This window comes from Neoarius graeffei, chromosome 16 (genome assembly GCF_027579695.1).
Source record: "Neoarius graeffei isolate fNeoGra1 chromosome 16, fNeoGra1.pri, whole genome shotgun sequence".
NCBI lineage: Eukaryota > Metazoa > Chordata > Actinopteri > Siluriformes > Ariidae > Neoarius > Neoarius graeffei.
Genome location: NC_083584.1, coordinates 4,504,405 through 4,576,493, shown reverse-complemented (window position 1 = coordinate 4,576,493; position 72,089 = coordinate 4,504,405). Strand labels below are relative to the sequence as shown.

Genomic DNA, 72,089 nt, shown 5'->3' with positions numbered 1-72,089 from the left:
ATCAAATATTCTCTACTCTATATTTCATTTCTTTCTTTTGTTTTAATTTTCCTCCCTCCATCCCTCTTTGGATTTTAAATATAGTTTTTCCCCCATGTCCAAATAATGAGGTAGGGTGGCATTTAGAAACCCATAGCCTACTGCTGACTTTCTTTATCAATGCTGCATCAAATTAATTTTGGTTATGTTTTTCTGTTTCCATGTACAGGTGTCTGCGCCGCAGGAGTAATAGGCCACAATTATAAATTATAAATAAATCAAAATGTTTCTAAGAACTTGTTCAAGTGTGTTCTGTTCCTTATAAATGTTAAAAGTTATGCCTCATTAGATAGCTTGACAAACATTAGGAGAGGTGCATTGTTGCATGCATTTTTATATCCTGTTGTACATTAAACAGGACGTAGCCTACGCACATTGATATAAATTAAGTTTCACTTTCATGGTTGAAGTATGCATGTGTGTGTTCATCCTAGGCAAGAGCCCCGATGCTTTATTGTTAGCTAGTTTAATTTAGCCTGTTTTGCTTAATTTGTAGCCTTCCTGTTGTACATAAAACAGGAAGTAAAGTTGGATGAATCATCGCCGAAAATTAAACTATAAATCGACCGAAATCCGTAGTTGAATAAAGGGTGAAAGGGGGTCTATTCTCTGTCGGCCACCATCCACTTTTCAATGTCGTTTCAACGCAAACTCGTATGAGCAAAGCGGTGTTGAATCAACGCCGGTGATCCACGATGATTCGACGGCGTATGGTCGAAGAACATGCCGATGATTCCCCGTCGAATCAACGCCCGTTTGCTATCTGGGAGGTCAGTTTTATAGCTTCTCTAAAGAGCTAAACTGTTTTCAGCTGTGCTAACATGATTGTACAAGGGTTTTCTAATCATCCATTAGCCTTCTGAGGCAATGAGCAAACACATTGTACCATTAGAACACTGGAGTGAGAGTTGCTGGAAATGGGCCTCTATACACCTATGGAGATATTGCACCAAAAACCAGACATTTAGTAGAATTTAGCTAGAATAGTCATTTACCACATTAGCAATGTATAGAGTGGATTTCTGATTAGTTTAAAGTGATCTTCATTGAAAAGAACAGTGCTTTTCTTTCAAAAATAAGGACATTTCAAAGTGACCCCAAACTTTTGAACGGTAGTGTGTGTGTGTGTATATATATATATATATATATATAAAATATACACACACATACATACATATAATACACACATACATATATATATATATATATATATATGTGTGTGTGTGTATATTTTATATATATATATATATATATATATATATATATATATATATGTGTGTGTGTGTGTGTGTGTATATACTGTATATATATATATAATATAATATACACACACAAAATGGAATCATTTGCTGACAGCTCAGTCCCCCCCAGTTCAAAAATCCTATCTGCGCCCCTGCATAATAGTTACTCAGGGATTGACTTTTTCTGTCTCCCCCAGCAATAAATATATATATAAAAGTCATAGATTGTCATATAGAACCGATAACACTGAGTGATCATGCTCCTGTGATACTGAAAGCAGATTTAGGTGCTCATTCCTTTTTCAGATACTGGAGGTTAAATGTATCACTACTAAACAATGCAGAAACAGTAAAAGAATTAAGACAACACTTAAAAGAATACTTTGAGATTAACGACAACAGTGAGGTTAACGCCTCCATTTTATGGGAGGGTGCGAAAGCAGTCATTAGAGGGAAAATTATCCAAATATCATCAAGACTAAAGAGACAACGACTGGAGGAACAATTTAAACTATAAAATAAAACGAATGGAAATACAACACAAGACCACAGGAGCAAGTAACATCTTGTCAGAGCTTAAAGAGACAAGAAAATCCTTAGATAAGCTCTTGTCTTATAAAGCAGAGAGAGCCTTAAGGTTCACCAAACAAAAATATTATGAAATGGGGAATAGAGCTAGCCACCTTCTAGCTTTCCAGCTACGTAAAGCTCAGGCTGATTGTACTGTCTCCAAAGTTACTCATCCTGCTATTGGAAAAATGGTATCTCACCCTAAAGAAGTGGCAGATGCCTTTGCCTCATTCTATCAGAACCTATACAGAGAAAGTAAACCAAAACCAACACTAGACAACATTGAGACCTTCCTTGCTAGTTTGGACCTCCCTTCATTACCAGAAGAGGCGTCAAACCAAATGATATCAGCAATCACTGAAACAGAAATAAGAGAAGCAATAAAAAGGCTGAAAAACAATAAATCCCCAGGTGTGGATGGATTGTCAGGAGAGTTCTATAAATGCTTTGTAGACGACCTAATACCAATACTAACAAGGGTCTTTAGATACTCTCTATCTCAGGACAACCCGCCCGAGACATGGTCACAGGCTATAATATCTGTGATTCATAAAGAGGGAAAGGACCCAACACTCTGTGAGGGCCATAGACCCATTAGTTTGATTTGCAATGACCAGAAATTACTGACCAGTATTTTAGCACAGAGAATTCAAAAACATATTACAAACCTCATCAATCTGGACCAGACAGGGTTCATACCCAATAATATCAGAAGAACCCTAAACCAGGGCTGCCAACTTTTCAAAATTCCTTGGAGTGAGATTTTTTTTTGGGGGGGGGGGTCAACCGCAAAATTTTTTCCGCACACCATGCAGTAAGTGGAAATTTTGTATTCAGTTTGATATTCACTTGTTCCCCTGCATTCTGGTGTTTTGTCTGTGGGTCGTCCAGCTGGAGATGGACAAGGGGGGGGGGTTGAGATTTTGGATTTAGTAGATGTTCCTGCATTCTGGTTGATTTCTGGAGTGGCCTGCTGTGCCATACCTACATTCTTACACACCCTGACTTGCCAGGCCTTCAGCTTGTGGCCAACAAAAGCACCAAGTTTTGGCTTAAAAGCCCCCACACTAGAAAACTACAGATGACTGCCAATGTAACAGAGTTGGAAATGTCCTTGGTGAATTTCACTAAAAATATTTGGTTCTTGTGATTTATACGAGTTTGGAGCCACCTGGTGGTGTATTTTTGCAGCTGCAGTAGGTTGGGTTTTTGCACACGATGCTTACTCCAGCTAGAAAGAGTTGTCTACGCTGGAGGTAAGTTCAGTGGTATAATGCTCCGTGTATATCCATAATTGTAATATTATAAATGTGTGCATACTAAGGTTTGCAATTAAAAATGTTGTTTTGAGTAATACTGCTACACGGTCATGGAGTTGCAAACGATTGTGCATTAATATTGTAATGTTATTTTGGAATGATCATTTCTGACCACGTTATGAACTTGCTAGTCGGTTCGCTGCTAGTCAGAGCACACTTGTATTCTTTGTTGTTGACCGTGGACAGTAAGCTAACTATCTCAATCATTCCGTGTAGGTTACAGATCTACAAATGTACAGCAGCTGCATTGTATTATCTTCTGTTTCACCAGGTAGGCGTTGTCATTACTTTTATGTCTCAGAAACGTAATTGAAATGCAGAAAACTGAGGTGTATTTTGTCTCATTGCTTGTCTGATTCAATTCTCCCTGTAACTTTAAGGAATCAAATATTAAGTACTGTTGATGTTTAGTGTGGATCATTTCAAAGTAGTTCTTGTCCTGTTCATTTACCCAACAATGGAATGTTGTAATGGAATGTCCCGCTGTTTAATGAGGGAATGTTATCGTAGAATGTTTGCACTTGTTGCGTGTGTAAAAAGAAAATGGCTCCGTGTCTCACTTTGATAATTCTTAAAGTTAATCACTATACGATCACAAGCCAGCTAGAAAGAGTTGTCTACGCTGGAGGTTACAGATCTACAAATGTACAGCAGCTGCATTGTATTATTTTCTGTTTCACCAGAATAAAAGTGAGTTGGAGTCAGTCCTTGTCCGTCCTTCCTTGCCTTCGACCTGCCGCTGAACGCGGTCTGTTACACCAATGTTCCTGTCAGTGGCGGTTCTAGACCAAAATTACTAGGGGGGCCGAGGTGGGGCCAGTGTTTTTTCAGGGGGGCACATATGAGCAAAACATGGCAATATTTAAGCGTTCAAAATGTTTTGTTTAGTTTATTTAAAACCAAAACAAAATACATTGAGCATAAATACAATGAGATAAACATTCTGTCTCAATAGCCTAAACATAAAATAAATTGTGCTCAGTAAATCTTAAAACCATGTTTCTCTTTTTTGTAAAATAAGATTTCTATTTTTGCATACAATGAACCTTTTCTTCAGACGTGGCTGCACTGGAGTGTCGTCCAAGCACTTGCTGATATCTGGAGAAAGATGAATACAGTAAATATGAGAGTGCTACTGAGAACAACATTTATCTATCATTATTCATTTATTTATCATTATTCATTTATTAATTTATTATTATATCTATTATTTGTATTTTATATTTATTAATTATTATTCAGACTTCACACTTTCAGGGTAGGCTATATGAATTTTAGGTCGACACTGCTCACACACATACATTTGTTCAACATCACAAACCTGATGGTGCTGTACTTGATATGCATGGTGAATCTGGTTGTCCCAATGACTTGTTGGGTTGTCCCTCATTCTGTCCCTCAATCTGATCCTGAATGTCTTCATCCTCACTCTCAGATTGCCTTTCAGATGCCTCACTTTCCACCTCTCCAACCACCACCTCTGGCTCTCTCTCCTCTTTCATAATCTTCATCTTCCTTACTCTCTCTATGTTGCTTTTTGCCAACGGGCAAAAAAGGACATAATGTCCTTCTTGCTCCTTTCCATGATGATAGCCTACAGTAGGTCTATACTCAGGCCCGGCGCCATGGGCGGGCCTTAGGGGGCCGTGCCCGCCCTGAGACTCATGTGGGCCCGCCCTGCTGGAACCCAGAGCAGAGACTTTTTTTCATAGGAGACAGGTCACTGAAGAAATCGTCCATAGAAATGAATGGGGACAGTTCGTAACGGCAGCAAACATTCTAATCAACTGTCTCTGACGGCAGTACGGGTCTGCAAATATCCCGCCTGTTCCGCTGCCAACAACTAATCATATGTCGATCTGAACCAACAGCTTTCCAATCATCTTGCAGCTTCGTGCTCCGCTGTCCCTCTCCTGCCGTTATAGAAGTACTGCGCCTGCGCAGTATCAAAATAATCCACGAGAAAAGTGGATTTTAAAGCTTTTTCTGAGTCATGAGAACCAACCTAACACTCAAGTATAATCAACTTTTCATGGCGATTTCAATCATATGCTTTTCGCGACCGTTAGTTTTCACAGAGTCCAGTATTGATATCTTCCCATTCATTTTCAGAGGGTCTGGTCTCACTAATCCGAAAAAGATGCCTGAAAGTGGCCGGCGAGTGACCGCACTTGGCCTGATAGGAGCCCGTCACAGCTTCTTCTTCTTTGTTTTTTTTTTCCCCCTCAAAAAAAACCCGTAAACTACAAGTCAAAGTTTTTCAGTATAACAATAATAAAGAAAAATGTGCTCAATTTAAAATGTATTGAAACTCTTCGAAATCGGCTGATCGGTTCATTCATTATTATCCGTGAGTACAGAAACACTAGTAATAATTTCTGGATCATTGCTATAAATGTGGACTAATATTTCTTGGGAACCAATGGGTTAATGTAATGGAATGAACCAACCGACCAATCGCGTTTTTTCTTCAAATGGTATCTGGGTAAATCAGCAGCTGTCTCAGCCAATCACATTTTATTGCTGGACGGCTCATATCACGACATCTTCCGGTAGATACCCGAAATCAGCTTTGTGCGTTGTGAGGCCAGCGGAGCAAAAAAAACCTTTTAATATGCTGAGCAATGTTTGATACATTTTGGAAAGTTGTTTTGGTTGCTTTATAGGTTTCTTAGAATATTTAACTCGTCACGTCTGTGCCGCTCTCCTGGGTTGCTAGAAACAGTTGTGTTGCCCTGGCTTGGCGTATAAAATGTGCCCCCCCCCAAAGCAATTCAAGGCCCGTCCGTCAGTCCGTGTCTGGCGCCGGGTCTGTCTATACTAAAAAGTAAACGGAGAGGCCTCTACATGTAGCCTCTACATATCAAAAGGCCATTAAAGTTTTACAAGAAGGTTAAACACTGTCGGTTATTTTACCCATTTCCCAAAAATATTAAGTTAGGCTACTTATTGCTGTGCAACACACTTTTAAGAAAGCGCAATAAAACGGATTTATTATTGTAGTGAACAACAACAGTAAAACACGGATATGTGCAAACACTGATGTTACGAAATTGAATAATTTTCCTTACCTTCGCCTCTTTGCAGTAACCTAGTCCTTGCAGGCTGCAGCTGTTATCTCTCACATCCGAAGTTTACAATTCGCGCTGCTGCTGGTCTTTCTGCTGCAGGTAACAGTGTGCGTGTAGCGCTTTAAGGAGTCCGTGTAGAACACTCCGTCATGTCAGTTCCGATCTTCGAGCCAGCGCACGTCAAAATTAATAAATCTTGTTACCTGTTCAGCACAGGGGCCACAACAGGGGCCAGGAGCAATTTTACAGGGGCACTGGCCCCCGTTTAAAACCGCCTATGCCTATAGAGATCTTGCAGTCACGTGACCGGAAAGTACACAACCGCCATCGTGTCGGTCAAAAACACCGCTGAATACTGCTGCACTCGTGTACAGAATGGATCAATTTCAACCGACGGACTACACGGCTCATTTTTCTAATGAACAGATAACTAGATATATGTCTAAAATAAACGATCTACAGATTTGTGACCCTTATGGCTTTCCGGACGGAGTTTTCACGACCCGATTTTGAACTGCCAGCGGAATACCCGGACGTGTATGATTACCTCATCAACTTTCCCTCGCTGTTCAGTGGTGAAGCACTGCGTGCTTATAAATCTCTGGACAGTTATCTTTACAGAAATTCAGGATTTCTCAGCGACTCAGATGTGGCATCTTGTAAACAAGAAAATGATCCTCACTGGATGGGTAAGTCACTTAAGTATTGAGTATAGCACTGACCAGTCGATTATAGAATAAGGTAATTCCAAATCGTCCGTGTTGTTTACATGGATCTGGCGTTGGAGAGGTAGAGGCTTGGCAGTGGAGGTTTGAGTGGCTGTTTTCTGAGCTTAGTCAACAGGCCGGCTCTGCCTGTAGCCTCGCTTTTGCTTCGGCTCCCGGCGCTACCTCCTTCGCTTTGCTTCCGATAACAATCCACGGAGACCCCGCTGGTTTCGCAATCTGGTCTCGTCCGGAATGATGTTTTTTTTTTTTTTTTCTCGTCCGGAATGTTGTGCATGCGATGGAAATCGCTACAAACCGTCATTTTCTGCTGGAAACCAATGTCCAGTAAGTCCATACGGTTGTAGTGGATATTGAAGTCCGGTACAGACGAACAACACGCAAAAATACACACAAAAAACATAAAAACCGTGCACAGGTAGGGAGAGCTTGTAGCCGCAGCCGTTGTAGTAGAATTGTATATAGTAGGGTTTTCCAGAAGAAAAGGTAGAAGTAAAAGCAGAAGTAGAAGTAGAAGGCGGAATATGGTGTTTGACTGACACGATGGCGTCTGTCACAATCTGGATCGGCTGTGACGTCACATGCAAGATCTCTATAGACCTGTGTTTCAGATTTAAAGGCAAGTTCATGTTTGAAAATATTTCATCAGCTAAGCCTAAACACCTTCTGAATTGAAACTAAATGTTAAGTTTTTAATAACTGTTGCAAAAATAAGATTGTCCCTCACTGACTATTCATTATGCATTTAAGGGCTTTCCCCACCACTGGGTTCAGCAGAAGATTGGCATGGGGAAAAATATCAACAGCAAAAGAACAAATAAAATGCTTAAACAGTAAGCAAAATGTGCATGTGCTACAAGAAACATTAAAATGATTAAGTTTGAACAGTATTGAAACACAAAAAGCTGAACCTTGGCCATAGGTGGGAATGTGCACACAAAGTTGGGCTTAAAAATTTTGGTCATACTTAAATAAGCTATATTAATATATTTCTTATTAATTTATTTCTTATCTATGTTTCTTATTAGTAATAGAGCATTCGTCAGGGCCTGTTATCTGACAAATATTCTCTACCTGTCTTGCCCTCTTTGAAACCCTGTCTCCTCAGTATATTCTTTTTTTTTTTTTTTTTTTTTTATTCACAAGAAGTTCAAGTTCTTTGATATTACAGGTGACCATGCTTTATTTACTTTAACTGAAAAATTACATACATCATAAATAATTAAAAATAAATACCCTGTAAATAAACAATAGATATGGTGGCTAATGGCTCTTCTTGCATTTGTAATATTATCTCTTACTTGCTTTATTTTACAACATTTCCAGTATAGCTTCAAATAAAGTCATAAAGTATGATAACATACAGTAAACAAACTAAAAATGCGCCTTAATAACCGTGTGCTAAGGAGGTGCTCTCCCGTGCTGCTTGTTGGGGAAGATAGAGGCTGTGGCATGGCAGTAGGCCTATAATGATTTAGCAGCAGCATCATCATCATCGTGTTTTCCCGCGTGGCACGTGGTCGGCCTTGGGGGGCAGCTGCTTGGCTGATGGAAAACAAGAGGCCAACAGCTGTATGAAGTCAGTCTTGTGCATCATTTTCAAGATCTGTTTTTTGTCCATATTCAGGCATTCCTCCATCTTATTCCAGTTAGTTCTTCTATCGAAAAGGACTTTCTTCAGTAGGGAGTCGTTGCTCATCCGACAGGTGTGTGCAAGATACTGTAGATGTTTGGTCTGGTAGCAGTGTTTTATCGGTGTAGAGCCGGTGATGCTCTGAAGCTTACTGTTTGAGATTTTATATGCCCAGTCAAGCTGTCCATCAACGAGGGAGGATGAGTCCACGCCCTTTCGTTGTTTGTTTTTCGGTGGAGCATTCTTACGGGCAAAGCCTCCCGCGATCCTTTTTCTCAGGAAGCTGTTCCAGATCACCTCTAACTTTTGGGTCTCTGCTGATGTGAGATCCCACGCTTGAACACTGTAGAGCAGCCTTGAGCGGACACAGGAGGTTAAAAACTTCATTCGCATACTTAGATAGATTTCACGATCAGTAAGGATGTGCTTCAGCTCGTTCCATTTCTCAAATGCTGAGGCAATTCTTTGGTGAAGGGAGGCTGATGTTTTGTTAGTGTTTGTCATCAGATGTCATAGATACCGGAATGCCTAGTACACAGCTCTCGATATGGCATTAAATATTCTCACAACACTTATAGGCTAAAACAATTAAGAAACTTTATATAAGTTCATAATTACACCAGTAACGCCACACATTGGCGTGCATATGTACAAACTTGTCTGAGACACCCGTCTTTAACTCGGACACCTTCTTCTCTCTCCTCTTCCTCTAAATTGACGGTAGGCAATTATCCAACTTCCGGCGAGTGCAGCATCATTAGATGCGCCACCTACCATAGGGGAGTGTGTACAGAAGGGAACACCTCTCTGCCTGTTTAGCCGTGCATAAGGCGTAATTAATCGATCGCAAGTGGTTGGCGCGACACAATGGGTAGCTGAGATCAGATAGATAAACTAGATTTTTTTCTAGTCTGAGAAATCGGAGGTATGGCGTGTGTGAAGACAATCAAATGCGTGTGTCTCACGCTCATTGCGTGAGAGTTGGCAGCCCAGCCTAAACATTATTACATGTGCCAAGAAACAAAGGCAGACATCTATGCTAATTAGTTTTGACGCTCAAAAAGCATTTGATACTGTAAACTGGGACTTTCTGAACAAAACATTATCTGTGATGGGATTTCATTCAAAGTTTGTAGACTGGGTCAGAGTCATATATAAAAGTCCACAGGCACGTGTCGGAGTAAATGGTTGCTGCTCTGAGTTTTTTGACGTACAGAGGGGGGTGAGGCAGGGAGATTGCCTAAGTCCCCTGCGCTTTGCTATAAATATTGAGCCATTGGCAGCCTCCATAAGACAAAATGTGGATATTAAAGGAATTAGAGACATGAGTAATAGAGAACACAAGACATCACTCTATGCAAACGATTTATTGGCCTATATAGCTGACCCAATAGTCTCTGTTCCTTCACTAATGGATACATTAAAAAGTTATGGACAGCTTTCTGGTTATCAGATTAACCATTCAAAATCAGAGGCAATGATGCTAAATGGAAACTGGCCCACACAGTTATCAGGTAGACTTCACTGTCGTTGGTCACAAGGTTTTAGGTACTTGGGAATCATAATAACAGATTTAGCAAAACTATTTAAACTTAATTATGGCAAACTGATGGGCCAAATAAAAGTGGACCTTGCAAGATGGGAAATTATACCACTATCCCTCATAGGGCGAATAGAGGCGATAAGGATGAACATTATACCAAGATTACGTTTTCTTTTTCAGTCACGACCCATATATGTCTCGACCTCCACCTTCAATACAATTGATAAATCTCAGCTCATTATCTGTAGCCGCTTTATCCTGTTCTACAGGGTCGCAGGCAAGCTGGAGCCTATCCCAGCTGACTACGGGTGAAAGGCGGGGTTCACCCTGGACAAGTCGCCAGGTCATCACAGGGCTGACACATAGACACAGACAACCATTCACACTCACATTCACACCTATGCTCAATTTAGAGCCACCAGTTAACCTAACCTGCATGTCTTTGGACTGTGGGGGAAACCCACGCGGACATGGGGAGAACATGCAAACTCCACACAGAAAGGCCCTCGCTGGCCACGGGGCTCGAACCCGGACCTTCTTGCTGTGAGGCGACAGCGCTAACCACTACACCACCGTGCCGCCCACAATTGATAAATGGCTATCAAAATTTATATGGCAAAGCAAAGCACCCAGAGTTAAATTTAAAACACTACTATGCTCAAAAGCCAATGGAGGTCTAGATCTTCCTAACTTGAAAATGTATTATTGGGCAGCTCAACTTAAGTCAATGGTTGCTTGGATATCCCGGGACGCTGATACGATATGGGTAGGAATGGAACAGAGCGATTGTCCTGATATGCCATTAGACTCAATCTCATTCCTGAACCAAGATCAGTGGGGAAAGGGGAAAATTAATAATATTTGGATAAAAAAATACTCTAAAAATATGGTCAATTGTGAGGAAAAAACTATCCAGGGCTGTAAGGATAGCAAACAACATAGATTTCCCCCCAGCTGGACTTGATGGAGGCTTTAAGAGATGGGAAGAGGCAGGTTTAGTGGTTCTAGACCAGCTGTTTGAGGGACATACTCTTAGATCATTTGAACAACTCCAGAACAAATTTGATTTACCAAACCAGGATTTTTTTAGAATCTTACAAATAAGACATTACTTACACGCACATCAAGAATGGGAGACCCTTTGTAACCCAGCATCTGTTATGGAACATTTCTTTATTTCAACCATTGAAGGCACAATTAAAACAAAGTTCATATCACACATCTATAGGATATTGCAAGATGATTTAAAAAACAATAATCTGGACATCAAAGGAAAATGGGAGTTAGAGATGAACGTTATAATTTCTGATGAACATTGGGAAAATTCATGTAGCCATGGACATAAAATAACCAGTAGTCCTAACTGGAAAGAAAATAACCAGGCAGATTTATTGAGAATTCTTCTCCTGATAGCAAACAGTAATTACAGTCTCCTGGTTAAAACCACACTCCCCAACAATAATACAATGGCGAGAAAGAATCCAAGATGTTTACAATATGGAATACTTGACTGCATCATTACATTTAAAAATAGATGCTTTTATAAATAAATGGGCCCCAGTTGCCTTGCATTTTAATTTAATATAATTTTTTTTTCTTTGGGTCATTTGTTTTTTTATTTATTTAATCATTATTATTTATTTATTTTTTATGTCATTGTATTTATTATTATTATTATTATTATTATTATTATTGTTTTTTCTCTTTTCTTCCCTACCTTGAATAAGACTGTGAAAATGGCCATTTGCGGAGTAATGCCAAAGTGTTTGTAGATTGTGAATCAATCCAGTTTTGTAACATCTCTAATTGTATGTGGACTCTTGGTGTAGATTCTCATTTCACTCTGCACATGATGGGCAAGATTGGAGACCCATGGACTAATGACTCAAGACTTTCGTACCTGTGGATATACTTGCTTTGTTTTGTTTTTATTGTACTGTATATAAGATATATGACTGCACATGACAAATGGAAATAAAAAGAAGTTCCAAAAAAAAGTAAACCCATTCTGTTAAGTCTTGATGGGGTAAAATAATATCTATGAATTATTTTATACTGAATAAATTTGCCTCTGGCTTCTCTTATGTATTCTTCAGTGGTGGAAAGAATCCCCTCCCATGTTTTTTTCATCTAGTGTACAAGACAAATCTTTCTCCCATATCATCTCCAGATTATTGCAACCATTATTATTTGTCCAAGGACACATCTCAGACCATCTTGAAACCTTATGATGCATTTTGGGTAGTTGTACGGTAAGTAGCATTCAACCGCACTTCTATCCTGACCAACAGGAACAACCTCTTTAATAGTGTCTAATTTGTAAGTACTTCCAAAAGTGGCCTCTGCCCTCCAAATTAAATTTTTCTTTAAATCTGATATATGAAAGAAAATTGCCATTTTCAAATAGATCATCTATTATTCTGATGTCTTTTCTTAGCCACTGAGCCCAATAGATAGACTGTCTGTCTATCTTTATTTTCGGGTTATGCCACATGGATGCATATTTTTGAGTATACTGAGAAATTTTACATCTCTTATGTACCTCCTGCCAAACCATTTTTGAATGTTCTAGAATAGGATTGCTCACCTAATTTTTCTCATTTTTAACTGTTTGTGCTGGAACCTCAATAGGTTTAAAGGGGGAGGTGAGTTCCCGCTCAGTCAGGACCCAGTCCAGGTCAGCACCAGCTTCGTCCCAATGTCCTGTAAGCTTGGACATCTCAAATGCAACACTGTAATATTTTATGTTTAGTAATGATAAACCCCCTCTCTTCTTGGACTCACATAATTTATCCAAACGAATTCGAGTTTTTTTCCCCACCCCAAAGAAATTATCATTTTGTCATATCTTACTAATAGTTGCTTTGGAATGCATATGGGTATCATCCCGGTTAGGTAATTTATTTGTGGTGCCACAACCATTTTTATTGCATTTACTTTACCCCATAATGTCAGGTGTAATTTACTCCAATTATCCAATTCAGCTTTTATTTAATACTTTTTCCAAGTGGGGTGGCATGGTGGTGTAGTGGTTAGCGCTGTCGCCTCACAGCAAGAAGGTCCAGGTTCGAGCCCCGTGGCTGGCGAGGGCCTTTCTGTGCGGAGTTTGCATGTTCTCCCCGTGTCCGCGTGGGTTTCCTCCGGGTGCTCCGGTTTCCCCCACAGTCCAAAGACATGCAGGTTAGGTTAACTGGTGACTCTAAATTGAGCGTAGGTGTGAATGTGAGTGTGAATGGTTGTCTGTGTCTATGTGTCAGCCCTGTGATGACCTGGCGACTTGTCCAGGGTGTACCCCGCCTTTCGCCTGTAGTCAGTTGGGATAGGCTCCAGCCCGCCCGCGACCCTGTAGAACAGGATAAAGCGGCTACAGATGATGAGATGAGAGTGAGACTTTTTCCATGTTAGTTGTCATAATTTCCCTTATGTCTGGGTCTAATTCTATACCTAAATATTTCATCCCCTTTGGTAACCATTTGAAATTAAAAGCGGATAGCTGATCATGTGAACAAGTTTGAGACACTGGCATGGCTTCTGATTTGTGCCAATTGATGCAATAACCAGACACTTTAGAATATGCTTCAATAGTTTCTAGTAAAACTGACACAGAACTGGCTGTTTTTGGTATTTTGTAAAAACTGTCGAGTTTCTTTCAGTGTGTGTGTGTGTGTGTGTGTGTACACCATTACACCTGAAACACCAAGGAATAATGTACAGCACGCAAATAAGTTCATATATATATTCTGATACGAGATATAAGTTTATTGAACTGTTGCAGAAATTTAAATACACAAACTAGTTTTATACAATAAAAATAAAAAAACACTACATTTTTATTTCTTTGGAATGGATTTGACTGATAAATTGTGCAGAGTACTGTAAGCAGTTTCATGCAGGTCACAAGTTGTTCCTAATAAAGAGCTCATTTCCAACATGGAACTGCAGGAACACGAGTCTTCATCACACACACACACAGATGTTCATCAAAACCTGAAAAGAAAAGAAAAACATCTGGATTAATCCCCACAAACTGGACTGCGGTACTTCATGACCACCAGCATGTAATCATCTCTGCTCCAAGAGAAACATTATAATCATCTCCTGTTTATAATTTAATCCAACATTTATTCAGTCTTCTATAAGATCTAACATTTAGCTCCAACAAACGAGAACTTCCACAAGATCTAACAGGAAAGTGAGCAGACGTTTCCCATCACATCACTGCTCTTATCCAATCCCAGGCTTTGGAGCTTTTTAAACAGTAACTCCCACTGCGGTGGGTTTGATCTCTTGTTCTACATGTAGATTTAAGTGCAGACTTTAAGAAGAAGCCGAGGTGAAGTTTACAGGAAGGACAGAAGACACAGTGTGGAGGTGGAGAGCAGGAAGGAGTGTCAGAGTGAGTCAAGTGGCTCCTTAAATCACACATTTGTGGCCGTGTGGCATTAAAGAGGATCATTTTACTGAGTTTTGAGGAGAGTTGAGAAGAAAGTGTGCTGCTGATCAGAAACAGGGAAAAGCCGAGATCATCTTATTCAGACAAAAGCAGCAGGATGAAGTCAGAGACAGCAGGGTGTCACAAGGACACGAGTTGCTCATTTACAATCACTCTCATGCACTCAGACGGGACATTTTGGAGACTCGGACTGACTCCCTGTCTTCTGCTTTCAGAGTCATTTTAAATCAACACTTTAATGAACACTAAACAACATTAAAGGTAATTGTGAGAAGGAAAAAACCCACATCTGATTAAATAGAACACAGTGAACATTTCCAAAACTGGTTTCATTTCATGGCCTGGTCATGTGATCTTTACTGAACTTAAACAAAAATGATAACGAGGTTAAAAGATTTTTCTTCCCCAACATTGAACTAAAAAAGTCATTACTCACCTCAGTGTCTGTAGTTTGTAATGTTTATCATCCTTAAGAGCAGAGAGCAGATTCTTTCCTGAGTCTCCGATTTCATTCCCAGACAGATCCAGGTATCTCAGGTGTGAGGGGTTTGATCTCAGAGCTGAAGCGAGAGCAGCACAGCCTTCATCTGAGACACCACACCGCCCCAACCTGCAGAGACACAATGACACACACTTCACTGTCTCAGTTTATGATCATCAAGATTCGCTTCGTGTCTTTAAATTCGAGGTGTGTGTGTGAGAGAGAGAGAGAGAGAGAGAGAATATCGCTCCATAATCGTTCAGTCTGTAGAAGAATACCTGATTAGTGTTGGATGGAAATGATTTTCATTGGTTTTGTTAAACAGACTTTCTCTGTAATTTAGAACAGTTTTATTGTTCAGTGTTGTTTCTTCCAGTGGACACATGAACAGAGACTTTAGTGAGTTCTAGAGATTTCTGCAGCTGTTCTGCTCTCCTTTGCTTTCTCTTTCTCCTCCTTCAGTATTCCACGCTGTGCTCTTGGAGTGATTTTTGCAGGATGCCTCGATCTTAGGCAGAGGAGCAACAGCACTGAATCTGCTCTGTTTGGAGACAATTTATCTTCCTGTGGACCGAGTCACACACACTCGCTCTTTACAAACGCTGTTTTAGTCACGTTTTCCTGCTTCACACATCTCTACAAAATCTCTCTTTAATCAGAGTTCACATGAACAGCTCTTTCCTGAGAAGATCAGACGGTCAGTAATCAGACTGTGTGTGTATTTTATAGAACAGGGTCGGACTCTAATTGGCTTTTGGAGAAGTCGTTATCAGAGAGGGTCACACACTTTAAAACCCAGAGTGTGGATGTTTAAATGGTTTATTCAGGACTGACAAGAACAAGTGCGAGTGTGTTTTCTTTCGACAGAATGGGTTTGTCGACTCTTCTGACTTGGATGAAGATTAGACCATGTTTTATTATTAATGAACGCAGAAAACCAGGTCATGTCAAAGGCTTCAAAAATGTTTCTGCAAACACAAGTAGTGAAATATAGATTTTTAAATCACCTGTTATTTAGAAAGAAACATTTTGTGGCTGTTCAAATTGGTGCATTTTTCAATGTATGGTAGTGTAGGAGCCATATTTAGGTTGCTGTATGACTTAGTATTTGTTGTTTCTATATGATTTAGTTTGGTAACCTGTAAAAGGAATTATGTTAGAATTATGTTAGATACTTACCTGATTGCCTTACCTGTCATGTGGTATGTAGCCACTCCCCTTGACGTGCCGGTGTGGCGCGTAACTGCGAGCTTTAATTAGTCCTTTGAATCAGGGGTAAGGTAGATGACGAGGCGGAATAGTTTTCCGACTGCAATAAGCCGAATGCATTGGAATAACCTACTAAACTAACAGAGCTTTACTTTAGTTTCCCTTTTTGATCCTTTGTTCGCAACCATAAAGTAAACCGGAATTGTCTTAATGGAATAAACCACCATCTCATTTCATTGAATTTTCTGAGTGCTTAACTGGATTGTGTGTCGGGAACCTCATCAACCTCACGTGGCAATGTTTGTTGCAAGGAATTGCTATTTCAGGTAGCGTTTTAATTTCAAAGAATTCTTCTTCTTTACAGTTCTGTGTGTGTGTGTGTGTGTGTGTGTGTGTTTTCCCATGGATTGGTGATGTTTGTGAAACTGATGTTAATCATATCTGTCGAATAAAACAGAGCGTAGTGGTCGTGCCCTGTGATCTCCTCTCACACACACCTATTGATCCTGTTCTCCACTTTAGCTCTGGGTTACTGTATGAATGGAACGGAGTCAGTGGGTTTACTCACAGACAGTCTGTATTTATGACTAAATGTGGAATAGGAGATGATTTTAGTGAAAGCACTACTGAGGAAAACTGCATGGGTTTAATCCTGCTGATCCACTGAGCTGCTTCTGTAACGCAGATCTGGCAACCCTGTTCAGAGCAGCGAGACGGAGACGTCCTGAGAGAATATTTACTACTTTATCCTTTTATTACTATATTACTAGGGGCCCATGGAGCAAAACTGTAGGAACCCTGTTGGTTTTCTTATAATAATAATAATAATAATAATAATCTCCTAAAAGTATGTGGACAGAAAACTGTAACTCACACAGGCACCAAACTTGGTTTATCGGGGCCTTTCACATGGCGTAATCCTAACTGTGGATTTATGTGGCCATGTTTAAGCTTTGTGTTTGACGACCGGCACAAGTGTACACGAGTGATTGTGAGCCCAATTCAGTAAACATCTACAGATAAACTTATAGAAGTTACACAGCGAAATTTCTCCTCTGCATTTAACACCCATCTGAAGCAGCGAACACATGCACACAAGTGAACAAATCAGCGAGCATGCACACACACACACACACGTGCAGGAAAAAAAAATTATGGGTAAATTAAGAAAGAAAACAACTTTATTCATCACACCATGCAAACAGCGCCCGGGGAGCAGTTGGGAGTTCGGTGCCTCGCTCAAGGCCGTCCCATATTAACCTACTGCATGTCTTTGGACTGTGGGGGAAACTGGAGCACCCGGAGGAAACCCACGCGGACACGGGGAGAACATGCAAACTCCACACAGAAAGGCCCTCGCCAGCCACGGGGCTCGAACCTGGACCTTCTTGCTGTGAGGCGACAGCGTTAACCACTACACCACCGTGCCGATTATATGGCTCTGTGATGCCTGCATATTTCAGCTTTTGGATGGAGCGCAATCTGCTGGTAGAATCTAAATGTTTGATCGTTTCAGAGAGATAGTACTGACTGCAGTCGTCTCGATTTTCATTATTAACCATCGCGTTTTGTCCACAGGGGGCGCTAAAACTGAAACATTGTAATATCTTAAAGGTAGAGTGCCTTTAGCCACATGTCCCTAAATTCTCCGCTATTTTTTCCTGCTTCACCATGACCCAATTCAAGATACTACGTCATGCATCACATGGTGGGCTTTCCCCGTTCACGCAAGGCATTGTGGGATACAAATTTGAAACAGGAGAGAAAAATGGAGGACGTGAATGTGTGAATGAAACGTGAAAGAGTGACTACAGTAACGGAAAGTGAGAAGAAAAGACGTTATGTTCTATACGAAGGAAAGGAAACGCAGGACCAAACTAATAAATATGGGCGCTCAGCGAGCACCTCGGTGTGATCAGCTGTTCGTTTAGCGACAGAATGATGGAACTGTCAGTGCACGCTCAAAGGGAAACCTGTAGATGGCAGTAATGCAACACTGTGGACGCCAGCTGCCGTAAAACCCAAAAGAAGAAGAAGATAAACCTGCGCATGCGCACACGGACTTCCTCTGTCTGCTTGACTGCGCCAAGCGAGTGATTTCATGCACATTATTTGCTTTAATCCCCTCAAATTAAATAACTTCCCAGCCACAGAATGGCCTGATATTTTGAGAGATATTACAGAAATAAACAGATATCACAATCACCACATTTCAGAGGGAACTAAGTTTCACTGATTTTATGAAATCGAAAGGCCGTCTCGCTTTAAGAACCTCTCAAGTAAGAAATTTAAAATCGGGTGTGGTCTCACTTGGCCCCTTATTGCTTGGATCCCGATGATCGCTGCTTGTGGCTATATTTATTACTATATTACATTATTTGAATTATTAAAAAATCAACAGAAAGACGGTTACTATGATCGGCTCCATTTAATTTTTTTAATTTAAAAGCAAAGTTTTTTCATCAATTCTTTGGCATTAACGTCTCATTTTAGTTTTCAAATTTTGTATTCCCGAGATCATTTCCACCATGTCACTGCTGCTCACACAGAGGGCAGTTAGTTTGAGTCTCAGGTGCAGTTTGTGGGATTCGTTACAGTGTTGTAGTAAATTTCACAGTGAGTTCAGACACATCGCAGTCGGATCAAGTCCCGTTTTGTGCTGCAGCTTCTCACATACGTCCATCTGACCCAAAGACTCTGTGACAAATCATCAGTGTGCAGTGAACAGAAACAATCTTCCTCCTCAGGACACTGATGATGAAGCTAAAACCTCTGCTTCAGTCTCACTATTAGAGAATGGGTCTTACTGAGGAGCAGGTCATGTGACTCTCAGAGAGATGATCTTACCTCAGTTTCTCCAGTTTACAGTGAGGATTCTCCAGTCCAGCAGAGAGACGCTTCACTCCTGAGTCTCTGAGATTATTCCCAGACAGATTCAGTTCTCTCAGGTGTGAGGGGTTTGATCTCAGAGCTGAACTCAGAGCAGCACAGCCTTCATCTGAGACACCACACCGCCACAACCTGCAGAGACACAATGACACACACTTCATCAACAGATTTAATACTGACTTTAAAGATGAGTGTAGTGGTCTAACAAAGTCAAAACACTTTGGATGCTGTTTAGTTGTTACGCGCTTATCTCCAGAGGTGGACAGTAATGAAGTGCATTTACTTGAGTTCTGTACTGAAGTCCACTTTTTGAGTATCAGTACTTTACTTAAGTATTTTTTTTGGAAACTTATGACTAACTTCACTACATTTTAAAAGACAAATATCGTACTTTTTACTCCACTACATTTCTATCAGGGTCCTCGCTACTCGTTACAATGAAGCGGCTTTGAAAGTGGATGTTTTTTTCATTTCTTTTCTAAAACGTGATTGTTTATTCGCAGGTGACACTGAGACAGTCTATCAGTAATCACAAGGGTCACGTCACAGCCGTAGACTGGATAAAATCAAGATCAATGGTTTCTCCACAGCATTATTTGAACACGATCAGTTGACGGCAGAATGGAAGGAGGCGGTTCTTCTGGGGAATGAACGCACCCATGGCCATACCGAGAAAACATCTTTCAGTTTTCTGAAAGGAATAAAGAGTTGTTTCGTTTTAAATGTTTGCTTTGTTTACCTAAAACGAACCATATCACGGCCTACAAAAACTCGCTGTCCGACCTGCAGAAGCATATTGAGGTCTGTAAGCGTTTTATTCCAAGAGAAAGCTAGCAATGAAGTTGTCTGTGCTTTTAGAGCTAGCGATAATGTTGCAATAGCTGTGCAGTCTGGTTAGTCAAATGACTTTCTATGGATTTTACCGCCAAGTTGCCGTAGCCTTAGTCTGGCTAACGCAACTTCAAAGCTCTGCGAGCATTTGGTCTGGCAAAGATATTAAGCCCAACCGTTTCCCAAAGCGCGTGGTTGACCCGCCTCCCTGAAATGCCTCAGTTTGCTACTGGTCGAAGCCAGAAAAGGCTGTGACGAAGCTTAAACCAATCACATCACTCTTTCCTCTGACGTATGTGACGCGACGGAAACTGCTTGAGTAACAAGGCTGCTCTTTGCTCCGTTTTCAATGAGAACTTCCCGTTGAATCCTTTCAATACAGCATCTACCGCTGCTCCATGTTCGTAATGTTTCTAGTGAATGAAGCGCTTGCGGCATAGATTCTGTAAACAATCTATGGCTTCCGGTCGCAGTTCTACTACGTCACTGCCTTGAACACGCCTCTACCCAGGGCCGTTGGAGATGCTCAAAGTTGATTGGCTCCCGATTTTTCGGGAGCTTGGAAGAGCTGGAGATAGCTTGCCTTGCCTCAGTTCGCAACAGCCCCCCGTGTTGCGTCACACTTAGGATGGGCGGGCCCAGGCTACCGTAGCCTTGTCCTTGGCTAACGATAACAAATAGCTAGTTAACTTGGACACTGTTAGTTAGCATGTAAAAACAGTTATGCTAACATGAATAACGTTAACTTATCTGAAGTCCTTTCAGAAATATGTTTTAGCATAATCTTGCCAAATAAACAGCATGTAGAAATCTCTCTTTTCTAGTAACATTCACGACCCAATATGATTTCGAGTTTGAAAAGCGTTTGCTAGCATGTCAGGTGGAGCGTCACTGACTAGCTAGCTTAACATTAAACCACCATGATGCACAGCATGTGTTCATTTTGTGAATTCACAAAATAATCCAGTCGGTCGCTTCAGAGGCATGAGGTATTATCAGCGCTGTGACAATAATACAACAGTACGTTGACAGAAAACGTACTTTTAATACTTAAGTATTTTTAAAAGCAAGTACTTCACTACTTTAACTTAAGTAAAAGTTTGACTGGAGAACTTTCACTTGTATCGGAGTCACATTTGACCAGTGGGATCTGTACTTTGACTCAAGTAATGAAGTCGGGTTCTTTGTCCACCTCTGGAAATTAGTAATAATTCAAGACCACTTTAGGATTTTAGTGAAAGAACTATGGAGGAAAACTGCATGGGTTTAATACTGCTTCTTCACTGGGCTGCTTCTGTTACACAGATCTGGCAACCCTGTTCATCGCAGATAGACAGACTGAAAGAAAACTCACTAACACAAACTTTCAACTGTCAGAATATCAACAAGTCAACAAAAGAATAGTTGAGAGTTCTAGATCTTTCCATCTTGCATGAAATGCCGAGCTACATGTATCGATCAGAGGTTTAACCTGAGCTGCCAAATAATATTCTTTAAAATGAGGTAATGCCGTCCCCCCCTCCCCCCCTTTAGAAGTTGTAGGGTTTTAAATTTGACCCTGGGTTTCTGACCCTGCCATATGAATCTGGAGATGATTTTATTCAGTTCTGAAAACCATTTGAAGGAAATTTCTACAGGAAGTGCTTGAAATAAAGAGAGATATCTTGGAAGTATATTCATTTTTACACTGTCTATTCTATGGCTACATCCACACGACAACGGCAACGAGATTTTTTTTTAAAATATCGTGTCCACATGGGCAACGGATCAGTAAAATATCAGGTACATATGGCAACGCAACGCTTGCTGAAAACGATGCAATACAATGCCACACCTCTGCGTGCGCTGTAAGACGGTCCCATCAGAGACACCAGAACAATAGAAGAAGTACGACGCCTGGTGGCCCGTTGCTGGGATACGTCAGAGTGTCCACCATATTTGATTTGGCAAATCTTCCACGTAAACCAATGCAAGTAAATGGACTGAATTTCATAAAGCCCCTTTCTACAATAATGTTTAACTCGATGCCTTTTATTCACCCATTAAGACACACACGTATATATTTGGGAAACAAACAGGCATCAAAACAACACATATAACTAAATTTCCTCAACATGCAGCAGGCCTATACCAGAATCAAGCTATCGGAAACTTTCTTTTTTATTCCGCTGCTACTATCGTAGGCTACTAACGATATCTACACATCAAGGCATGTTTTGGAGCTCAGCGGGGATCGTGTAGAATAATGTGCTGTGCTTATGCTGCTGAAGCCGTGCCGTGCCGTCTCCGCATCACTTTCATTAAATGCTGTGCAGATAGGCTATAAAATGTCTCCAAAAACAATTTTTGCAATATACAGTGCTATATGGAAAAAAATTCAATTAAACCATATTACAATGGGATTGCTCCATGTGATTGCTTCACAGTCTGACATGCTTCCAATCTCTTCTATTTTTGAGTGTGACATCACCATCTGACAGCTGGTGGTGAAATTGGTTGGGTGGGCTATGAAATAAATTATAAATTTATTACTTAGATATGCTTGACTAAACATATCTGTTTAGTCAAGCCTTTTGTTAATGGTGTTTATGAGGTAAAGGAGTAGATCTGGAGGGTCCTCATAGAGTGTTTTGGTAAACTGGGATGTATGGATGCTATCAGTCCCCACTCGCTTGCTCACTCGAGTTTGTTGACGGTGTAGTGGCTGCTGCTTTATGTCCCGGGGCCCCTCATGCCTGTGTTACCTTCTGGCTCTCCCCTTTTAGTTATGCTGTCATAGGTAGTTGCCGGAGTCCCTGCTTGTACTCGGTGCAATATGTATACTGCTCCTACTTATTCAGGTGACATTGTGCATACCTAACCACCTGTGTTTTCTTTCCCTCCCCCCCACCCCAAATCTGTCCCTCTGAGTTACATGGAGTCAACAGGAAATCTTTTGGTGGAGAGGGTGGAGACCTCGACTGGCTATCGTAGCCTGCAGGGAATCGGCCGTCAGACATTCTGTCGCATGTCCCAGACCCGGTGAAATGTAATTGAATTGTCTTGGCCAGCCCTAAGGGTCCCATCTGCATCTCATCATTGCTGAGGAGTGTGCTCCCATCACCCAATCAAGCATCCAGCCAGAGCAGGTCATGATATTTTTTACCATATTAACATGCCATTGTTGTGTGTTATGCCTGATGTAAAGACTCTCGTCTCTGCGAGCCTACCACACAGATTTAATACTTGCCATTTTTAGGGCATACCTAACAACCTGTGTTTCTCTCTCTCTTCCCCCCCACCCCCAATCTGTCCCTCTGAGTTACATGTTGATCCTGGGATTGAGATGCTGGCCTCTTCTGCCCCTCGGACCTGCTTGATCCATCCTGGTGCCCTGTGTCAGGTCGGAGTTTTATCGCACCGCTCCTGTGAAGGATGGCCCCATGAGGACAGTTGAGGGTTATACCTGTTAAAACTGTTAATATTATAGTCAGGCTGTCTGTTGTTGCCCAAATGAGGATGGGTTCCCTTTTGAGTCTGGTTCCTCTTGAGGTTTCTTCCTCATGTCGTCTGAGGGAGTTTTTCCTTGCCACCATCGCCACAGGCTTGCTTATTAGGGATAGATTAGGGATAAAATTAGCTCATGTTTTAAGTCGTTCAAATTCTGTAAAGCTGCTTTGCGACAATGTTTATTGTTAAAAGCGGTATACAAATAAACTTGATTTGATTTGATAAATGTATTTATAAATTGTTTGGAGACAGGTTTCACCGAGCGGCTATTATGCGCGAGACTTCATATTTGCCACAAAGTCAGAAAAATCTGTTCGTAAAATGACGTTATAATGACCAAATACAATGAAAAGTATTTTTCCAGTCTCACCTGTGAAAGGTAATCCCATGTGATCTCGTTTGGACAGTAAACCTGTTGGTACAGTTAAACGCAGCACATGAATGAGGCATCTTTATTCTCCGCTTTGACCCATCCAATATGGCGGCGAGGATGACGTATGATCTACGCGGAAGGCGGCGTCTATGTTTATATGTCTATGCCCGGCGTGAAGCACTCACAGTCATGTGGTTGTGACGTCATCGTAAACAAATCCGTTCTACTCATCCAGATGACTTCGCAACGGCGCCGTTGCCAGATCTTTCCACTCTGGAACCCGTTCTCAAAAGATTTTGTTTTGGGGCACCCAAAACGCCGGTGCCGTGTGGACGCCAGGCCGAAACGATAAACAATTTTATCAGATTCACCTGACTCCGTTGCCGTGTGGACAGGGCTTATGACTGAGGCTGAGGAAAGAGATTGAGTTCCACTTTTGTACGTCTTCTTTCATTTTTGTTCAAAGAGGCTCAGAATTTATCTTTGTTATTGATGTGATTTCTTTTGGTATATTTATATATCCCTAAGTGTTTTAACGAGTTCTGGTCCCAATTAAGATGATATTTCTCTTTAAGGTGTTTAGGAGGTATGGATTTAAAAGTCAGAATCTGAGGTTTTTGTATGTTCAATTTATATCCTGCAAACTCGCCAAATCTTTCTAAAAGGTCCATTAATTTGACAAATGAACTAGATGGGCTCGTTAAACATATCAAAACACCGTCAGCATATAGCGCCACCTTGTGATCATCCCCCTTAATGGCTACGCCTTTGATATCTTCTGTCTGTCTCAGCCACTGTGCTAAAGGCTCTATAGAAAGTGCAGAAAGTAAAGGGGAGAGTGGACAGCCCCGTCTCGCTCCACGCTGTAGTATAATAGCGTCTGAGAGAGAACCGGTTATTTTTATCCGGGCTGATGGTTTGTCATAAAGTGTGCACACACCCTGAATGAAATTTTCATGGATGCCAAATCTTTTAAGGGCCTTATATAGGAAAATCCAGCTGACTGAGTCGAAGGCTTTCTCTGCGTCCGAGCTAATTCTGAGGGCTTCGAGATGATTTTGTTGGATGTAATGCAGTATGTGCAGGGACCGCCTGATGTTATCCTGAGCTTGTCTTTGCGAGACAAACCCAGTCTGGTCATTATGTATAATCTGAGGGAGGATTTTTTCCAGCCTTTTGGCCAGGATGGCTGTATATCATTTATAATCAACGTTTAACACCGAAATGGGTCGAAACGATGCACATTCTAATTTATCCTTTCCCTCTTTAGGGAGAACAGAAATGACCGCCTCCTTCAGGAGGCATTTTTACATCCACTAAAGTTGAATTGCAAGCCCGAAGAAGACTTGGCATTAATTCAATTCGTAGGGCTTTATACCGCTCTGAAGGGAGACGGTCAGGACCTGGGGATTTGTTTGCTTTCAATCTGGAGATGGCGCTGTGAAGTTCTGCCTCAGTTATTGCTGCTGTTAAGATCCGATTGTGTTCCTCTGAAGCTGCAGGTAGATTAAGAGAGTTGAGAAATTCACCAATCTGCTGTTCTCCTGCTAATTCAGGTTGTGTATGTAACGATTGATAGCAGTCTTTAAAGATGTTTTGTATTACACTTGGACTGTATTGTATATTTTTAGAATTTGGATCTCTTATTTTATAGATTGTGTTATCCACTTTTTGTTTTGTAGCTTTCTTGCCAGGAGTTTTGCTGATTTTGAGCCGGATTCATGATATTTCTGTTTCGTAAATGCCATCTTTTTTCAATGTCTTGTGTATACAACATGCTGATTTCATTCCGAACTTTCTTTAGTCGTATCAACAGGCTTGGGTTTGGTAGCAGTTTATGTTGTCTCAAGATCTTTTAATTCTTTATTAAGGTCCATTAGCCGTGATCGTCTTGCTTTTTTTTCATGAGCGCAGAAGGATATAATTTTACTTCTAACTACCGCCTTCAGGGTATCCCATACTATACTCGGGTCGACTTCCCCTCGATCATTTTCTTCCAGAAACACTTTCATTTCTTTTCTCCTTTGGGATGTAAATTTTGGGTTGTTTAGAATACTGGTGTTTAGTCTCCACTGTGATCTTCCGAGGTCCCGATCACGGGGAAGGTCAAGCACATCTTTCAATAAGTTGTCAAGAAAACCAGCCATATCGCTGCCCTCTTTATTCTCCGGTATCCCATAGATCCTTACGTTATCTCTCTGCGCTCGACCCTCCTGGTCAATTAGCTTAGCCTCCAGATTAGCTTGGCGCTGTGCTAGCATCTTAATTAACGTTGATGCTGCCTGAAGTACCATCTCGGTTTCTTCGATTCTCTCCTCCGCTTCATCTAGTCTGTCGTTTGCTCTCTAACTCTTTTTTAATGTCTGATAGCTGTGGCCAGTCGTCTCTTCTGAACTCCTGTATTTCTTTGAGGATACTTTGCAGGCTAGCTTCCGAGCCATCATCACCATGTCGGTCCAGTCCGAGGGGGTTTTGGCTTCGGCTATCTTGTCTTATTTCAGACTCGCTTTCCATCCAGGGATCCCAGCAGTAATTGAAATAAATAGAGGAATGTAAGAAACTATCAGCAGGGGTCAAGGGGGCTGCAAGCCCCCTGAAGCTGTTGAGATTTTAACATTTAAAGATGCTATAGAACACATTTTTTACATAGATTTAACATAGAAAAGCAACAGAATTTAACAATAATGTGTATCTATTTGATGCCATATTTTATAATTAATGACATAAGTGGCAAAAAAAATTGTTATTTATAAAAATTAGATGAAAATGTAGCTTTGAAGAATGTACTTCTTCTAACCCGGACACTGTTCCGCTCTCTCTTTTATGGACGATATCTTTTTTCCACGACATATTCAGGGCTGTGAAATTGTAAATAAGAAATCCGAGGAAAAGGGGGGGTCTGGGGGGCACAGCCCCCCAGCATAAGCCATTTTAGGTGTTATATGGTGTATTCTGAGCATTTCCTGCAAGTAAAAAATTGATCTCAACAAGTAAATATTTGACTAGCCTTGGTCTTCATTTTGCCATATAAAATACCTATCAACAGTTTTCTCTTTTAAAATGAAAGATCCATGTAAAATACCTTGAAATATCTAATAAGTGCCTATGTATTTTATCTCTTAATCAAAATAAAAGTAAAAAAAAATGTGTAAATAACAATTTAAAGAAATGTTAATAAAAGAAAACTTTGATAGGCCTTTCAAAATGACTTTGTGAAAAATCATGCTCAATATTTAAGTGAGAGATACCTGTTGTCTTCCAAATTACACTTAATTCTTGTATTATGTCCTGGCTTTTTCCAAGAATCTGTCACAATGTCTCTTGTCTACAGAGCAAAAGTTAAAAAAAAACTAATGTTTCTTATCTAATATATTATTTACATCTTTTCTTTTACTTCTGGCTCCTTCTATTCCTCTTTGCATCACTCCCAGCTATTTCTTTCAATTCATCTTTCAGTAAGGCTATTAGTTATTAGTTCTATAGTATTTGCATTCCTCTATTAAAGCTATTTACAAAATGTTCATAGTCTGTCAAACAGCATCTAATGAAAGTCTTTTCATTTTCTTTTCTTTAACACCATCTCTTTCAGTTTTGCAAACTTGTTCTTTTTCATGTGTCCTCACATGCCCACACACGCCCCGCGAGCGCGCTGGGATCTGTAAACACCGTAAACCCGGAAGAAGAAGAATTACGAATTACGAGAATTTCTGAAGCCTTATGCGCCTCGCCTCATCTATACGCTCTTGCCAGTATCTGTTGACGTTGTCGGTGACAACAAGCCACAGCACCAAGACCAGCAACACTAACGACTCCATGTCCTCCATGTTTATTGTTTACTATTCGGGTCGTGAGACTACCGCTTAAAAGATCACTGATGTCACTGTTTGCGCTGCTTAACGACATCACGTGACGTCCACCCACTTTCGCTAACTCCACCCAATGTGTCCACCCACTTCCAGCCAGTACGGTTCAGCGCGGTTGTAGTCGAAATGCAACTTCAATAGCCCCGCTCAGCTCGACTCAGCACGGCACGGCTCAGCTCGACTCAGCCGCATTTGTAGTGGAAAAGCGGCATATGTCTGATCTTACAACCTGTAAGTACAAAATTCACGTACGCGGTGCCAGGTCACGCAATAGCTATTTTTACCTCTGTCATGCGCTCCTGAGCAGTGTTGCCAGATACTGCTGACATTTTCCAGCCCAAAATATGTTCAAAACCCACCAAAATGCACTTGAAACCGCCCAATCTGGCAACACTGCTCCTGAGTCGCAGTCAAGACGTGTTCCACGCTCAGCTGGCATAAAACTCCGCGAGTCCGGCTGGATTGAGCCGCCGGCCTCATGCAAGGCGATTAAAACCGACTAGACCCCCCCCCAATGATTTTTAATGCAAAAATAGACGTTTTGTGAAGATGATTTTTTCGCGACAGAATCCGCAGAAATTTCACAGCCCTGCATATTGAATTAAGTTCAACGCATTAGAAACAAAAGCACGAACGGAGTTAAAACACATTTTCTAGCAAATGGGCGCAGCCATATTATTCTCGTTCTATCACGTACAGTCTCGCGGTATTTACATCAATTTAACTTCCGAGTGTTCCCGAATGTCAACGAGAACAAACGAAGCTGACAAAAACATCGCTAAACAAGCAAACCAAATCAGAACGTATTCTACTGGTCATTTTACTTAAACAAACATATTTTTAATGGATATACAAGAGATTTAAAAAAAAACAAAAAAAAAACACCACCACTTTGGCTAGAAAAATAGCGGAATTCCGCTAAATAGCGGACGTCTGGGATCCCTGTCCATCGTATTTGTAGTTGTCCTATTTCTAGCTGTAACCCCTCTCTCCATCGTGAAGCAAAACACGCACTTGAGTTGATCAAGAAGAGTTTTGGGGGGTTATTTCAAAAACCGTCAGAGAGCTCGTAAACTACGCTGCCATTTTCTCTATGGCGGAACTGGAACCCTCAGGTGCAGTTTGTGGGATTCGTTACAGTGTTGTAGTAAATTTCACAGTGAGTTCAGACACATCGCAGTCGGATCAAGTCCCGTTTTGTGCTGCAGCTTCTCACATACGTCCATCTGACCCAAAGACTCTGTGACAAATCATCAGTGTGCAGTGAACAGAAACAATCTTCCTCCTCAGGACACTGATGACGAAGCTAAAACCTCTGCTTCAGTCTCACTATTAGAGAATGGGTCTTACTGAGGAGCAGGTCATGTGACTCTCAGAGAGATGATCTTACCCCAGTATCTCCAGTTTACAGTGAGGATTCTCCAGTACAGCAGAGAGACGCTTCACTCCTGAGTCTCCCAGATTATTAAAGGACAGATTCAGTTCTCTCAGGTGTGAGGGGTTTGATCTCAGAGCTGAACTCAGAGCAGCACAGCCTTCATCTGAGACACCACACTGCCACAACCTGCAGAGACACAATGACACACACTTCATCAACAGATTTAATACTGACTTTAAAGATGATGTGTCTGATGATGGACTGTCTCCCTTCTCTTGTCCAATCACAAGATATTATTAACTCTGACCAATTATTAAAGCTATTTTTGATTATTCTTGACATCGAGTCTACAAGAGGTGTAAAGGTTTTACTGGTTTAAGGAAAAAAAGAAAAAAGAAACCTGACTCATCTGTGTTTAACAGGGTTTTCATTAGTAACCGATTGCCGATCGAAATCATCGGTTGTAATGACGTCTGAATCGGTTGTTTTTTGGCCAAATGCAATTTTCCCATAATTGTTCAAACTTTCTCGTCGGACTTACTTGATAAGGAACGCTGTTACCTGCGCGCCGTTTGGTTGCTGAGGCTGTGTACATGTGACTAGATAAAAGGTGGGAACCGATTGGCTAATCCTTCTTATATCTTCCAATCATTTAGCGCGTATTAAATTATAGCATATCACATGGTTCCCACATGGTAAGATGGCGACCCTATCCTGTATGGTATAGCATGATGGCGACCACGAAAAAATGAAAGCGAACGCTGTTCAATTTCGGCTTCGCAGAAAAAACTGGTAAGTCTCGCGGAAAATGCCCAGCAGTGTTCTCCACGGGCGCTTTTAAAGTGGCGCGCTGCCCTTCCCTTGGCCAAAAAAAACCCCCTGTGACTTCATCAGTATTCACCAAATAAATCATAAAGTATTTGCTTTATTATAAACTTGAAACTATTTAACACGCAGAAGACCATTAAACGAATGCATACGGGGCGACCTGAAGTGGCCAAAATAACGAGCCAGCAGCTAAATAACTCTGCAGGTGTTTGTAGCGTTATTGTGCAACGGGTACGCTTATCTATAGTCTTTTCTGACCCTACACCATTACAGTAATCATATAACAGCACACACACACACACACACACACACACACACACACTAGTTAAGTTCAGGTCTTTTATTTTGCGTATCTGTGATCGTGTAGGCGAGAGCTGCATTTTCCCGTTGCTTCAGTGTTTGTTTACTGCAGGACTTCCGGGTTCCTGGGTCAAAGGACCCGAACTACGGAGGCCAGGGTGGCTTTGTAGTGCCAGTCTCGGGCACGCGCACCAGCTCGTGCATGGATTGGAGTGGTTTCACCCAATCAACATTAATTATGTGTATTGTAAAAAATATATGCAGTTATTGTAATTGGGTATTTTGTTTATGCATGGAAGTTCATTTATTTTTCTCAAACAGAAAAAAAACATATAATTAATTCAGGGATGCGCAACAGGCGCATCAGTCTCAACTGAAATGTCAAATGAGTCTCACATTGACAATAAAGATATGTACAGTAAGAATGCGTTAATTTTCTGTAAAATGATTTTAACAACGATTTAGCATTTCCTATCCATTTATTGGCCAGTTTCACTGTCAAAAAAGCCCAAAGTCCATCACCTTCAGGGGGATTTTGTCCCCCTGGCCCCCCACTGGAGCCCCACCCCCTCCTTTTATTTTTGAAAAGTGGAGAACCCTGTCCAGTTTACATTTTAAAAAAAGTTATTGCTATTTTACATGTTTGTCGTGATACATTCGATTTCTTTATTCTGCAAGCGTTGGTGTTGTTCTGATTTCCCAAATCTTGACTGGGTTTTGTGGCATACGAACTGTAATCGCCACGAGACCCAGGAATGACTTGAATTTCTATTTCAGATGGACCATGGAGAGCTAACGACTGGCTGTTAGAAATTGCAAAATTCGTTTTCGGCTCTGGGCTCCGCCCCCCTGGTCCTCCCACCAGGGCAACATTTCATCTGTTTTCCATACTAATGAAAACCCTGCTTTAACTGTATTTTTATCCCCACGCATCAAATTCTCAGTGTGTTTAATTAGTGCTTTAATGCAGAAGTGAGGGGTTTAATGAGGAATATATTTGTTCTGCATGTTGGACTGTTACAGTCAAATTCAACTGAAAATCAATAATGTACACAAAGAGATGATCTTACCCCAGTCTCTCCACTTTACAGTGAGGATTCTCCAGTCCAGTGCAGAGACGCTTCACTCCTGAGTCTTCTAGTTTATTCCCAGTCAGATCCAGTGTCCTCACAGTCAGATGCAGTTCTCTCAGATTGGAGGTTTCTGAGTTGAGCGCTGAGACCAGAGCTTTAGCGCTGCTCCCTTCAATTCCATCACAACTGATACTGAAGGAAATAAAATAAAACATAATAAACTCACCCAAATGATCAAAGTCAGGTTGAGATGAAGCAGGCAGAGTTAGAGGCAGAGTCATATTTATCTGAACAGCTCAGACATTGGATTTGTTCTCTAATTAGTGAGCTACTGAAATGATCACCAGCCCCGTGCTGAAGGGGTTTTATGGAGCGACTCATGATGAGCTCGTTGGATAACAGTGTGTGTGTTGCCAGGTGCTCCTTATTTGTTCCTGGTGCCAGTGATTTACAGACTGGACATGTTCTTCCCCTTACACTCTGTGTGTTGTGTCTCCCTGTCTGACTTTCCCTGTGTGTGGGGGGTAAAGACCTCTCCCAGAAAAGGACACTGAAGTTTGAGACACAGCTTTTTGTTTCAGAGACAAATAAACACACCAAAGAGCGACAGCATGAAAAAGAATAAAAGCTGTGAGAAGGTCAACACAACAAAAAAGTTACAATTTATAAAAGCTGTCAGGACATTACAACAACAGAATAATTAGCGCGGAATCAATTTACATTAGGCCAAGCAAAAAATAATAAATTGTGTTTTCTGTCACAGGGGCGGCACGGTGGTGTAGTGGTTAGCGCTGTCGCCTCACAGCAAGAAGGTCCGGGTTCGAGCCCCGTGGCCGGCGAGGGCCTTTCTGTGTGGAGTTTGCATGTTCTCCCCGTGTCCGCGTGGGTTTCCTCCGGGTGCTCCAGTTTCCCCCACAGTCCAAAGTCATGCAGGTTAGGTTAACTGGTGACTCTAAATTGAGCGTAGGTGTGAATGTGAGTGTGAATGGTTGTCTGTGTCAGCCCTGTGATGACCTGGCGACTTGTCCAGGGTGTACCCCGCCTTTCACCCGTAGTCAGCTGGGATAGGCTCCAGCCCGCCCGCGACCCTGTACAGGATAAGCGGTTACGGATAATGGATGGATGGATAATGGAATGGTTTTCTGTCACAACCTCAAATTCAGGCTACGATGGTCAGATTTTTTTCCTTTTCTTTCAGAACCGTATTAAATTGGTACGTACAAACAATTTGGTGACTAAATATCAAACTGAGTTATGATGGAAATTTATTATAATTATATGCATGATTGCAGGATTTCATGAAAATAAAAATAATACTTTTTGAGGTGTTTTTCTTCTTTGTTCATACACCACCGCCCAATGTTTAATCCCACAAACGCAACATCAACACTTCATAATGTTCTGCTTTATCAGTTCCACAATGAATGCATGAGCATGAAGATGTGTTGATAACAGTAGCTGCCGTAAGACAGATTGGAGTTGACAGATTGTGGGCTGTCGTAAAGTTGTTGTCGTAACTTAAGCATGCGCGAGTAAAGCGACACTGGCTGTTAACTGATTGTACAGTTTAATGTCAGTTTCGGGTCTCGTTTTAAAATGACATGGAAGAGATTCATTTTAATATTCATTAAAATAACGTTTTTGTCACATCCGCCCCCCAGCCACGAACTATCACTGGCGCCCACGTGCAGTCGCACTCTCAACGAGCAGCGCGTGACTCAAGGACCAATTACAGGCTGAACACAAACAGACTTCGTGAAGTCACCGCTCAGTGCACTCATGTCTGACCTTCTCGAGCCGTTCTTTGTGTTATTACTCCGGTTTTTGTCTCGGCCTCGACTCGCCTGTCTGTAGATCACATGACCTTTGCTCGTCTTCCGATTTTGATTCTTCCCAATCTTTTGGAATTGTATACCTGCTTATTGTTTTTAGAATAAACACACTCTTCCAGCGATGGCATCCGTCTACCGCCACTTACACGACAGTTTTACTGAATCAATGTTCAAACCTTTCCAGCAGATCTTCAAGTGGGATGTCTGCACTGACCTGAGCACCTTTTTCAGTGGCGCTATAATTGCAGGCGGACACGAATGCTGATGTGTGATTCTGACTGGGATTGTGTGTGGAGGGATGAGTATGGGATAGTTTTATATTGGCTGTGACTGGTTTTCATGCATGTGAAGTGAACGTTAAATATCGCATGTGTTTGCGTTACGTTTGTCACCATTTTGTCGCCAATTGGTTTCCCGCGAGAATCACGTTGAATTCCCGCGTGTTATCGCTGTCGTCACGTGGTACATCAAATATGGCTGCGCCCGTAGCCGCGATAGTTTCTGAGCAGCGGTAAACGTTTCCCATCGTTTGAAATGCTTGATACTTTAAAAAAAAAAAAAAGACTGCTTGTATTTTTCCAACACTTCAGAAATGTTCAGGGTTGGACGGGCGACTGGAAACAAACTTTTTTTGATAAACCTTGTGACGTTTTAAAAATAAATAATAGTGCTTCTAATAAGCGCTCTGTGAAAGGCTGTTTTCACCACCTGAATAAAACCTTTTATTAGACAGACACGAGTGTTTTACTGGGAAACACGCCACTCGTATTTTTCATATGAAACACATCCTGGAGCTGAGGGACACATACAGAGGATATTACACGGTGGCACAAAGACATGAAGTTTATCTTTGAGCGGTGAATGTATAGATCACGAGTGAGCGAAGTGAACAAGTCAAATATTTTTCAACACGAGAAGATAAACTTCAGATCTTCAGTCCAACGTGTGATTTTCTTTTTATTATATCGACACGTTCACAAACAAAAAGTCCCCAAATTTATCAAAACAACTCACTGATTTCCTCACGAGTGACAGATAGAGATTTACGTCTCGGTTTTGGTTCTCCATGTCCCGGATGGAGCTCGGATGAAAAACACGAGCGGTGGATTTCCCAGTAAAACACTCGTGTCTGCGTCATATTTCCCGATATTTCACCCCGATGACGTCACTCCCAGCGTTTCCCCGCTGATTAGACGCGCGTTGTCAAAATGGCGAACCAGTTCAAAATTAAAACTCTTTTGATTAACTTGTGTCCATATAATATAAAGAACATTACACGCTCACTTCGCTCACTCGTGATATGTACATTCACCACTCGAAGATAAATTTCAGATCTTCGTGCCACCGTGTAATATCCTCTATTTATCAGGTCATTAATAACAGTAAAGTTTTGTGGAATTATAATTTTGTATTACTGCAAACTCCACATGGCTCTACAGGCCCAGCGTCTGTGTAATTACATTTCAGCTACAACACAAATTTAATGTGGAGGGATGTGAACAAAAAACCCTCACACTGCACTCAGTGAAGGTTTTACACAGAAAAAAACCCTCAGTGTTTACGGGACATCGGAGCCTGCAATAGTGGTGTAATTTGTAAATATTGTAAATAAACTGTTAGTATAAAGTTCTGTTTGATTATTTGTTCAGTTTTGGAAATGTGGTGTTTGTGAGTCTCGTTAGCTGGCTGTCACTTCCATCTTCAGCTCACAGCTTCCACACTTCTTGGGACAAAATGGCAGAATGTGAGACGTAAACATTTTTCTCCTGAAATGACATCAACTGGTTTCTACTTCTTTAATAGCGGAACTTCAGTTTTATTCAATTCTACATGCAGCTGTTTTCCCCTCATTTATCTACTGATCTATTTGTATTAACACACTCTGGATCACCTGAAACTCAAAACATCCCAAAGTGCGTTTCTGTCAAAGTGCTTTCAGTTTCTCTCTTTCTAACAGTGGAACAGTAGAACAGTTCTATTCAGCTTTACTTACACGGCTTTTCTGGATGCTGCAATCACAGGCATCACCTTCACAAGAACCCAATCTGGTATCTTCTTTGTCCTGGTATATTTACTCAGATCAAACTCCTCCAGCTCCTGTGCTGAAGTCAGTAACACAAACACCAGAGCAGACCACTGTGAAGGAGAGAGTTCACTTCGTTTCCCAGATTTCAGGTAGCGTTGGATTTCCTCCACGAGAGAATCATCACCCAGTTCATTCAGACAGTGGAACAGATTGATGGATTTTTCTGCAGGAAGCTCATCTCTACTGATCTTCTTCTTAATGTACTTAACTGTTTCCTCTTTGCTCTGGGAGTTACTTCCTGTCTGTGTTACTAAGGCACCTAAGAGTTTCTGATTGGACTCCAGTGAGAGACCCAGAAGAAAGCGGAGGAACAGATCCAGATGTCCAGTCTCAGATTTTAACGTCTGATCTACAGCCCTCCTGTGTACATCTGAAATTGTCTTAAAGGACGGACTCTGATCAAGAACATTTCTCTTTTCCTTCATGAAGGTCAGATGTACATACAGAGCTGCGAGATGCTCCTGAATGCTCAGATGAACAAAGCAGTACACTTTACTCTGGTGAAGCCCAGGCTCCTCTCTGAAGATCTGCGTACACACACCTGAGTACACTGCTGCTTCTGTCACATCAATGCCACACCCTCGCAGGTCTTCCTCATAGAAGATCAGGTTGCCTTTCTTCAGCTGCTCAAAAGCCAGTTGTCCCAGTTTGAGCAGCATTTCTTCATCAATCTCCTGCTTCTTTGAGTATTTTTCTCTGATGACGTTTGTCTGAATGATGAGGAAGTGTGTGTACATTTGAGTCAGAGTCTTGGGGATCTCTCCACTCTCTGCTTCACCCAACATTCTCTCGAGGACAGCGGCTGAAATCCAGCAGAAGACTGGGATGTGACACATGATGTACAGGCTTCTTAATGACTTCAGGTGTGTGATGATGTTCTCGGCCAGGCTCTGATCACTGACCCTCTTCCTGAAGTACTCCTCCTTCTGGGGGTCATTGAACCCTCGTACCTCTGTGACTCGATGGACGTACTCAGAGGGGATTTGATCAGCTGCTGCTGGTCGGGAGGTGATCCAGACGAGAGCAGAGGGAAGCAGATTCCCTTTGATCAGGTTTATCAGCAGCACACGCACTGATGCTGATTCAGTTACATCACACACACTCACTGTGTTCCGGAAATCCAGAGGGAAACGACACTCGTCCAATCCATCAAAAATGAACAGAACCTTTTCCAACCTGGACATTTCTGTTTCTCTGGTTTCCTTAAAGCAGACATGAAGGAGCTCCATCAGACTCAGGTTTTGGTCCTTCATCAGATTCAGCTCTCTGAAAGGAAGTGGAAATATGAGGGGGACATCCTGATTTGCTTTCCCTTCAGCCCAGTCCACAATGAACTTCTGCACAGAGACTGTTTTTCCGATACCAGCCACGCCCTTTGTCACTACAGTTCTGATGGGTTCGTCTTCTTCAGATAAGGGCTTAAAGATGTCGCTGCATTTGATTGGTGTTGCCTCTGTTGTTTTTCTCCTGGACGCTGCCTCAATCCGTCTCACCTCATGTTCTTTATTGACGTCTCCACTGTCTCCCTCTGTGATGTAGAGCTCGGTGTAGATCTCATTCAGGAGCGCTCGCGTTCCCGGCTTTATCATCACTCCATTTAAACACTGAAACTTCTTCCTCAGATTTAATCTGAACTTTTTCTGGAATTCATTTACAGCAGGAGATTCTGGGGCGTGTCTGTGTGACGGGGTGAAATAAGAAGACACGGTGAGACCTGGGCTCCAATTATTACAGTTTAACATCACAGTTTTTTCTGACTGGTTCCCACAGATAACCGTTCTTTAGGATGCTAACACTGTGGATTTACCGGATTTGATTGTATCTTTTCCACTGAGCTCTATATAAAACCTGGAGAGCTCAGAGCCTATTCCCCGCTGTAGAGACGAGTGAAGCCGTCTGGCCGCCATATTACCACTCCCATCGCGTGTCTCTGGCTTGTGTGTTAAACCGTGGTATCTCATCAAATTTGCCCCAAGAAAAGTACCTCCTGACTCCGCCCCCTTTCATTACCTCCTCTTATTTTCTCAACTTGACCCCCATTCCTGACACATCTTTATCGCGCTCTGCTTCACTGTTAGTATTTTTTTTCCCTTTTCCAGTTCAGTCTCTGATCATTTTTTTCATGGCTCATTTTTTTTTACTAGAGCGGCAGCTACAATTATCAACAGTCCATAATTATCGACACCTTTTCAGATTTACCAATAAAAACAAACAAACAAACAAACAAACAAACAAACAAACAATCGTACAAAGCTGAGTTTCAGTTACAGCACTTATTATCGGTTAATTAATAAACCGGAAGACCCCACCCCCACCCTTTGATCTTGTCGTCTGATGACAGCTCGTTACCTGAGACGGAATTTCTTTTAGCACGATCAGCAAGTTGAGGAAAACCCGGACGTTATCATCACAGGGAAGCATGGTGCAAAGATCATGGACATGTTTTTACTGATCAAATTCACCGATATTTCATGATCTCCTCGTCAAAACCTACTTTATTTCTTACTCTTTCATTTACAGCCGCCATTTTGTATCTAAACGCACGTTTGAGAAGTCACGTGAGGTGTCGATAATAGTGATCACTTTCACCGGTGTCCACCATTATCGACACCCTGTGGGATTAAGGGACATTTACGACTGTTATGGATCGATCTCTGTGTGTAACATTGTTGAAGTAGATGAAGTGCTTTAAAAAAATAAAAGTGCTGTGATTTATAATAATTTTTTTCTGATTTATAACAGAATGGAATGTTTATAGAGTATTTGGAATCCGATTGAAATCAGTAGAATTAGACCTGAATTAAATTCCTAACGTAAAAAAAAAAATTACATGCTTGAAATATTCAGATTTTTCTATTCCATTCAGAATTTTTTTCAGTTTGTTGTAAATATCGACCACATATTACAATATCAGTGGACATTTTATTTTTTGGTTCGAGGAATGACATGCGACCTTTGACCTGGATTTTCATGTGGTTACAATGTCAACTGCCTGTTGTCAACGCATTTATTGGTAAACGACAAAACTAGAAATTAATACAAACAACAACAATGAATGACTAACAAAATGTGATTTACGAAAATCCTTCGAAAGTGGAACAAAAAGATTTTCTGACGCAGGTTAAACATCAGTTGATTTGTTTACAAACATTAGAATTACCTCCTCATTTATGTCAACACCAACATCCATATATTTATATAAAAGATTTTACATTTAGTACAAGTCTACGTAAAACAAATTTTAAATTAAAGCTGTCTTGTTAACTTAATAGTATGTACGATTTTTTAAAAATAAAACCATCTGAATGGCAATAATTGTGGAACGGTGTCGATAACTGTGGACAAAGGTGTCGATAATTGTAGAACAGAGTCACGTGATCTGATACGCTAAATAATCAGGAATCAACTCATTTTTCCCAGTGGAAGTTTGAGTAATTATTCATGCACAATTTACAGATTGAAAGTCTTTTCCACTTTTGCAACGACCAAAAGATCGTTAAGGTGTCGATAATTGTAGCCGCCGCTCTATAATTCTTTTTACGGAGATTATTTCAGTTCCTGTCGCTTTCTCCTTCATACATTTCTTCTTCCTTTTTTTTAATTTTATAGACAGACATTGGCTTTGATCTCGTCAGGAACATTTGCATCGATAATCTGACACAGTCACAGTGTTCATCCCAGATATCAATGTCAGATTTTCAACAAAAACAGACAAGACGATCAGACAGTTTTTCCCCTCTCTTCCTATAGGGGGTCCACGCAAACGGCGCTGTGCACACACGTGTAAAAATGATCACACGCTAGCCATCAATACTCACAAGTAAAATGTCCGTCCACAACCTTTGACCTGACGATTTGTACAGTTCACTGCCGCACATGTAGGCATTTTTCTTCTCATTTTTCTCACCGACTACATAAATAACTCGTCCAATTTTGTGGAGCTTCCAGTTGTCTAAATGACAGTTCCGCTCCGTGATGGGAGTGGTAAGATGGCGGCCAGCTGGCTTCACCCTGACGACCCTATGAGCTCTCCAGATTTTATATAGAGCTCAGTGATGTTTTCTATAATCTAATCCTGTAGATAATAACAGCAGAGAGGTTTAGAATACCAGAGCGTCAGTGTCACGGTCATGTTGTTGGGTTTGATCTTACCCTGTATCTGTGATGAAGATCTTTTCTCTTCTGTCTCCTGCCTTCTGTAAAACACTGAGAACAAAAATAGTAGCTGTTAAAGACAACAACTTTAATCCCTTTAATACTGGAGTCTCAGATTTATTCCCAATTTTACTGCAATAAATGGAGCAAGTGAATAATTATTTAGAGAACACAGAACTAAATACAGCAGCATTGTGGACTTGGAGAAAAATCTGTCCCTGTTTTAATTTTAGGCTTCTAGTTTTTTTTTCCCTTCTTCCGACAGGCCCCTCCAAAAGTACTGGAACAGCAAGGCCAGCTCTTTTGTTTTTGCTTTACACTGAAGACATTTGGGTTTGAGATCCAAAGATGAAGGAGATAAGAGATCAGAATTTCAGCTGGTTCAGTTCTTTTTGCTTATATTACCATTTCTGGCTTTAGCATTCAAAACATTAGCCATAAGACATTTTCACCTGAATAAATGTTTACACTATTTCCTCTAAAGCATTTACTGAAAGCATTGTAGCATCACTAAAGACCAAGGAACTATAATAAACATCAAAACAGCTGCTAATGACAGTGGAGCACATCCATTACTGTGACTTTAACTCCGAGAATTATGGGATGTTACCTGTGCCCAGGTGACGGGTTTCCAGTTTTAAAGTCCCAGGGAACATCCATACACCGATCGCTCTTCATGGAGACACAGCTGGGTTCTGGTGAGTCTGATCTCTTCATCTGGCCTTCACTGTACAGCATTATAGACACGCCATTAAATAAACCATTTACACTTTTAGAATGATTTGTTATTTTGACTTAATTTGACCAACAGTGAACAGTGGAATGAGTCTTTATTGTTTATTTAAGTGGTTTTGTTCACCATTACTCTGACTATTATTGCCACATCCAGATGAATTTACTTCCTGATGATGTACGTGACACTGTGAAACACTGAACTGCACAGTTATTGATATTAATTACTCTAAAATGTTTACTGAAAGTACTGTAGCAGGATTATGGCCTAATTAAAGTATAACAAACTGATAAATATCAAAATTCTGCTAATGATCTGAACTGGATAAAGGAATGTGTAACACGGCCTTTCACTCTGCAGTGACTTTAACTCTGAGAATTATGGGATGTTACCTGTGTCCAGGTGACAGGTTTCCAGTTTTAAAGGTCCAGGGAACATCCATAGACTCATCGCTCTTCATGGAGACACAGCTGGGTTCTGGTGAGTCTGATCTCTTCATCTGGACTTTACTGTACAGCATTATAGAGTGGACACGAGACAGTTTTTCTTACACAGAATTCCGACACAAAATACTGGCGAGATGAATTTGTATCATATCATATTTCACCATATTTCTGTTCAATATTCATTATGACCTCCACCTCTTCTTACACACTCGGCAGCAGCAGCAGAGGGAGTAGCATATGTGACGACACTAATTTGGGATTTTAATCATTTAAAGCACAATTTACCATCAAACAATCTTTCTACGTTAAAGGGGACCGGTACAGCATTTAAACATGATCGATATCGATAGTACAAGCCCAAATTATAATAACACACACACACACACACACACACACACAGCCACCTGATTAGCCATCATAAGTAGCTTTAAGTGCTTAAAAGTCCAAAACATGTCAAGTTTTATTGCACATGGGCAACCAATATGACGTCAAGTCGCTGATGGCCAGGTAGCGGAAGTTAAGTGCAGGCGATGTAAACATACTTGCGAGCCTGGATTTAGTCAGATGAAAAAGAGTCATCTTCAAGTCAGCAGTATGGACGAGCCGATTTATTTATTTATTGCGCGTGTTAATGCAGATATAGACATGCAGTGTGCCACAATAGTGTATATGGTCTAAATATAGGCTTGTGACAGCTCGAAGCTGAGTGAGAGTTTATAGCAGGTGAAGCGTGGAGCACCGCACAATTCAATTTGTCTCTTTATTTACAGAAGATAGATGGGTTTTTAATTTGCTTGAAAAATAAAAATCACGTGGGATTATTTACTAACACATTTTACACTCATCTGGAGCTCTGCTTTTAGGCAGTGCCAAAATATATACATTCTCTTTGAACGTCTGTACTATTGCAGCTCATCGGCTTGCACGGCCTGAACCCCTTTTCCGTAGACGGTGTTGGAATATTGTTGGCACAGCATCGAGTTTGAGTCGAATGTGACCTGCGTAGCCCAAGAGCTCGGCCTGGAGATTCCTTTCAAAGCAGTCGCACTCAAAATGGTCCTCACAAACAGAATTTCTGCCAAAGGAGAGTTTCTAAAGTGTGACCTGTTCAAGTTGTGTAGCCACTGTTTAGCAAGTCGTTTACGTCGCTCGGTTGTCAGCAATGGAACACAGAAAAAACACTTTCCCGTATTATCACAGTGATTATTTTTGCAACCACAGGTTTTGCACCCTGCTATTTTTCAACAAGGTTTTGTTCATCCGGCAACATCGCGGTGTCAGGAGCAGCGAGCCAATCAAGATACAGGAAACCTATCGATGATTCTACGTCATGTTGACCTCTGACACCGCCCACAAAATGGAAATATGGTTGCGCCCTTAAGTGAGCATGAATATTAAAAAAAAAAGAATTTTAAAAGCACTGATTTATGCAACACAGTGTGACAATACAGCGCAGTCAAAATGCATTCGTGCAAAATATGTAATATTTCTCTCCTCTGTTTATTTTTCGCCGTGGGTTCCCTCTGTAAAGGAAATTTACTTTCAAATAATCTTTCTCCATCTCATCAGTCTGGTCCTGTGAATCCTGTTTTGGGATACGACTCGTATCGTGGCTTTAGTGTATCGGCTCATACCTACTCTTTACTGTTTAACTGCTTTATTATTTTATAAGAACATCATTTTACTGACAGTGAACAGAATCTGAATGTTTAAAGTGGTGACTGAGAACTTTTCATTCGGAGGATAAATTTGTGTTCAGTTATTCTTCTCATATCTACTCACTCCATATTTCAGATAAGAACAGTTAATGACTAAAATATTACAACATGGCAGTTTACCGGTTTTCTGAGGGTGGGGTCACATTATCTGTGTCCAGATCCCGGCTCTCCATTTGGGACTCCCTAAAGTGAATGACGCATGAAATGGAATGACGAATGACAGGTAGTAAATTTGAACAATAAATGGTCCCTTGTCATTCAGATTCTTACAAATGGAATAACGATTGAAATCTTTAGTTTTAGACCTTAACGTTTTTTTTAGACTTTAACTTAACCTAAAAGTGTCATTCCACTTAGAAACCCTGTCATTCCATTTCTTAAAGGCGATATCACTGATAACATTAGCTAAAAGTATGTCATTCACCTAAAAACACTGTCATTCCATTTGTAAAAGGTTATACCACTGATAATATAACCTCTCTGTTTGTCTCGTCCGACCTGCTGTTAAATTTGTTGCATTGTTGTCTCGTTTGTCTAAATGTTATATGTTTTTACATTTTGCGCGACACTCAAAATCACAATTTTAAGTTTGGATAAAATTATACCTGTTTTGATAGACTTTTAGTTACCTGCAACCTGCTGCGTTGGGAGAAGCTAAGGCTAAAATTTAAGGCTACCTGTAGCACTATACTGGGCCGCCAACATTAATCAACACGTACTCCTTGTCGGTAATTCGGCGATTGGAAAGTCGCTGTTGTTCCCTGAAGGTCTTAATGGATTACAAACTTGTGGAGCTCGGGGATTACCGTGACTGTGAGGGCAGCTGCAGCTCAGGTTGGTGATTTTCGCCTTTTTTCCTGGGCTTGTGGGCTGTCTGCCTGTTGAGCTGCATCGGGTCATCAGCACCAGTCGGTTACTCGCTCCGGAAAGCGAACGACAACCGATTGGAAAGTCATAGTTGTTGGATACTGGGCTTGCTGGGGCCCGTGGGTTATCGTGGCAGCGGGACACTTGCAGTTAAGGTTGGTGATTTTTTGCCTCATCTGAATTCTCCAGCTGCGTATTTCCCACGTTCTCGCGCTGCTGTTGGCTTTGTCTGTTGTCTGCTCCTACGCAGAGAGGAGGGGGGTGTCTGTATGACTTCCATAACATCACGGCACGAGCATCATGAAGGTACTGTTTTTTTATGTAGTTATCCACATTTTTGGGCTATGGGACTCTTCAGGGAATTCAGAAGGCAACGCAAGTGTCTTGATGCATCTTCATATGCATCTCCCATCAAAACACACAGACACCCTGTTTATATCTTGGGTGGCTAGTCTTACGACATTGGATATTGTGCCAAAGATCTCATTCATCTTTGCTATTATGCCTGAGAGCATAGCCTTTCCATCTAAGTCTGTATTGTACTCTCCAAACAAACAGTGTAGTCCCCCATTAAAAAATCTAAGGCAACGATTTCTGGTGATGTTGTTGCTTTTATTGGCCGGAATAAATCCAAATCCTGGCCCTGCTGAAACTGTTCTTACTCCTCTGGAATTTTCAAGTTTGGTCAGGCCTGGGGATTGTGCATTTAAATGTTCGCAGTTTATTGCCAAAATTGGACCAAGTACAGATTTGGGCCAACACGACCAAAGCAGATATCTTGGTTATCTCTGAGACGTGGCTTAAAAAATCCATATCAAATCACGATATTGCCTTGGTAGGGTATAACGTATTCCGAACTGATCGTAAAAGTAAAGGGGGCGGGGTTGCATTGTATATTAAGTCAAACTTACACGCATCTGTTCTTAAATCAGTTTCTCTTCCTAAACAGTTTGAATTGTTGGCTATTGATCTGGAATATGGAAAGGATTGTCACTTGTGTTTAGTCGGCTGCTATAGACCACCTGCAGCTATTAGTGATGCTCTATCCTCATTATCGGCTGTCTTAACTGACCTACTGACCAAGGATTTTGTTTTATTGGGCGATTTAAATTGGGACTGGATGTCAACGAACTCAGATCAGTTCAAAGCCTTTTGTGACTCTGTGAATCTCACTCAACTGATTGAATCATCTACACGACTTAATCATAAGAATCCCAGCAAGTCCAGTTTATTAGATGTTATACTCACAAATAAACCCCATAAGTATACTCATATTGGGGTTTTTCCTGATGATGTCAGTGATCACTGTGCGATAGTTGCTATAAGAAACTGCAAAATTCCCAAAGCAAAACCTAGGATTGTTATAAAGAGGAACTTTAAGCTGTTTGATATGCAAGGCTTTTTGCACGATCTGTTTTTAGCTGACTGGGACAGGATATTGTTAATACCTGATGTGTCCATTGCTTGGCAGTATTTCCACACCTTGTTTCAGAAAATTGTGAACAGGCATGCACCTGTTAAGAAATTCAGAGTAAAAGGCCGTGACAATTCATGGTTTTCGAATGAATTATCTGAACTTATTCATGAAAGAAATTTGGCCTGGGCCACAGCCAGGAAGTCGGACTCAGAAAGGGATTGGGTAGCTTTTAGAGCATTGAGAAATAAATGCACAGCACTGATACGCAGATTAAAATCTGATTATTATCTAAATGAAACTTCACAAAATATTAATAATCCTCTTAAATTTTGGAAAACTATAAAGTTTCTTTCTCCTTTGACATTATGTAATGACTTTCCTGATTATATTTTATTAAATGATCAGTCTATTACAAATAAGCTTGATATTGTAAATAGTTTTAATAAGCATTTTATTTCTTCAGGGTCAATTTTTAAAGAATCTTCTGTGAGTGATGCACCAAACTTATCTCCTCCTTTGAGAAGAAATGGTCCTATATTTAACTTTTCAGCCATCACAAGAAATGAGGTTGTAAAGGCCCTAAAAAATCTGGATGTTAAGAAGTCTGCAGGGCCCGATGAAATTGAGCCTTATTTCTTAAAATTAGCTGCGGAGATTATTGCTGGGCCACTGTCTTATATTTTCAATTTATCACTAGAACAGAATGTTGTCCCAGATGTCTGGAAATCTGCTTTGGTTGTACCCCTGCTGAAAGGTGGCGATCCAACCATTTTAGATAATTATAGACCAATATCTAAGCTGTCAATTATTGCCAAAATTCTTGAATCTATTGTTAGTGAACAACTAAAGGAGTTTCTGGTTAGTAAATGCATTCTGTCTAAGTTTCAGTCAGGCTTTAGAAAGAACCATAGTACAGTAACTGCTACTATGAAAGTTTTAAATGATGTCATTTGTGCGTTAGATTGTGGAAAATCCTGTGCTGCAGTGTTTATTGATTTGACTAAAGCCTTTGATACTGTCAATCATAGGATCCTTTTATCACGTCTTTATAGTATTGGTCTTTCAGAGTCCACAGTAGGTTGGATTTCTAACTACCTAAATGATAGGACCCAGAGGGTACAAATTAAGGGGTTACTTTCTGACAGGCTTAATGTTGACACTGGGGTGCCACAGGGGTCTATTTTGGGCCCCCTGCTATTTACATTATATATTAATAATCTTGGTGATAATTTATCTGATGCAAGTATACACTTGTATGCAGATGATACTGTAATTTATTGTTCTGCACCCTCTATTGACAGGTGCATTTTAAAGCTGCAGGAAGCATTTGTAAGGGTTCAGCACAATCTTTTATCACTGAAATTGGTATTAAATGATAAGAAAACTAAATATATGATCTTTTCAAGGAGCCGGAAGTGTATTTCTTCTATACCAACTCTTTATACGCTGCAGGGCAGATCCATAGACTTGGTCTCCTCCTACAAATATTTAGGCTTTGTGTTGGAGGAAGATCTATCTTTTAAACTCCATGTAAAACAATTGCTTTTCAAGCTAAGATTAAAATTGGGGTTTTATTATCGCAATAGTGCTTGCTTTTCTCAGTCTGCCAGAAAAAAGTTGGTAGAAGCTACATTTTTACCTGTTCTAGATTATGGGGATATTTTTTATAGAAACACCACTAAGGCACTTTTACAATCTTTAGATTCTGTTTATCATTCCGCGTTAAGATTTATATCTCGTAAAAATCACTCTACACACCACTGTGTACTGTATAATCTAGTAGGCTGGCCATCATTACATATTAGACGGCATAAGCATTGGCTCCTCTTTGTATATAAGGCGATACTTGGTCAGTTTCCTTTGTATATCTGTAGTCTTTTATCTTTTAGCAATCAAGGGTATAATCTACGCTCAAGTAGTTACATTCTTTTAAATGTCCCTAAAATGAAGACAGAATTAGGTAAAACTGCTTTTAGTTATTGTGCCTCAGCTGCGTGGAATGAGATTCAAAAATCACTCAGACTTGCTAGTTTTATGTCTGTCAACGATTTCAAATTTTATCTTAATCATACATTCAATACTGTTTGCACTTGTTTTTAACTTTTGATCTTGTTTTATGTATTTATTTAACTATACATTGTTTTCTATGTATTTACTATACCACACATGCAAAATTGTTTGCACTTGTTTTATTTTTGATTTTGTTTTATGTATTTTCTTTTGTATTGTATTCTATATTTTATATTTATTTAAATTTTTTTCTGTTTTTCTTGTATCTTGTGTGTTGTATTGTAATGTGTGCTGCTGCCTTGGCCAGGGCTCACTTGTAAAAGAGATATTTATCTCAATGTGATTTTGTTTCCCTGGTTAAACAAAGGTAAATAAATAAATAAAAGTATGTCATTCCACCTAGAAACAATGTCATTCCATTTGTAAAAGGTGATATCACTGATAACATTGCCAAAGTACGTCATTCCATCTAGAAACACTGTCATTCCATTTGTTAAAGGTGATATCACTGATAACATTAGCTTAAAGTTTGTCATTCCACCTAAACACACTGTCATTCCATTTGTAAAAGGTGATATCACTGATAACAACCTAAAAGTATGTCATTCCACCTAAATTCACTGTCATTTCATTTGTAAATGGAAATATCCCTGATAACATATGCTCAAAGTGTCATTCCACCTAAAAACACTGTCATTCAATTTGTAAAAGGTGATATCAACGATAACATAACCTAAAAGTATGTCATTCCACCCAAATTCACTGCCATTCCATTTGTAAAAGGTGATATCACTGACAACATTAGCTCAAAGTAAGTCAATACATATAGAAACCCTGTCATTCCATTTGTAAAAGCTGATATCCCACCAAGCACCCACTTATCTTATCCTAGGGAGGTCTAAAACTAAAGATTTCAATCGTTATTCCATTTATAAGAATCTGAATGACAAGGGACCATTTATTGTTCAAATCACTAGCTGTCATTCGTCATTCCATTTCATGCGTCATTCACTTTAGGGAGTCCCGCACCAGCGACTGCACGAACTGAGTCAGCGCTGTAAACCGGAACTAGGAAATCTTCCCGCCTGTTGCCAGATACTGCTGACGTTTTCCAGCCCAAAATATGTTCAAAACCCGCCAAAACGCACTTAAAACCGCCCAATCTGGCAACACAAAAATCTTCCTGGAAGTTCCTTTCAGCACCGAGATGTCGCCCGGGATTGGTTGGCGAGTGCGTGACGTTTTTGTTTTCTTTCCCCTTTGGCAGCCTCTCGCGTTACTGCCTGAGGGACAGGGAGAAAACCACCAGAAAAGGTTTTAAACAAACACAACAAACGCAAGTCGGAAGATGACCATAAAATACTCGATAGTTACGATATAATAATTTTATGTATCGCACACAGGATTTTCAGCGATATATCGAGTATATTCGATATATCACACAGCCCTATGTGAACCCTTGCTTGTTTTTCTCTGTCTCCTTCTGTGGTGTAACAGGACGGTGGAGGATTTACTGCAGAGAGGTGCAGAACCCAACCTGCTGCTCAGTGAAGGCGTGGCCGCGGTGCATCTGGCTGCAGGGAAGGAATCAGAAAAAGGACTGCGGTGCCTTAAAGTGCTCCTGCAGAACGGCGCTGATCCAAACCTCAGGTCAGGGATAGAGCGGATAAAAATGATTTATTCTTGAATTTCTTTCTTTTAACTTGATTGGGAATATTTGCTTTGAAATGATATTATTCCCCTTTTCATTCTTTTTCCCTCTCCTTTTGTTCCGTCCTGTCTTTTTCATTCTTTTTTTTCTGCCTGTTTGAGATTTGATTTATTTTTTACAACCCCAATTCCAAAAAAGTTGGGACAAAGTACAAATTGTAAATAAAAATGGAATGCAATGATGTGGAAGTTTCAAAATTCCATATTTTATTCAGAATAGAACATAGATGACATATCAAATGTTTAAACTGAGAAAATGTATCATTTAAAGAGAAAAATTAGGTGATTTTAAATTTCATGACAACAACACATCTCAAAAAAGTTGGGACAAGGCCATGTTTCCCACTGTGAGACATCCCCTTTTCTCTTTACAACAGTCTGTAAACGTCTGGGGACTGAGGAGACAAGTTGCTCAAGTTTAGGGATAGGAATGTTAACCCATTCTTGTCTAATGTAGGATTCTAGTTGCTCAACTGTCTTAGGTCTTTTTTGTCGTATCTTCCGTTTTATGATGCGCCAAATGTTTTCTATGGGTGAAAGATCTGGACTGCAGGCTGGCCAGTTCAGTACCCGGACCCTTCTTCTATGCAGCCATGATGCTGTAATTGATGCAGTATGTGGTTTGGCATTGTCATGTTGGAAAATGCAAGGTCTTCCCTGAAAGAGACGTCGTCTGGATGGGAGCATATGTTGCTTGAGAACCTGGATATACCTTTCAGCATTGATGGTGTCTTTCCAGATGTGTAAGCTGCCCATGCCACACGCACTAATGCAACCCCATACCATCAGAGATGCAGGCTTCTGAACTGAGCGCTGATAACAACTTGGGTCGTCCTTCTCCTCTTTAGTCTGAATGACACGGCGTCCCTGATTTCCATAAAGAACTTCAAATTTTGATTCGTCTGACCACAGAACAGTTTTCCACTTTGCCACAGTCCATTTTAAATGAGCCTTGGCCCAGAGAAGACGTCTGCGCTTCTGGATCATGTTTAGATACGGCTTCTTCTTTGAACTATAGAGATTTAGCTGGCAACGGCGGATGGCACGGTGAATTGTGTTCACAGATAATGTTCTCTGGAAATATTCCTGAGCCCATTTTGTGATTTCCAATACAGAAGCATGCCTGTATGTGATGCAGTGCCGTCTAAGGGCCCGAAGATCACGGGCACCCAGTATGGTTTTCTGGCCTTGACCCTTACGCACAGAGATTCTTCCAGATTCTCTGAATCTTTTGATGATATTATGCACTGTAGACAGGGCCATCAACAGGGGGGGACAACCGGGTATTTTGTCCCGGGCCCAGGCATGAGGGGGGGCCCAGAACTGGTCCCTCATGAAGATTCCATTAATCATTCTGTTTCATTTCAAAATGTGTTGATTTGGGGGAGAAAAATGTGCTATATTTGCATTCAATGAATGATTTCTGGTTCTTTTGCCTTTATTGTCTTCGAAAATAGATTCAAGAACCCACCTACCACCCCTAATGCAGAAATGGTTTGGTCTTTGATTAAGGCGCCAAATAACACGGCACTATTCCATCATAACGCTTCGACAATAAGCGTGCGAGCCCGTTTGCCAACATGCACAAGTCAGGAGCAAAGAAAAGAAAAGAGAAAAAGAGATGAAGAAGCCAAGAGCCTCAGGGGCTCACTGCATAGATATTTTAGAAAAGATTCAGATGATGCAGCAGGTGGTGAAGGCAGTGGGGCAGCTGAGCCAGGTAAGACACAGATAACTTTTTTCCAGCCCCGTAATGTAACCCCAGCACGCACGACGCGCCATTCATAATTATAAAGTAGGGGATAGCAGGGTACACTGAGTGAACACTGAAATGCACAGGGCATTGAATTATTTCATAAACATATCGGTTTAATAACACTGTGTTGCATATATCTCAATGAAGCAAAGAATAGCACATTGGCCCGCAATCATATCCAAATGTTTTAGGCACGCTTGCTGAGCTGGACTCCGGTTAGCTGAAAGCCCGTGGAACGCTGCCTCTTGTTAATTAAACCTTATTTTGTTGGAAATCATCCCATGTAGATACGACGGCATGTGAAATTGCCAGCTAGATAGAGTTTAATGTAACGAATGGGGTGTTTTGAGGTTAGTCTGTTGCAAAACATTAAACTTTCGCTTAGACTGGATACTCTTCAAACAATTCCCTTGCTCAAGTGAAAAATGATAGGCCTGTACGAAAAGCGCAATTAATGAAAGTAGCCTAATAAGCCCTAAATGAATAAAACAACCTCTGTTTTATTGTTGTTGCTTACACGTTAAGATTTTGAAATCTTCTCGGTCCAGTTCTATATCCAGGGAACGTTGTAATCCTTTTGGTTTATCCGTAATAAACGTGTCAGCCCCCAGGTCAGATAGGTTAATGTTACATGGTTGGGAGGGTGTCAATTTTTTTTGTAACATTCTAAATCGAGTACGGAAAGGACGTTTATGAAAAACAAGACAAAAAAATACACTGAAAAACTCACTGTACACATCACTAGTGGTGATGCTTCTATGTTCAGATTTTGGGAAAGCCATAACTCCGTTCTCATTGAGGCCCAGTTCCATCCCGTAAACAATCATTTTGTTTTATCAACTACCTGCGCTCAAACATGTCACAGGAGAGGCTCAATGGGCTGGCTATGCTCTCTATAGAGCGCGAACTTGCAAAGAAGCTGGACTTCAATGACCTTATTGACGACTTTGCCACAGCAAAAGTCCGGCGCATTGCATTTCGCACCTGAATAGTTGCAGACTAAGGAAATGTTCAAACTGTAAATATGTTGAAGTGTTGAAATAAAATGGTTGACTGTTATAATGGGCTTGGAATACCTGTTATTTAACCCATTGACGCCTGAAACGCCTGCAAAAAAACGTCTGCAAATGCCTAAGCCTGTTTTTAGAAAAGGTCCCCATCTGCCTGAGGGTTTTCTGAAATAAAAATAATTAATTGAAAACGCCTATGAAAAATTCAGTATCTCAGCCTCTGAAGCACATAAAGACATGAAATAAGTTGCATTTAAAAGATAAAATTCTCTGCTTTTATTGGATCATGCTCATTCAGCATTAACACTAACACATTTTTATAAAAAAAAAAACAAATCTGGCATGCGTCTTGAAAATAATGACAAATCAACAATGTTGCGTTATGCAACAACCGGCGCTGGGGCAATGTTGCGCGACGCAGCATCCAGCGTCAATGGGTTAAGGGTTGGAGTGAATGGAGACTGTGAAAAGAGGGGTTGGGTGTGGGTGGTTGCTGTGTGGCGATGTGCGTGCGCGCGTATGTGTGTGTGTGTGTGTGGGGGGGGGGCACTCAGATTATTTGGGGGGGGGGGGCCCACTCAGATTATTTTGTCCCGGGCCCAGCCAAAGCTGTCAACAGCCCTGACTGTAGATGATGATATGTTCAAACTCTTTGCAATTTTACACTGTCGAACTCCTTTCTGATATTGCTCCACTATTTGTCGGCGCAAAATTAGGGGGATTGGTGATCCTCTTCCCATCTTTACTTCTGAGAGCCGCTGCCACTCCAAGATGCTCTTTTTATACCCAGTCATGTTAATGACCTATTGCCAATTGACCTAATGAGTTGCAATTTGGTCCTCCAGCTGTTCCTTTTTTGTACCTTTAACTTTTCCAGCCTCTTATTGCCCCTGTCCCAACTTTTTTGAGATGTGTTGCTGTCATGAAATTTCAAATGAGCCAATATTTGGCATGAAATTTCAAAATGTCTCACTTTTGACATTTGATATGTTGTCTATGTTCTACTGTGAATACAATATCAGTTTTTGAGATTTGTAAATTACTGCATTCCGTTTTTATTTACAATTTGTACTTTGTCCCAACTTTTTTGGAATTGGGGTTGTACATGCAAATGTGTGTTACCCATGTCTGGATGAGGAATCTCTCTGCTCTTTAAACGCTGGTTGCTGGAAGAATCTCAGTTAGCACCAAATTAACTGTAAGGAGTTGTTACCTGTCTACAGGTGATGATTCTCTCTTCTCTTTAAGTTCTAGTGGTTCAATCATAGAGTTATCGCTCTTCATGGACACACAGCTGGTTACTGGTGAGTCTGATCTCTTTATCTGGGTTTCACTGCAAACGCAAACACACACACACACACACACACACACACACACACACACACACACACCACAAGCAACATTTATATAGTGTGCAGTGTTTTACTATTTTGAATATTCAGTGTCATTTAGAAGTGGCTGTAATTTGTATTACAAATCAAAATCATAAATAAGGGTCCAAAATTGAAAAATGTTTTGATAAGAAATGCAACTATAACCAAAAACACAAACTAGCACAAAACACTGAGGTTAGACTGTGTACTATGAAGAGCTATAAACTGATGATTTGTAAGAAAAAAAACAACAGGACTACCATCAGACAATGCCGGGGTGGCCCTATATTTAGCTGGGACCATCCCCAGCCCAAACCATCAATGGTGGCCTGCTTGGAGCATGGGGAAAATAATTTTCACTAATTTTGGTCACTGATCTTATTCTTGCATTAATCATCAATTCAACTGCACTCTGCATTTTCACATGGCAGCCCAGATGCCGACAGCATCGCAGCAGATTAAATAGGCACTACCAAATAAGGAAATTCTCCCCTCCCCTCTATTGCAGTTGGTTTGGTCCAAGACTCCTCCTCTGTATTGCGGGGAACTTAAACAACATTGGCGCGAAACAGCGCGCGTCAGTGATGGAGAGCAGAAAGAGGCCAGGTGGAACCGAAAGGGCGAAGCTTAAAAAAAGGAAGGAGGTGGCAGCAAAATGTGCCAAATTGACAGATATGTTCTCAAGACCAGCTGGTAGGTTACGAAAGATATGGAGTATGATAACCCTGTTTGTCGATTTTATCAGTCTATGCTAGGCCTATAATGTGTCGATAGTTTGCGATGTCAATTCAGCTTTTTGATGTCATGTGAAATCTCGCAATTTACACGGTATAGATGTGGTGTATGTCTTAATTCTAAGAAGAACCGGACATTGCTTTACATCCCAGTTATTAACAGTTTTAGATGAACAGGTCCCAAATGTGCTGTTGCGCGTTATTTCCTCATCCAGCCTATTTCATCTCGCTGTCACACCGTGCATTTCCACAGGCGTGCGCACATTGTGGTTATGAACACATAGGCCTAGAAGTCATATTTGATGTTAAATAATTGTTGTTAAATATATAACTTAGAAGAGGTGTATGCGTATGCCAATATTCTAAGCAGAATCGAACACTTGCTTTAGCCTACATTTCATTTAACCATTTTTGAGTTGCCTAATGCACCCTCACGCTTTATCTGCCGGTTGCTGAGTACCCAGCATTGTTGATTTGCCATTATTTTCGAGGCGTATGCGGCATGTAATGCACAAGCATTGGTTCAAATGCACGCGAGATGGGTGCTTTCGTTATTTTAAGACTATGTGACTAAAAATGTGTTGTGTAATTCTTAAATAACGCGAAACAATCAGCCATACTCGCTGCTTTGCTATTTGGAGTGGCAGTCAGCTGGATTTCGCCCCCGACGTAAAAGTTCATTCCCGCACCCGGGCCGAAGATGCCGATTTCTGAAGCTGCATGTCCTTTGGATGTGTTTTCAAATATTTTCACTAAGGAACTTTGGGACATGTTGGTGACACAGATAAATGTATATGCGGATTAGACACGCGGCCACACACCATCCAATTTTAAGTGGAGCCCCGTCTCATACTAGATGAAATCGTTCGTCGGTCTTTGCATTATGTTTGTGGTCATTAAACTACCGCGTAATGGAAGTTTTATTAACCCTAAAGTAATGCAGAGAACGACGAACAACATACATTGTCACTACCTGAATTTAAACCAAATAAAAAGCATTGTGAAAGAACAGTTATTTGTTTTATCTTTTTTAATGTACTCAAATTCCTCCTCCATTTCAAAGTGGCCTGAATGTGAATTAAACTCCCGGACTGAAAACAGGGCCCACTCCGGCCCTGCCATCAGACATGAAGAAAAATAAAATAATCCATTAATCAAAATCAGTTTTGGGAGAAATGGAACAAACTAAACACGAAACAAAAGGGCAATTCTTCAGCACAGAGGCTAAAATTATAAAATTATTAAGAGTGCCTTCACTTATCAGCTCAGTGATATATTGCAAAAGTATGGAATCCAAGCCAAAATGTACTGAAAACCGTATTTAAAAATCATCACCCCAATTATAGTAGTGTCACTTCAGAGAAATCTGAGTTTGAATTCTAAGAAATGAAAGTTCAGTTTTTTCTGATGCAATTCTATTAATTACTTTTCTTTCCTTGTAAAATATTTTGCATTCAGAGTTAAACAAAGTCAATTTTTCTATGCTTTTTTAGGGTCAAAAGATACCCCATACAGTGTGAAATTTTTATTTAATACCATTATCTTGAGTAGTGGAACTAAAAAAAGTTACCACATTTTTCTGTGAATGTCATTCTGTGACCGAAGAACGACCTAAAACCAGGACACATCCATCAAAGACCCAATGAGATGGAAAACCTACTTTGGATCACTCTTTAAAGAGTCTCTCCAAATAATCTTACAAAAGGACTTCCTTTTAAATTGCCCCTAGAAGACAAATTAAGTGTTTTGAATTTGTCAAACACAGTGTCCTGAGTAAGAGTCAGCGTTAGATGTTTTTTATTAAATCATCACACTGCTGATCCCATTTACACTCTGCACATCCTAATCCGTGGAGAGAAACTGGAATAATCAGTACATTTCCACAATACAAGCAGCTTTTATTGATGGAGATTTAAATACTTTCACTTCACATATTTTCTGAAATATACCGTATAATCATTTTCCATATCAGAAATTAAAATAGAGAAATGTTTTACCTTTAGTCAACAATCCTTGTTACACTGGCTTTACTCTCACTGTTTCTGGAACTTTGTTTGACACATTTCTGAGTGTTGATGCTTTCAGAAATTCTTTCACTTTGACAGATGAATTCAGTGAGGAAACGTCACACAACAGGCATGTCAAACAGGTTTAAGCTCTTTCACACCCATGACACGGTTACATTCGAAGCACACAAAATCCAAACAACAACTTAGATTGGTGTTTTATAGTTAGTAAATTATTCTACCTGACTTTTAACAGGTGCACAGTGGAGCTGGAGCTTCATAAATATTCTCATCTTTTAAATTAATCTTCCAGAATCAGTTCTACTGCAATAAATACACAACATTAATCTGCAGTTCAAGTGTATTTACAAAACACTACAGATGATTCTCAGTGTGTGAGTACAATAATCACAGTAAGAACATTTGCTAGTACAGTACATGGATCACCTGGTAAAAGCAGATAAACATTACTAATAAACTATAATGTTCTTCACTTACACGATCACTCAACATTTGTTACTTGATTATCCAGAAAGTGTTCAGTGTAACTAAAGATGCCACTTCGACTAAATGAAAAGGATAAGTACAGTGTTATTAATTAATATGTAAAGTGCTAAACTGTGTCCAGAGATAATGAGTTTGAGTCCTGACCAGTGCCGTATTAAGCCAGTGCGGTGCCCCTGGGCACTATACCTCAAGTGCCCCACCACCACCCTGTGTGCACGCATTCAGTAACCTCCTGCACACACTCACAAACCTTGCCCTTTGCTGTCAAAAATAGTAGCATATACATAAACAATAGTACACATAAACAAGGTCATTCTTCCTCATTGAAAATGTATTAAGTACAGTAGGCTACATCAGCCCATCAAATTCACTGAAAACAAACAACGATATGCATGTAGGCATATTGAAATGTCTTATTCAAAAACGAGCAGCATATATTTGTATGTCTCAGTAAAAACCTTCAAAGCATCCATACTCTATTCTATCCATATTCAAATGTCTCAATTCGAAATATAAATTCAAATAACATCCAGTACGGCATATTCAGATGTACAATGTACATATGGGTATCAATTCAAAGAGTATCTGTTCTGTATGAACCTAGACATGTTCTCCCCATAGCGCAGGATCAGTTGAAATAGAGAAGTGTTCTACTGGCGTCGGCTGCGCTGGGTTGACATCCATAACACCCTCGTCTTCCTTCTCGTCCCCATGGTGTGAGCTGATCTCTACCTGGCTTAAAGTGGCTTTGCACATATCCTCCTCCCCGGGGTCTCCCTCGCTCCCATCTTCCTCAAGGGGATCCTCATTGTCGCCGACCCCTCGGCTAACACTGGCTGTGGTTGTAGCATCTCCCCGGCTAGTGCTAGCAGGGCCATCTCCCTCACTAGCATCGCTGATTTCACTAGCTTCAGCTTCAGCGCTGGTAGTGACAGCAGTTGTCAATGTTTTTATAAAAAAAAGATCTAACACTGGAACATTTTTAATTGCAGCTACACGCCTGGAGTCTTTCTCTTTTTTTAATTTTCTCTTTGCACAACCACTCAATTGATGTCTGTCCATTTTTCATTTCTACCGCGGTTTTTAAAAAATTGATGCATTTCACCATAGGTGGACTGGCTCAACTGACAGGTTGAGGAAAGGGGGGTTAATGGTCACATAGGCCACTCTTGCTCAGAATTATGATTATTGTTGTTGTTCTTATGAAATTAGTGTTCATAATGAATTATATATGACTATTTAACAATGTCAAGTGTATAACCATTTTAAGTGTCCAAACATTCACGAAAAATATTTTTAAAGTTTCTGTCATGTGGTGCCCCCCCCCCCCCCCCCCCCCCCCCCCCCCACTGGCTGTGAGTGTTTAGTGCCCCTGGGCACTGTGCCGTAGGCCCATACAGTTAATCCGGCCTTGGTCCTGACAAAGCCACAGTTACCTGTGACCAGGAGTCAGGGAGAACAAAAACTTTCGCTCCTCAATCAATAATAGTGACGTTACAGTTCTGGGTGTCTGTGGGCAGATACAGTGGTGCTTGAAAGTTTGTGAACCCTTTAGAATTTTCTATATTTCTGCATAAATATGACCTAAAACATCAGATTTTCACACAAGTCCTAAAAGTAGATAAAGAGAACCCAGTTAAACAAATGAGACAAAAATATTATACTTGGTCATTTATTTATTGAGGAAAATGATCCAATATTACATATCTGTGAGTGGCAAAAGTATGTGAACCTCTAGGATTAGCAGTTAATTTGAAGGTGAAATTAGAGTCAGGTGTTTTCAATCAATGGGATGACAATCAGGTGTGAGTGGGCACCCTGTTTTATTTAAAGAACAGGGATCTATCAAAGTCTGATCTTCACAACACGTTTGTGGAAGTGTATCATGGCACGAACAAAGGAGATTTCTGAGGACCTCAGAAAAAGCGTTGTTGATGCTCATCAGGATGGAAAAGGTATTTATCCTCTCATGGATGAAAAGCTCATCTAAGGTGTCGTTGAGTCATCCTGTTGGTGTGGGTCACTGGGGGCTGGATGTGAACGGCCTCGAGAGTTGTTAGGGTGGTCAATGGATTGCCCGTTAAGGTGATCAATGGAATGCTGATTCTCTCTGTCCTCCTGTGAGTCACTGAAAACAGCTGGGTTTTGGTGTGCATTCAGTTGTGTGGGAAGTGTGCCAAGGACTGCATTGTAGGTGGCTAATAAATGATGTCTTAGGCTACATCCACACGACAACGGCAACAAGATGTTATTTGAAAATATATCGCGTCCAAATGGGCAACAATCAGTAAAATATCAGGTCCATATGGCAACGCAACGCTTGCTGAAAACGATGCAATACACATGCCACACCTCTAGGGGCGCTGTAAGACGGTCCCTTCGGAGACACCAGAACAATAGAAGAAGTAAGGACGCATGCGCATAAACTATTATGCGCGAGACTTCATATTAGCCACAAAGTCAGGAAAATCTGTTCGTAAAATTACATTATAATGACCAAATACAATGAAAAGTATTTTTCCAGTCTCACCTGTGAAAGGTAATCCCATGTGATCTCGTTTGGACGGCAAACCTGTTGGTACAGTTAAACGCAGCTAATCTTTATTCTCCGCTTTGACCTTTCCAATATGGCGGCGAGGATGAGGTATGATTCTACGCAGAAGGAGGCGTCTTTAATGGTCCGGAATAAATTGAATACTACACGTTGATGGATTAATTTGTTGTTTCTCACCTGTGAAAGGTAATCCCATGTGATCTCGTTTGGACGGTAAACCTGTTGGTACAGTTAAAGGCAGCACATGAATCTTTATTCTCCGCTTTGACCTATCCAATATGGCGGCGAGGATGACGTACGCGGAAGGCGGCGTCTTTAATGGTCCGGAATAAATTGAATGATACACGTTGATGGATTAATTTGCTCTTCTAAGCCCTTTTTGAGGAATGTATTGTAGGACTTAAACCATCATCTGAAGAGGTGAGATCGCTCTTTTTTTTTCCCTATTTTTGCTGGCGGGATTGACTCTGCCCTAAGGGCTATTCTCTCTCTCTCTCTCTCTCTCTCTCCCTCTCTCTCTCACTTTGCACCATTACACAATAAATATTCACAGTGAAAATATTTTGTAAGCGCGTTTCATGAACCAAGTTATAGGATTTGTTGACAACTCGCATCGCATCGCAATGAGAAGATCATTGGCACTACTGGTGTTAAGAATCAGACCATTTCATAAATGAATATTTTGCTGTAGAGCTGCAGTGTTTGTACAATTGCATGTTTTTGCTTCACTATTACTGTCACTATTCTGCTTCTTGCATTACTACTGTGAACTAACACTGAACATAATAATAATAATAATAATAATAATATCCAAGCTCGTGTTTCACTCTCACTAGTGCTCTGTAAGGCTTTTTCCTGGTGATATTCGTTACACTTCTACCCGGCATGAAGCACTCACAGTCATGTGGTTGTGACGTCATCGTAAACAAATCCGTTCTACTCATCCAGACGACTTCACAACGGCAACGTTGCCAGATCTTTCCACTCTGGAACCCGTTCTCAAAAAATTGCGTTTTGGGCACCCAAAACGCCGGTGCCGTGTGGACGCCAGGCCTAAACGATAAGCAATTGTATCGGAGTCACCTGAATCCGTTGCCGTGTGGACAGGGCCTTAGGCTACATCCACACAACAATGGCAACGAGATGTTATTTAAAAAAATATCGCGTCCACATGGGCAACGATCAGTAAAATATCAGGTCCATATGGCAACGCAACGCTTGCTGAAAACGATGCAATACACATGCCACACCTCTAGGGGCGCTGTAAGACGGTCCCTTCGGAGACACCAGAACAATAGAAGTAGTAAGGACGCATGCGCATAAACTATTATGCGCGAGACTTCATATTAGCCACAGTGTCAGAAAAATCTGTTTGTAAAATTACATTATAATGACCAAATACAATGACAATTATTTTTCCAGTCTCACCTGTGAAAGGTAATCCCATGTGATCTCGTTTGGACGGTAAACCTGTTGGTACAGTTAAACGCAGCACATGAATGAGGCATCTTTATTCTCTGCTTTGACCCATCCAATATGGCGGCAAGGATGACGTATGATCTACGCGGAAGGCGGCGTCTATGTTTATATGTCTATGCCAGGCGTGAAGCACTCACAGTCATGTGGTTGTGACGTCATCGTAAACAAATCCGTTCTACTCATCCAGACGACTTCGCAACGGCGCCGTTGCCAGATCTTTCCACTCTGGAACCCATTCTCAAAAGATTTCGTTTTGGGGCACCCAAAACGCCGGTGCCGTGTGGACGCCAGGCCGAAACGATAAACAATTTTATCAGATTCACCTGAATCCGTTGCCGTGTGGACAGGGCCTAAGTCAAACAGAACTGAAGAAGCCTTTCAGATGAGAGGTGAAACGTCTTCAAGAATATTCAAGCAAGTCCAGTTGCTCTCTTTCACCACCCACAGTTACTATGACCTGGATGACTGAGAATCTTCACAGACATCTTTCCCATTCACCAACATGGGAGTGGGTGTGGTTAAAAATTGTACTGTTGCCAGCCACTAGAGGGCCTCAGAGATATTTTGGCAATGGTAGTCTCCTATAATCACCCCCTCACAAAAATTACTGAGAAACATCCATCCATTATCTGTAGCCGCTTATCCTGTGCAGGGTCACAGGCGAGCTGGAGCCTATCCCAGCTGACTATGGGTGAGAGGCGGGGTTCAACCTGGACAAGTCGCCAGGTCATCACAGGGCTGACACATAAAGACAAACAACCATTTACACTCACATTCACACCTACGCTCAATTTAGAGCCACCAGTTAACCTAACCTGCATGTCTTTGGACTGTGGGGGAAACCGGAGCACCCGGAGGAAACCCACGCGGACACGGGGAGAACATGCAAACTCCGCACAGAAAGGCCCTCGCCGGCCACGGGGCTCGAACCCGGACCTTCTTGCTGTGAGGCGACAGCGCTAACCACTACACCACCGTGCCGCCCCACTGAAAAACATCTTGATGTAAAATGTATGTGACTATCTGAGCACTCAGTGAGAAAATGTGTTCCACCCTGAGCAGGACTTGTGCACAAGATCATCTGTTCTCTACCTCCAGCTTCATCACAACCTGGGAACAAATATTTCTGTTTTCAGTTTAATATCAGAATATTTTCCAAGAAAGTACCTGTTTTGAGTACAGAGTTCTGATTTGCCCAGTTGTACATCAGTCATCTTTGTCTTATGTTAATTGGTTGAAGTGTTGACAGTGGGCGGGGCATTGAATGCACAGGTACAGTCATGTGTTGTTGTTGTTGTTGTTGTTTTTAAATTAAATTAGATCATTAATTGTCTTAATATCGGATAAAAGTGAAAATGTAACCGTGACCTGATCACTGCAAATAAATTCTGATCACAAAACCTGTAAAACTGAAGCTTGCTTTGTGTTTTATTTGAAGGACTTGATTTAGACCAGTTTATGTTCCTTGGGGTTGAGTTCTGTCTGATAAGAATCACTGATAAAATATTTGATTTATTTATATTTATCAAGGAGTCTGTCTCCATTTCTCCAGTGGAGTGACCACTAGGTGGCACACAGAGTCTCTTTGTTTAACCTAAAAGAAACTTTACATTAATTAGCAGATTATTTATTATTAAAGCTTGATAGTATAAATGTATTTAGCCTTCTCAGAACAGAAACTGAAGGAAACACCAGCTCCAGATTCCTAAATCAGAGTAACACAAAATCTCACAGATTACTGAGAGTTTTACACCTAGTTTTAAGAAAAATTATTTATTTGGTTATATTGGCCTAGTCACTTGCTAACAGTGCTGTAGTCGAGTCACTGAATCTTGAGTCCAAGTCCAGTCTCGAGTCCCCAGTGTTCAAGTCCAAGACATGAAAGAAAATTTCGAGTCGAGTCCGAGAACAAGACTCCAACCGCACCATTTGACGGTGGCTGTTTCAGCGCCATTAACATTAGTTTGTTCCTGAACATGACGTATGAACAGGTGAATGTGCTTCTCTTTGTCAGGGAGTATTAAGTATTCATAAGAGCATTACTCTTACAGTATTGCTTTTATGGCTGAGGACTAAAGTTGACTTGCTAACTTTAGGACTGCAGTTGTCATGAACAGTTTTGCACTCAAGTTTCCATCAATGAAGAGTTTATAACATCAGCAAAACTGACTTCATGTTAAAACTGTTAATGTTATAGTCATGCTGTCTGTTGTTGCCCAAAAGAGGATGGGTTCCCTTTTGAGCCTGGTTCCTCTCGAGGTTTCTTCCTCATGTCATCTGAGGGAGTTTTTCCTTGCCACCGTCACCACAGGCTTGCTCATTGGGGATAGATTAGGGATAAAATTAGCTCATGTTTTAAGTCGTTCAAATTCTGTAAAGCTGCTTTGCAACAATGTTTATTGTTAAAAGCGCGATACAAATAAACTTGACTTCTGTCAGAGATGGTTGGGAGGCAGATGTAAGTGCAGAAGGTGTGTTTATTAATACAAGTGAAGACACGTAAACAATCCAGAAGATTGTAAAACAGTGAAACAGGCGATGGGTCGAGCGAAGCACAAACAGGCTATCGTAGACTCAGCAGAATCAGAGACAAGAAACAGGAAATCAAACAAGGCTCGGTAATGTGTCAGCAACACAACTCAATACTTTGCAAAGTAAGTGTGTTTTCACAGTTTTTATATCTCATTGCGCTATTTGCACCTTAATCCTGTGCAGGTGCGAGTTGTTTACGGTGCATGTGAGAGTCCGCTTGGCGTGCGCTGTCCGGAGTGCCCGAGAGTCTATCTGATGTATGTGCCAAGGCGCACAGGTGTGACACTCTTGCATGAAATTAGGACAAATGTAGATATAAATATCTTATGCCAAATTATTATGGCATGTGACAATAAATAAAGAAAAAATCTGAGTCCTTGCCTCCAATTTACGAGTCTGAATGCAGTTAACATATGAGTCCGAGTCCAAGTCCGAGTCATCAGTGCTCAAGTCCGGGTCAAGTCATGAGTCCTTAAAATTAGGGCACAAGTCGGACTCGAGTACTACAAGTCTGCTTGCTAAAGGCATCATTATGTCCAGTTGGGGTGTTCAGATGACGTATTGACTTTGATTCATTTATCTGCCTTAAAAAAAACGAACAACAACAGCAACAACAAAAAGACAGGAAATAGATTTAATTTAGCTTTTATTATCATCATTAGTGGAAGCATTCTTTTTTTTTTTCCATGACAGAGGTACAAGCAGAAATTTTTAATTTATTTGCATTTCAGGCTTTAAACAGTCAGAAGTTTAACACGAGCCCTTCCTGTGAGTGAGTTTTTTGTTTTTTAAAGATAAATCCATCAACAGTAACACATACCTGTACACTTACAGACAGACTCGTAGCAAAACGTATGAATGAAACAAACAACATTAAACGGTTTGATATTGAGTTCGATAACAGATCTGAGACACACAACACAACTTTTACCACAGGATGATGATGCTGAGCTTTTCTTTTTACATTCAGTTTAGTGTACAGCTCCTCAAGTCAAGTGTACGGCTGATATTTCATTACATATTATTATTATTATTATTATTATTATTATTATTATTATTATTGAAACTCAGATCACAGTGAGTGCAACTCCTCATTAGCAATAAAAAAATAATGAAATACTACATTAAACACTGAGCAAGTATCAACATTAATTCTTACGTTTACACACGTTACACACAACCCGAGTTGATGAGTAAATATTGGACATGCCCCAGTGTTAATAACAGTGTTCATAAGCTGGTTATTGCTCCTCCCTTATCAGTGTTGGGCTTCTGATTATGTTTGTGATCATCATATAGAATTAAAATTGATCAGGTCGTATATTTCCTACATTACCCACAATGCCTCTGGACTACCTGGTGATGGTGGTGGAATGGGATTTAGCCCTGGCTTTATCTCTCACCTCTAAATGCTAAATGTTATTACAGTGCAATGTCGGTATTTTCTTATTAATTTTTCAACATATCTGAGGTACGGTAAATGTTAACATTGTAGGTAATTCTGTGTCATTTCCACTGTCACTGTGTTAGCAGTTTGAAGTTAAGTGTAATTACAGTGTAAGTTAAGTATTTTCATAATAATTTTTCAACACATCTGAGGTAAATGTTGACGTTCTGGATGACTCTATGTCATTTCCACTGTCACTGTGTTAGCATTTTTTGTTAAGTGTAATTACAGTGTAATTTAAGTATTTTCGTAATAATTTTTCAACACATCTGAGGTAAATGTTGACCTTCTGGATGACTCTGTCATTTCCACTGTCCCTGTGTTAGCAGTTTGATGCTAGATGTTATTACAGTGTAATGTAGGTATTTTATTAATTTTTCAACATATCTGAGGTAAATGTTGATGCTCGGGATGACTCAGTGTCATTTCCATTGTCACTGTGTTAGCAGTTTGATGGTAAATGTTATTACAGTGTAATGTCGGTATTTGCTTATTAATTGTTCAACATATCTGAGGTACGGTAAATGTTAACATTGTAGGTAATTCTGTGTCATTTCCACTGTCACTGTGTTAGCAGTTTGAAGGTAAGTGTAATTACAGTGTAATTTAAGCATTTTCGTAATAATTTTTCAACACATCTGTGGTAAATGTTAACGTTTGGGAAGACTCTGTCATTTCCACTGTCACTGTTTTAGCAGTTTTATTCTAAATGTTATTACAGTGTAATGTAGGTATTTTCTTATTAATTTTTTAACATATCTGAGGTAAATGTTAACATTGTAGGTACTTCTGTGTCATTTCCACTGTCACTGTGTTAGCAGTTTGAAGATAAGTGTAATTACAGTGTAATTTAAGTATTTTCGTAATAATTTCTCAACACAACTGAGGTAAATGTTGACTTCCTGGATGACTCTATGTCATTTCCACTGTCACTGTGTTGGCAGTTTGATGATAAGTGTAATTCCAGTGTAATTTAAGTATTTTCGTAATAATTTTTCAACACATCTGAGGTAAATGTTGACCTTCTGGATGACTCTGTCATTTCCACTGTCACTGTGTTAGCAGTTTGATGCTAAATGTTATTACAGTGTAATGTCGGTATTTGCTTATTAATTGTTCAACATATCTGAGGTACGGTAAATGTTTACATTGTAGGTAATTCTGTGTCATTTCCACTGTCACTGTGTTAGCAGTTTGAAGTTAAGTGTAATTACAGTGTAATTTAAGTATTTTCATAATTATTTTTCAACACATCTGAGGTAAATTTTGACATTCTGGATGACTCTGTCATTTCCACTGTCACTGTGTTAGCATTTTTTGTTAAGTGTAATTACAGTGTAATTTAAATATTTTCATAATAATTTTTCAAAATATCTGAGGTAAATCTTAACATTGTAGGTAATTCTGTGTCATTTCCACTGTCACTGTGTTAGCAGTTTGATGTTGAGTGTAATTACAGTGTAATTTAAGTATTTTTGTAATAATTTTTCAACATATCTGAGGTAAATGTTGATGTTCTGGATGGCTATGTCATTTCCACTGTCACTGTGTTAGCAGTTTGGTGCTAAATATTATTACAGTGTAATGTACGTCTTTTCTTATTAATTTTTCAACATATCTGAGGTAAATGTTAACATTGTAGGTAATTCTGTGTCATTTCCACGGTCACTGTGTTAGCAGTTTGAAGTTCAGTGTAATTACAGTGTAATTTAAGTATTTTCATAATAATTTTCCAACACATCTGAGGTAAATGTTGACATTCTGGATGACTCTGTCATTTCCACTGTCACTGTGTTAGCATTTTTTGTTAAGTGTAATTACAGTGTAATTTAAGTATTTTCATAATAATTTGTCAACACATCTGAAGTAAATGTTGACGTTTGGCATGACTCTATGTCATTTCCACTGCCACTGTGTTAGCAGTTTTATGCTAAATGTTATTACAGTGTAATTTAGGTTTTTTCTCATTAATTTTTCAACATATGAGGTACGGTAAATGTTAACATTGTAGGTAATTCTGTGTCATTTCCACTGTCACTGTGTTAGCAGTTTGAAGTTCAGTGTAATTACAGTGTAATTTAAGTATTTTCATAATAATTTTCCAACACATCTGAGGTAAATGTTGACATTCTGGATGACTCTGTCAATTCCACTGTCACTGTGTTAGCATTTTTTGTTAAGTGTAATTACAGTGTAATTTAAGTATTTTCATAATAATTTGTCAACACATCTGAAGTAAATGTTGACGTTTGGGATGACTCTATGACATTTCCACTGTCACTGTGTTAGCAGTTTTATGCTAAATGTTATTACAGTGTAATTTAGGCATTTTCTTATTAATTTTCCAACATATCTGAGGTAAATGTTAACATTGAACGTAATTCTGTGTCATTTCCACTGTCACTGTGTTAGCAGTTTGAAGTTAAGTGTAATTACAGTGTAATTTAAGTATTTTCATAATAATTTGTCAACACATCTGAAGTAAATGGTGACGTTTGGGATGACTCTGTCATTTCCACTGTCACTGTGTTAGGAGTTTTATGCTAAATGTTATTACAGTGTAATTTAGGTATTTTCTTATTAATTTTTCAACATATCTGAGGTAAATGTTAACATTATAGGTAATTCTGTGTCATTTCCACTGTCACTGTGTTAGCAGTTTGATGTTAAGTTAATTACAGTGTAATTTAAGTATTTTCGTAATAATTTTTCAACATATCTGAGGTAAATGTTAATGTTCTGGATGACTCTGTCATTTCCACTGTCACTGTGTTAACAGTTTGATGCTAAATATTATTACAGGGTAAATTAGGTATTTTCTTATTAATTTTTCAACATATGAGGTAAATCCTAACATTATATGTAATTCTGTGTCATTTCCACTGTCACTGTGTTAGCAGTTTGATGTTAAGTTAATTACAGTGTAATTTAAGTATTTTCGTAATAATTTTTCAACATATCTGAGGTAAATGTTGATGTTCTGGATGACTCTGTCATTTCCACTGTCACTGTGTTTGCAGTTTGATGCTAAATGTTATTAAAGTGTAATGTAGGTATTTTCTTATTAAGTTTTCAACATATCTGAGGTAAATGTTAACATTGTAGTTAGTTCTGTGTCATTTCCACTGTCACTGTGTTAGCAGTTTGATGTTAAGTGTAATTACAGTGTAATTTAAGTATTTTCGTAATAATTTTTCAACATATCTGAGGTAAATGTTGATGTTCTGGATGACTCTGTCATTTCCACTGTCACTGTGTTAGCAGTTTGATGCTAAATGTTATTACAGTGTAATGTAGGTATTTTCTTATTAGTTTTTCAACATATCTGAGGTAAATGTTAACATTGTAGGTAGTTCTGTGTCATATCCACTTTCACTGTGTTAGCAGTTTTATGCTAAATGTTATTACAGTGTAATTTAGGTATTTTCTTATTAATTTTTCAACATAACTGAGGTAAATGTTAACATTATATGTAATTCTGTGTCATTTCCACTGTCACTGTGTTAGCAGTTTGATGTTAAGTGTAATTACAGTGTAATTTAAGTATTTTCGTAATAATTTTTCAACATATCTGAGGTAAATGTTGATGTTCTGGATGACTCTATGTCATTTCCACTGTCACTGTGTTAGCAGTTTGATGCTAAATGTTATTACAGTGTAATGTAGGTATTTTCTTATTAGTTTTTCAACATATCTGAGGTAAATGTTAACATTGTAGGTAGTTCTGTGTCATATCCACTTTCACTGTGTTAGCAGTTTTATGCTAAATATTATTACAGTGTAATTTAGGTATTTTCTTATTAATTTTTCAACATAACTGAGGTAAATGTTAACATTATATGTAATTCTGTGTCATTTCCACTGTCACTGTGTTAGCAGTTTGATGTTAAGTGTAATTACAGTGTAATTTAAGTATTTTTGTAATAATTTTTCAACACATCTGAGGTAAATGTTGACTTTCTGGACGACTGTCATTTCCACTGTCACTGTGTTAGCAGTTTGATGCTAAATGTTATTACAGTGTAATGTAGGTATTTTCTTATTAATTTTTCAACATATCTGAGGTAAATGTTAACATTGTAAGTAATTCTGGGTCATTTCCACTGTCACTCTGTTAGCAGTTTTATGCTAAATGTTATTACAGTGTAATGTAGGTATTTTCTAATTAATTTTTCAACATATCTGAGGTAAATGTTAACATTGTAGGTAGTTCTGTGTCATTTCCACTGTCACTGTGTTAGCAGTTTGATGTTATGTGTAATTACAGTGTAATTTAAGTATTTTCGTAATAATTTTTCAACATATCTGAGGTAAATGCTGATGTTCTGGATGACTCTGTCCTTTCCACTGTCACTGTGTTAGCATTTTGATGTTAAATGTTATTACATTATAATGTAGGTATTTTCTTATTAATTTTTCAACATCTATGAGGTAAATGTTAACATTGTAGGTAGTTCTGTGTCATTTCCACTGTCACTGTGTTAGCAGTTTTATGCTAAAAGTTATTACAGTGTAAATTAGGTATTTTCTTATTAATTTTTCAACATATCTGATGTAAATGTTAACATTATATGTAATTCTGTGTCATTTCCACTGTCACTGTGTTAGCAGTTTTATGTTAAGTGTAATTACAGTGTAATTTAAGTATTTTCTTAATAATTTTTCAACACATCTGAGGTAAATGTTGACGTTCTGGACGACTGTCATTTCCACTGTTACTGTGTTAGCAGTTTGATGTTAAGTGTAATTACAGTGTAATTTAAGTATTTTCGTAATCAGAACTCTGATCAACAGTTAGAGCAGAATAAACGTCTTTAGCCTTTCCAGTCAACACGCATTGCAGCAACAGTGTCCACACAGCAGAAGGCCATTGTAATGTTGTTGCAACGCGTTCAAAGTGTGCAAAATATTTTTCAACTTCGGCTTCACTAAAAATTGGTACCATTCGAATATTTCTGGTTACATCGAAAGCAAAGTCACGTCGAAGAGTAGTGGGTGAAACAACGGCAGCTTGAGAACTACCAGCAGGTAGAGTCACCTGCACAGGCCGTACCGGAGACGACTGAACAGAGTGTGGCGGAGAGGCAGGAGGAGGAACTAGCGGAGCGCTGGGCTGCCTTGCAGCCAACTCTAATCGAAGCTTTTCCAATAGGAACTCACGCTCCGCTTGTTCTCTCTGGCGTTGAAACTCTCTTTGTCTTTCTTTCTCCACAGCCTCCTGTTCCAACTTTTTAAGGTCCAACTCACGATCGACTTCCAGTCGTCTGAGTTGGACTTTATTATCAAGCTCGAGTTTTTTAAGAGCGCGCGCCTCACAGTCGACACAAAACTTTTCTAAACTTCCCCCACGCAACTGAGAACCAGGTGTACCAAATGTTCGTGATGGAGAGGGAGGGGCACTAGAACCTTTAATAAAAACTCCTTGCTCGATTAATGCCTTTTCCACAGCCGAAAATAACGCGTCTTTTAATCTTTTGTCGTCACTACTGACGTGCACGGAATAATGGTCCGCAATTTCCAACAGCTGATCTTTCGTACATTTTAATAAAACATCCCTTGAAGGATTGTCAGGAAATTCTTCTAATGAAGACATGGTTTCAAATCAGAACAAAGAACCACGAAATTACGGCACAACAAACTCTTTGCAGTATTCCGAAATTAAATCTACAAAAATAACAATACTAACAGGGCCGTCACCACCAGCTGAAAAAACAAATACACGAAATGAAACAAATGAAACGAAATCAAAACCACTAGTGCGAATTTACCCAACCACCCTTAAACAGCCAAGACACGACTGCGGAAACTCTAGTCCTACTTGCCTACCCAAGAAAATACTAACTAACCTCATCTAGTCTTCAGAGGCGTACCAATTAAAGGCGACTTTAAACGCTTAACGCATAGAAGCTGAATCAACTTGATCCAACTCCTTGCAGCATACCTCCCCCCGGAATAACCTCCAAAACAGAAAACAAAGAAAATAAAAATAGTACTCTGATGGAAGGATTTCAAAACCCAGCTGGAGCACACTACCTTACCAGAGTTCCCGAAATACGAGCAGTTGGTTCCTCCACACACACAAAAAAAAAAAAAAAATGGACAAACGCCCAATTGATAAATTGGGTGTATAAAATGAATCTCCAATTGATAAATTGGGTTTAGGACGAGCCCCCAATTGTTACATGCTCTAGGAAGGCATGAACAATCAAAAAAAAAAAAAAAGGGGTGGTGGTGACATAAACCCAAAACGCAAGACGACATAAAGTAAAAAAGGTGAAATTTATTTACAAGAATGCTTAACAAAAGGTGATGGAAAAAACGGAATGCAAAGTCCAACAAGGAGGGTGGCAGCCCCAGGAGCCAACCCTCCAACCAAGCAGACGGACGCGAAATGGCAAAGCGAGCATGCAAAAACCCCAAAACCCTCTCTCCTCTCTAACAGGTGGAAGCACAGGTTTATATAGGCCTTCCTCAAGTGGAAACAGGTGAAAGGAGGAGGAGCCAACACAAGCTGCTACACCTGAGGAGAGAGAGAGACACACACAAGAAAGGAGAAACATGCACACATACAAACACAGGAGGCGTAACACGTAACACATCTGAGATAAATGTTAACGTTCTGGATGACTCTATGTCATTTCCACTGTCACTGTGTTAGCAGTTTGATGCTAAATGTTATTACAGTGTAATGTAGGTATTTTCTTATTAATTTTTCAACATATCTGAGGTAAATGTTAACATTGTAAGTAATTCTGTGTCATTTCCACTGTCACTCTGTTCGCAGTTTTATGCTAAATGTTATTACAGTGTAATGTAGGTATTTTCTAATTAATTTTTCAACATATCTGAGGTAAATGTTAACATTGTAGGTAGTTCTGTGTCATTTCCACTGTCACTGTGTTAGCAGTTTGATGTTATGTGTAATTACAGTGTAATTTAAGTATTTTCGTAATAATTTTTCAACATATCTGAGGTAAATGATGATGTTCTGGATGACTCTACGTCCTTTCCACTGTCACTGCGTTAGCAGTTTGATGCTAAATATTATTACATTGGAATGTAGGTATTTTCTTATTAATTTTTCAACATATCTGAGGTAAATGTTAACATTGTAGGTAGTTCTGTGTCATTTCCACTGTCACTGTGTTAGCAGTTTTATGCTAAATGTTATTACAGTGTAAATTACGTATTTTCTTATTAATTTTTCAACATACCTGAGGTAAATGTTAACATTATATGTAATTCTGTGTCATTTCCACTGTCACTGTGTTAGCAGTTTGATGTTAAGTGTAATTACAGTGTAATTTAAGTATTTTTGTAAGAATTTTTCAACACATCTGAGGTAAATGTTGACGTTCTGGATGACTCTATGTCATTTCCACTGTCACTGTGTGAGCAGTCTGATGCTAAATGTTATTACAGTGTAATGTAGGTATTTTCTTATTAATTTTTCAACATATCTGAGGTAAATGTTAACATTGTAAGTAATTCTGTGTCATTTCCACTGTCACTGTGTTAGCAGTTTGATGTTAAGTTAATTAGAGTGTAATTTAAGTATTTTCGTAATAATTTTTCAACATATCTGAGGTAAATGTTGACGTTCTGGATGACTCTATGTCATTTCCACTGTCACTGTGTTAGCAGTTTGATGCTAAATATTATTACAGTGTAATGTAGGTATTTTCTTATTAATTTTTCAACATATCTGAGGTAAATGTTAACATTGTAGGTAATTCTGTGTCATTTCCACTGTCACTGTGTTAGCAGTTTGAAGTTAAGTGGAATTACAGTGTAATTTAAGTATTTTCATAATAATTTGTCAACACATCTGAAGTAAATGTTGACGTTTGGGATGACTCTATGTCATTTCCACTGTCACTGTGTTAGCAGTTTTATGCTAAATGTTATTACAGTGTAATTTAGGTATTTTCTTATTAATTTTTCAACATATCTGAGGTAAATGTTAACATTGTAGGTAATTCTGTGTCATTTCCACTGTCACTGTGTTAGCAGTTTTATGCTAAATGTTATTACAGTGTACTGTCGGTATTTTCTTATTAATTTTTCAACATATCTGAGGTAAATGTTAGCATTGTATGTAATTCTGTGTCATTTCAACTGTCACTGTGTTAGCAGTTTGATGTTAAGTTAATTACAGTGTAATTTAAGTATTTTCGTAATAATTTTTCAACATATCTGAGGTAAATGTTAACATTGTAGGTAATTCTGTGTCATTTCCACTGTCACTGTGTTAGCAGTTTTATGCTAAATGTTATTACAGTGTACTGTCGGTATTTTCTTATTAATTTTTCAACATATCTGAGGTAAATGTTAACATTGTAGGTAGTTCTGTGTCATATCCACTGTCACTGTGTTAGCAGTTTTATGCTAAATGTTATTACAGTGTAA

The 72,089-nt window shown here is 39.9% G+C and overlaps 1 protein-coding gene across 1 annotated transcript; it reads right to left on the bottom strand.

Annotated features, from left to right (window-relative positions):
• Positions 1 to 13,968: 13,968 nt before the first annotated feature.
• Positions 13,969 to 42,451, bottom strand: LOC132900341 (NACHT, LRR and PYD domains-containing protein 3-like). Its single transcript, XM_060942377.1, has 10 exons — positions 42,399 to 42,451; positions 40,507 to 40,623; positions 39,992 to 40,108; positions 39,379 to 39,432; positions 35,134 to 36,903; positions 31,306 to 31,500; positions 29,120 to 29,293; positions 19,132 to 19,305; positions 15,031 to 15,204; positions 13,969 to 14,128 (listed from the first exon to the last, which is right to left on the bottom strand). Exons 1-10 carry the CDS (start codon positions 42,449 to 42,451, stop codon positions 14,122 to 14,124), a joined length of 2,835 nt encoding a protein of 944 aa, XP_060798360.1. The 3' UTR covers positions 13,969 to 14,121.
• Between the last annotated feature and the right edge of the window lie 29,638 nt (positions 42,452 to 72,089).

Coding starts and splice junctions, on each gene's coding strand:
- LOC132900341 (XM_060942377.1), bottom strand. CDS start 42,451: ATGGAGAGCCGGGATCTGGACACAGATAATGTGACCCCACCCTCAGAA. Junction 36,904..39,378: donor ATCTTCATCACAGATACAGG/GTAAGATCAAAC, acceptor CCCGTCACACAG/ACACGCCCCAGAATCTCCTG. Junction 15,205..19,131: donor TGTAAACTGGAGAAACTGAG/GTAAGATCATCT, acceptor GTGTCTCTGCAG/GTTGGGGCGGTGTGGTGTCT.